Raw genomic sequence first — 72089 nt, 5'->3', positions numbered from 1 at the left:
GTCGAGTTGCTGCCCTTCACCGGGAAAAAAAGAAATCCGATACGGTATTAGGTGATATCCCATGAATTTTATCACTTCAGTGTACATCTGTGTGCCAGATGAGAAAATGTAGTATGTATACATTTTGTTTTTGTGATGTCCTGACAGATTTAAATTGTGTGTCTTACCAAGAATTTCAGCCTAATGTATCAGAGAGTTTCATATCAGCCTATACTCCGTTGCAGAGTGAAAAATTGATTCGGGATTCTCTTTTCTCCTTTTTCAATTTTTTTTGTAGAAATTTTATGTAGATTTTTATCCCTTGGACACCGAATACTTATTTATACTAACACATTTGGACTATTTTAAGTGCTATATTATGCCAATTCAGGTGCCACATTTAGTCTCTTCTTGTATTTAGATGACAAACTAAAAGAAAATAACAAATAAATAGGTAAACTCAGTTCATTACGCCCTTGCAATCTATTCAAAGCCAGAAAACAGTCCAGAATTTCACGGAATAACAGCAGGAATCAATACATATCGAAGTGTATGGGGTACGCCTTTAAATGTAACTCAGACGTAACACCAACGATAAATCAGAGTCCGTTCGATTTTCGGGCTGCGGTCAGATATAAGCTCAAGGATTGACGTACCTATGCAAGGAACTTATATAAAAGGCCGTTAGATAATTTGTCGAAACATTAGTGTTTCGTTGTTAACTCTAGGGCTTTATAACATGGAGAATGTCACCTTCAACTGTTATGATCACATTTTCATAACTTCCAAGATTACAGTTTCGGCCTTTACCCAAAATCAAGCTAAACACAACGAAAATGACGGCTGCTGGTCAGGAAATCTTCATTGTGTCCGACTTCAAAATACCTTAAGACCCAAACTGAAATGGTGTATTTTGTAAGTGAATGATTTTAACAGTTCAGAGTGACAATATTGCCGTGGAGAAATGTTATATGTGTGATACACACAAACAATAATAATGGAAACCTGAGGGTGTCGATCTGCCGTAAATTGTAATATCTTCGTCTATGTTTGTAATTCTTTCCTTCCACCATTCCTTCAGCTCCAAATTCTAGTAACGACTGATATCGTAATGTGTGACAAAACATACATCAACTGTAGAGGTTTTTCCCGTTTACCCATTGTAGCAAGTGTATAAAGACTTGCTTCAACGATTAATTAGGAAAAATTTCAACTCAAGTCATTAGATTTTCAATACTATCCTATAGTAGAATGAGTCTAGTTTCCATTCTTCAACACACACACTGTAGACGAATGGCCACAGTGACGGACCACGTCTAAGAGCATAACATACTTGGATCTCTTGTGCTAGAACAATCTGCGCTGACTGCTTCAGTCTCCATGACATAAGGACAATGGATTGTCCTTCCATCCCTGCAGTTAATCCCATATGAAATAATATTTTATTCCTTTTCAGATTATAAAAATCCTTCTCCAACTCCGCAAATGTGATCTATGTTTCCTTGTCGGTAAATAAAGTACCCTCAGTTATTAGCCGCAATGGTAAATTGGTTTCTCTAGTTCCCCGGTTCTATAACTAAACTGGTTTCCTACTAATATACTTTCAATCTTACCTTCCATGCCACGCTGCTCATGCGAGTGTTTGTGATACCTGCGACATTAGACGCAGAGATAGCATGCAGTAATTACTACATTTATCTGCTCTTTCCGTCTCTGAAAGCCTGAAAATTACATTTTTTAAAAATTCATTTCTAATTTCCTCAGTTCCATAAGCTCTGTTCCAAAGTTCTACATGGCGAACTCCATCACCAAAATATCAGAAGTTATTTAGGGATATTTACCTACTTTTTAGTAAAGGAAGCAAGTGTTCTCCAGTGGCTTGTTACAGAGTAATATAATTTCGTTCGATTTATCCTTATTTCACTAAAAGCACTATCGACTCTACGTAAAGATAGTTCATTACGTAATTTAGTAAGTAGGCAGTCTATTCAGTCCATTGATCAGTTACAAAATATGATACATATCATCTTCATTGAAAGTGGAACCAATGTAAAATTATTGTGGCAGATGGCAATCGATTATTATTAAATATTCTTAATTTCTTAAATTCTTTACTCTGTGTTGTACTGATAATCCCTGACTTACCCACGTAAATTATTGGACTTATATCCTCTGATTGACACTTTAAAAATATTTAGAATTATGGTGCCTGTTTAATTTCGTTGGATAAATTATTGTTCAATTTTAGTCCCTTATATAGAAGGTAAAACCGTTTAATATTCTTTGTTTGTTTGCTTACATTTGGCAGCAGCAAGTTTTGTCAGGCCCTTGTTTCATAATCATGGATGCAGATTTTCTTCTTGAAGTACATAACAGATTGACAGAGTTGATCACATGATCCAATAAGAATCCCTAGCTATTTAAAAGAAATCTAAGGTGAACTATGTTATTATTGGTAGTTTTATTATAATGTATCTTTTTTGTAGATTGAAGACTGTACCTGTGATTGTGTACGGGGCCCCCACAGAAAAGTTATTCCATAGCTAGAGGCTGGCTGGCTGGCTCTGAGCACTATGGGACTTAACTGCTGTGGTCATCAGTCCCCTAGAACTTAGAACTACTTAAACCTAACTAGCCTAAGGACATCACACAACACCCAGCCATCACGAGGCAGAGAAAATCCCTGACCCCGCCGGGAATCGAACCCGGGAACCCGGGCGTGGGAAGCGAGAACGCTGCCGCACGACCACGAGATGCGGGCTAGCTAGAGGTGGAGTGCATTTAGGAATAGTACATAACTTTAGGCAATAGCTTGTTACATTTCTACAACAGGACTCTAAGAGAATAGCATGCTCATGACGCTTCATTTGCTAGTGTATTTGCGTCTTTAAGCCCATTCTACACTTCACAATACTAGCTGCATTCACTATTGCTCAGTTCTGTCATGGTTTCGTTTCCTTTCAGTGTTGTTACATTATAATTACTGGGTGTTGTGCGTCTTAATGGTTTCATATTACACTACTGTGAAGGTATTTTCTTATAAACAAAGGTAACTGGGATAACAAACAGATAATATAGAGTAATTTGTAGTCTGGAAGCAAAAATCATGGGTCCGTTATATGAGACTACTCAGAAAGTATTTACGAACAACCTCAGAAACATTACGAGTGGGCTGCGTCAATTAGTATTGTAGCGGCGTGTTATGATAACGTGCAACTGATATTTCTTCTCCTTCTTTACTATTGTGCCACGAACTCCTTTTCCGTGACCAACTCAATAGCTTACAGTAGTACTTGTAAGAGACTGGGAGGTACAGGAACATTTCTGATAGATTACATTATGGCCAGGCAGAGATTCCGAAAGCAAATACTGGATTGTAAGGTGCAGCCAGGAGCAGATATTCACTCAGACCGCAATTTAGTAGTAGGGAAGAGGAGGCTAAAATTTAAGAGAATACGCAGATAAGCGGGTAGGAAAACATTAAGGAATGAAGAGATACTCTATATATAATGCGATAAGGCATAGCTAAGTAGGCAGTTCAGTTGAAGAGAAAGGGAGATGTCTAAAGAAAAAAAAAAGCAGTCACAAAAGTTTGAAAGAACATCGTAGGTACAAAGAAGGTAATGACAAAGGAATCATGGCTAACATAAGAAATACGACACTTGATCGATGAAAGAACAAACTACCAAGAGGGTCCGGGAAATTCAAGAATGCGAAAATTATACTCAGTAATGAAATAAATAGGAAGTGTAGAGAAGCGAAGACGAAATGACTGTAGGAAAAATGTGAAGAAATGGAATAAGAAATTATCATCGGAAGGACGGACTCAGCAATTGGGAAAGCTAAAACAGTTTCGGTGAATTTAAGAGAAATGGTGGTACTAGTAAGAGTGCAACGGGATTTTCACTATTAAATGCAGAGGAGAGAGCAGGTAACTGAAGAAGGAAACAAATTAATGGATTCTGCTACCTAGGCTGCAAAATAAGTGTAGAGAAGCGAAGACGAAATGACTGTAGGAAAAATGTGAAGAAATGGAATAAGAAATTATCATCGGAAGGACGGACTCAGCATATGGGAAAGCTAAAACAGTTTCGATGAAATTAAGAGAAAGGGTGGTACTAGTAAGAGTGCAATGGGTTTTCACTATTAAATGCAGAGGAGAGAGCAGGTAACTGAAGAAGGAAACAAATTAATGGATTCTGCTACCTAGGCTGCAAAATAATCCATGACGGACGGGGCAAGGATGGCATAACAAGCAGACTATCACTGGTAAGAAGGGCATTCCTGGTCAAGAGAAGTCTACTAGTATGAAATATAGGCCCTAATGCGAGGAAGAAAATTCTGAATATGTTCGATTGGTGCACAGGATTGAGTGGTAATGACCCATGGACTGTGGGAAAATTGGGAAACAAGGGAATCGAAGCACTGAAGATGTGGTGCTACAGAAGAATATTGAAAATTAGGTAGTCTGTAAGGTAAGGGACGAGGAGATTCTGCGCAGAATAGGCCAGGAAAGGAATATATGGGAAACACTAACAAGAAGAAGGGACAAGAGGACAGGACATGTGTTAAGACATCAGGTAATAACTTCCAGGGTACTAGAGGAAGCTGTAGACAGTATAAAATGTAGAGGAAGACAGAGATTGAAATACATCCAGCAAATAATTGAGGAAGTAGCTTGCAAGTGCTACTTAGTTCGTTGCACCGAACGTCCTGTATTATTTGGTGGGTATATTCTTGTCTCTGCCTTCCACTAAGATTTTTAACATTTACATCTTCCCCAGGTACTTTGGACGTCACTCATTGATACCTAAATACATGTCCCGTCATCCTGAGCCTACATATCAATGTTTTCGAAACATTCATCACCGATTCTGCAGAACACCTCCTCGTTTTTATCGGTCCATTTAATTTTCAACATCCAACCGTTCCGCCGCAACTCAGATTTTCGATTGCTCATATTTCGGATTTTCGCACCATGACACTTCTCTACAGTGCTATGCTCCATACGTACAGTCCTAGAAATTTCTTCTTCATATTAAATCCGATATCTTGTAGTAGTAGATTTCCTCTGTCTAGGAATGTCCTTTTTGAGTGTAACATTACACTTTTTTATCGTCCTTGTTTCATCCGTTATGTGTCAATTTTGATTCAAAAGTAGCAGAGTTCCTCCACTTTCTCTTCATAGTGGCGCTCTAGTTTGATGTTATGTTTGTTCTTAATCTAGTTTCTGCTAGTCCTAATAATTTTCGTCATTTTAGTACTCCTTACTTCAGACGGTGAAAGAATCACTTTGTCCTGTTTCTGTCTTCTGTCCGACTGTTGAGATCCCTTGTTTTCACGAACGGGTAGGCGTATCAAGTTGAAATGTATGTCACATATTAAGGTATAATGTCTCTTGGCAGTATAATATATGTTAGCTTTAAAGCCGACGCGATCACAAGATACGGCCATTTACGTCACATACTTTGATACTCGGAAACCCAAACATCAAAATCCACAGGATATATCCGACTGACCTCGAGTCATAAAATTTGCCAACAAGAAAGGTTCCACTGTACACCCAAAAGAAAAAATCCGAAAACTGTTAATCTGTAATTATATCAGGCGAATAATTTTTCCCCCGCTGTTACCATACTATATGTGAATCCCTCCGTCTTGAAGATGCCTTTTTCACAGGAGTGGATAGACGGATCAAGTTGAAATTTATGTCACACACTGAGGTCTACGCTCGCTCCTTTGTGTAAAAATGTTAAGCTTCTATGTCAACGCAGTCAAACGATGCGGCCATTTATGTCACACATTTTGATACTCGCAACCTCACTCATTAAAGCCTAGAGTATGCTTCCTATAGGTGTAGAATCATGAGAAATTTGGCTAGGGGAAATGTTTTACACTACACGTGATGGGAAAGAATCAGAAAATTATTAATTTGTAAACATGTTAGGCAAAGAGAAGTGCTGCTTCAGTCATATGTTATTCGACTTCAAATTAAAAATTAAAATATCGTCGAAAGTTTTGGAATGAATGGGAGCGAAATCTTGCCAGTATAAATAACGACAACAGACAGAAATCGTGGGAATGGATGAACTGGCTACTTACATATTTAATTTTGTACGGAAACCCCAGTGCGCGAGCTCTGCTCCCGCGTGGGCCAATCGTTTTAGTTTACTCTCAATCCATACTATATGCCCATTAGAGTGTTCATCGCATTCAACACGTTCTGCATGTCTTCCTTAGTTTCACTGGGGATAATAACGTGTTTCCTGAATGTTATCACTGGTATGCTTTCACACTGAATTTTAATACCAGTCTAAAATATTTCTTTTGTGTTACTCCTTGCCTGTTCAGAATGTACCACGATCATAGACAAGTAACCGCAATCAAATAAAAAATTAATTACGAGTGTTCAGCATTAAAACTTAGTGCTACCGATGGCAATTTGTGTCCGATGACGCTTCCGCTGGTGCGTGCTCAGTGTCCCACTTGCAGCCGACTGTCGGCCCTTATGTACACGGCTGGGAGAGGACGGAGTGGCGGTGCGTCGCATCAGCCCCTCACCGACGGCAGCCTGCAGGCAGCCGCCAGCCCTTTTAATCCCTGTCTGTCTGGCTGCAGTCGTCGGCTGACCGCCGCGCCGCACCCACGCGTCCACCGAACCTGGCTCCTTTGTTCTGCTTCCTGATGCGCACCGACGGCACAAAAGCTGCCGTCTGGCCGCAGCAGCCATTATTTCACCGCAGTCGACCTGTCGCTGTCGCCATCGCACGTTCCTTTCGCCACCCTTTGTTACATTGCCTATGCTCCTGCCGAACCGCATTTAGTACAGAAAGTTGCAAGTTCGAATTCCTCGGAAATTTTTTCCCTTCCCGTTTTCACGAACGAGTAGCTATTTTATTTCACCTGAGCGTGAGGTGCATTTTGAATTCACTCAGGCTCGGAAATATATGTAGGGTTCAGTGGGCGGGAGTGGAATATTCCATTACTTTACCTCGTTCACAGATAATACACGCCTTTTGCTTTGATATGTGCAATAGAGCAATAACACGGGTTCTTAATTACAAAATGCACTTATTCTTACAAAACCACATTAAAGTGTATGGCAAGGGTAAGTTACACTGTGTTTCCGAGTTCCATTGCAGATGGAGAGTCTGGAGATAATTCTTACGATCCTCGGGTATTGTGGTACTAGTCCAAATCCACCTTTGCTTTCTACTTGGGAGTATACATAGACTATGGCAAATTACTTGACTGATCGATTGTATATCTCCTACTGCTATCATTTTTTTCTTTATTTTATTTTCCTGTTGTTGTTGTGGTCTTCAGTCCAGAGACTGCTTTGATGCAGCTCTCCATGTTACTCTATCCCGTGCAACCCTCTTTATCTCCGAATAACTACTGCAATCTACATCCATCTGAATCTGCTTCATCTCTTGGTTTCCATCTACGATTTTTACCCTTGACGCTACTCTCCAGTACTAAATTGATGGTTCCTTGGTGCCTAAGAACGCGTCCTACTAACTGATCCTTTCTTTTAGTCAAGTTGTGCCACAAATTCCTCTTCTCCCCAAGTCTATTCAGTACCTCCTCGTACTCGCTTCGGCGGTACATATACTAAAATTGGATACAGTACCTCCTCAACAGTTACGTGATCTACCCATCTAATCTTCAGCATTCTTCTGTAGCACCATATTTGTTCTTCTTTAGCACTACATTTCGAGAGGTTCCATTCTCTTCTTGTCCAAACTGCTTATCGTCCGCGTTTCACTTCCCTACATGGCTACAATCCATACAAATACTTTCAGTAAAGACTCCCGTACACTTTGATCTATACTCGATATTAACAGATTTCTCTTCTTCAGAAATGCTTTCCTTGCCATAGCCAGTCTACATTTTATATCCTCTTCTACTTCGACTTCATCAGTTATTTTGCTCCCCAAATAGCAAAACTCATCTACTACTTTAAGTGTCTCATTTCCAAATCTAATTCCCTCATTTAAATCGACTTCATTCCATTATCCTCGTTTTCCGTTTGTTGATGTTTATCTTATATCCTCCTTTCAAGACGCTGTGCATTCCGTTCAACTGCTCTCCCAGGTCCTTAGTTCTCTCTGACTGGATTACAATATTACAATGTCGTCGACAATCTTGGAAGTTTTTAATTCCTACAAAAAATTTTTCTTTTTGTTTCCTTTACTGCTTGCTCAATATACAGTTTGAATAACATGGGAGATAGGTTACAAGCATGCCTCACTCTCTTTTCCACCACTGCTTTTATTTGGTGCTCTTCGACTCCTCGACTCTTGTAACTGCCATCTGGTTTCTGCACAAATTGTAAATAGCCATGCGCTCCCTGTATTTTACCCGTGTCAGCTTCATAATTTGAAATAGAGTATTAGAGTCAACATTGTCAGAAGCTTTCCCTAAGTCTACAAATGCCAGAAACGTATATTTTCCCATCCTTAATGTATCTTCTAAGAAAAATCGTATGGTCTGTATTGCCTTACGTGCTCCAACATTTCTACGGAACCCGAACTCTTCACCGAGGTCGGATTCTACCAGTTTTTCCAGTAATCTGTAAGGAATTCGTCCAAGTATTTTGAAACCAGCTGTGTGGCTGGGTTGATGAGTTTTTAGCAAACACATCACAGCATGTTGTTCTCAATGGAGAGACGTCTACAGACGTTAAAGTAACCTCTGGCGGGACACAGGAGAGTGTTATGGGACCATTGCTTTCCTCAGTATATGTAAATGACCTAGTAGATAGTGTCGGAAGTTCCATGCGGCTTTTCGCGGATGATGCTGTAGTATACAGAGAAGCTGCAGCATTAGAAAATTGCAGCGAAATGCAGGAGGATCTGCAGCGGATAGGCACTTGGTGCAGGGAGTGGCAACTGACCCTTAACATAAACACATGCAATGTACTGCGAATACATAGAAAGAAGGATCCTTTATTGTGTGATTATATGATAGCGGAACAAACACTGGTAGCAGTTACTTCTGTAAAATACGTGGGAGTATGCGTACGGAACAATTTGAAGTGGAATGATGGTATAAAATTAATTGTTGGTAAGGCGGGTGGCAGATTGAGATTCATTGGAGAGCCCTTAGAAAGTGTAGTCCATCAACAAAGGAGGTGGCTTACAAAACACTCGTTCGACCAATACTTGAGTATTGCTCATCAGTGTGGGATTCGTACCAGGTCGGGTTGACAGAGGAGATAGAGAAGATCCAAAGAAGAGGGTTATTAGGTAAGCGTGACAGCGTTACGGAGATGTTTAGCAAACTTGCTTCCCCCTGTTTATACCTCCCGAGGAGATCACGAATGTAAAATCAGAGAGATTCGAGTGCGCACGGAGGCTTTCCGGCAGTCGTTCTTCCCGCGAACCAAACGCGACTGGAACAGGAAAGGAAGGTAATGCAGTGGCACGTAAAGTGCTCTCCGCCACACACCGTTGGGTGGCTTGCGGCGTACAAATGTAGATGTAGATGTAATGTTCTTCAAACCAATCGTGAAGAATTGTGGCCCGGTGACATGTGGCATTGCCATTTGTAAAAATTCCATAACTGTGGCAGTTGAAATACGGAGGACGCAACGCATTCTATGTAAAATATTCAACGCTATCAGTGTGCAGACATTGCTATAGCATAACGTGCTGAATTATTGAAGAGATGGGAAAAATGATCTAACATAGGTGTTCTAGAGTAGCATAGGAGTAACGAAAAACTCACGCACGCAGAAGGGATTATATCTTTTAAACAATTTGTCGCAGCTGCGGAACCATGCCCAGTAGTGAAGACCATGAAGAAAAGTTGTACACTGAAATTACAGAAGTCACGCGATACCACCTAACTCAGTGTCCGGCCTCTTTTTCCCCAGTGTAGTGCTGCAACTCGAAATACCATGGAATAAACAAGTCTTTGCAAGCCCCCTGTAGATATACTGAGCCATGCTGCCTACCTAATTGACCACAAGTGCGAAAATGTGGTCAGTTCTGGATTTTCATCACGAACTGGCCCCTCGACTATGTCCCATAATGTTCGATGGAATTCTTGTCGGCCGATATGGGTCGCTAAATCTTTCACTTGAATTGTCCAGAATGTTCTTGAAACCAGTCGCGAAGAATTACGGCCTGGTGACATGTGGCATTGCCATCTGTAAAAATTCCATAACTGTGGTAGTCGAACATACAGACGACGCAGTCCATTCTATGTAAACACAGTACCCATCATTATGTGCCGTCACCAGCCTGCAGCCGGCCTCTGTGGCCGAACAGTTCTAGGCACTTCAGTCCGGAACCGGCGCCTGCTACGGTCGAAGGTTCGAATCCTGCCTCGGGCATGGATGTGTGTGATGTCCTTAGGCTGGTAAGGTTATAGTAGTTATACGTCTAGGAGACTGATAACCTTAGACGTTAATTCCCATAGTACCATAGTGTTTAGAGCCATTTGAATTTTCACCTTGCACAGAGTCTTGTTGAGAACTTGAGCCCATGGCTCCGTCGGGTCTGCACCATAATCGAACCCTACCATCTTCTCTTATGAACTGAAATCACGTCTCATGTGAGCAGGGCACGGTTTTCCAGTCGTCTTGGGTGCAACCGATATGATCACGGGCCAAGGAGAGGCGCTTCTGGCAATTTCGTGCTGTTAGCAAAGGCACTCGTGTCGGTCGTCCGTTGCCACAGCCCATTAACGTCAAATGTTGCCGCACCGTCCTAGCACATACGTCCGTCGCACGTCTAGATTGATTCCTGCTGTCATTTCACACAGAGCTGCTTCTCTGTTAACACTGAAAACTCTAAGAAAATGTCGCGTTTCTCGTATGTTAGGTGAAGAATTGGCGGCCGAAGACTTCCGGCATAAGAAGTCAGCCTCATTCTGCCAACGGCCTTGTCAAAGAGGACGGAGGAGTGGATAGAGGTTCAGAGAACTCTCTTGCCCTAGGGGTGGGAAATTGCCCCTAAAGGCGGAAGAATCAGCAATGATCAACGACATGAGGATGCAGAAGGCAATGGAAACCACTGCATTAAAGACACGTAACGTGTATCGACAGGACATGTGGCCGGTAATTGAAGAAGTGTCATGATGATCTCTCCATTGGCAAAAGATTCCAGAATAGTCCCCCATTCGGATCTCCGGGAGGGGACTGGAAAGGGGGAGGTTACCATGAGAAAAAGATTGAATAATCAACGAAAGGATAACGTTCTACGAGTCGGGGCGTGGAATGTCAGAAGCTTGAACGTGGTAGGGAAACTAGAAAATCTGAAAAGGGAAATGCAAAGGCTCAATCTAGATATGGTAGGGGTCAGTGAAGTGATGTGGAAGGAAGACAAGGATTTCTGGTCAGATGAGTATCGGGTAATATCAACAGCAGCAGAAAATGGTATAACAGGTGTAGGATTCGTTATGAATAGGGAGGTAGGGCAGAGGGTGTGTTACTGTGAACAACTCAGTGACCGGGTTGTTCTACTTAGAATCGACAGCAGACCAACACCGACAACGATAATTCAGGTATACATGCCGACGTCGCAAGCTCAAGATGAACAGATAGAGAAACTGTATGAGGGTATTGAAAGGGTAATGCAGTATGTAAAGGGGGACGAAAACCTAATAGTCATGGGCGAATGGAATGCAGTTGTAGGGGAAGGAGTAGAAGAAAAGGTTACAGGAGAATATGGGCTTGGGACAAGGAATGAGATAGGAGAGAGTCTAATTGAGTTCTGTAACGAGTTCCAGCTAGTAATAGCGAATACCCTGTTCAATAATCACAAGAGGAGGAGGTATACTTGGAAAAGGCCAGGAGATACGGGAAGATTTCAATTAGATTACATCATGGTCAGACAGAGATTCCGAAATCAGATACTGGATTGTAAGGCGTACCCAGGACCAGATATAGACTCAGATCACAATATGGTAGTGATGAAGAGTAGGCTGAAGTTCAAGTCATTAGCCAGGAAGAATCAATAAGCAAAGAAGTGGGATACAGAAGTACTAAGAAATGACGAGATACGTTTGAAGTTCTCTAACGCTATGGAAACAGCAATAAGGAAAGCGCAGTAGGCAGTACAGTTGAAGAGGAATGGACATCTCTAAAAAGGGCCATCACAGAAGTTGGGAAGGAAAACATAGGTACAAAGAAGGTTGCTGCGAAAAACCCTGGGCAACAGAAAAAATACTTCAGTTGATTGATGAAAGGAAGAAGTACAAACATGTTCCGGGAAAATCGGGAATACAGAAATACAAGTCGCTGAGGAATGAAATAAATAGGAAGTGCAGGGAAGCTAAGACGAAATGGCTGCAGGAAAAATGTGAAGACATCGAAAAAGATATGATTGTCGGAAGGACAGACTTAGCATACAGGTAAGTCAAAACAACCTTTGGTGACATTAAAAGTAACGGTGGTAACATTAAGAGTGCAACGGGAATTCCACTGTTAAATGCAGAGGAGAGAGCAGATAGGTGGAAAGAACACACTGAAAGCCTCTATGAGGGTGAATATTTGTCTGATGTGATAGAAGAAGAAACAGGAGTCGATTTAAAAGAGATAGGAGATCCTATATTAGAATCGGAATTTAAAAGAGCTTTGGAGGACTTACAGTCAAATAAGGCAGAAGGGATAGATAACATTCCATCAGAATTTCTAAAATCGTTGGGGGAAGTGGCAACAAAACGACTATTCATGTTGGTGTGTAGAATATATGAGTCTGGCGATATACCATCTGACTTACAGAAAAGCATCATCGACACAGTTCCGAAGACGGCAAGAGCTGACAAGTGCGAGAATTATCGCACAATCAGCTTAACAGCTCATGCATCGAAGCTGCTTACAAGAATAATATACAGAAGAATGGAAAAGAAAATTGAGAATGCGCTAGGTGACGATCAGTTTGGCTTTAGGAAAAGTAAAGGGACGAGAAAGGCAATTCTGACGTTACGGCTAATAATGGAAGCAAGGCTAAAGAAAAATCAAGACACTTTCATAGGATTTGTCGACCTGGAAAAAGCGTTCGACAATATAAAATGGTGCAAGCTGTTCGAGATTCTGAAAAAAGTTGGGGTAAGCTATAGGGAGAGACGGGTCATATATAATATGTACAACAACCAAGAGGGAATAATAAGAGTGGACGATCAAGAATGAAGTGCTCGTATTAAGAAGGGTGTAAGACAAGGCTGTAGCCTTTCGCCCCCACTCTTCAATCTGTACATCGAGGAAGCAATGATGGAAATAAAAGAAAGGTTCAGGAGTGGAATTAAAATACAAAGTGAAAGGATATCAATGATACGATTCGCTGATGACATTGCTATCCTGAGTGAAAGTGAAGAAGATTTAAATGATCTGCTGAACGGAATGAACAGTCTAATGAGTACACAGTATGGTTTGAGAGTAAATCGGAGAAAGACGAAGGTAATGAGAAGTAGTAGAAATGAGAACAGCGAGAAACTTAACATCAGGATTGATGGTCACGAAGTCAATGAAGTTAAGGAATTCTGCTACCTAGGCAGTAAAATAACCAATGACGGAGGGAGCAAGGAGGACATCAAAAGCAGACGCGCTATGGCGAAGAAGGCATTTCTGGCCAAGAGAAGTCTACTATTATCAAATACCGGCCTTAATTTGAAGAAGAAATTTCTGAGGATGTACGTCTGGAGTACAGCATTGTATTGTAGTGAAACATGGACTGTGGGAAAACCGGAACAGAACAGAATCGAAGCATTTGAGATGTGGTGCTATAGACGAATGTTGAAAATTAGGTGGACTGATAAGGTAAGGAATGAGGAGGTTCTACGCAGAATCGGAGAGGAAAGGAATATGTGGAAAACACTGATAAGGAGAAGGGACAGGATGATAGGACATCTGCTAAGACATGAGGGAATGACTTCCATGGTACTAGAGGGAGCTGTAGAGGGCAAAAACTGTAGAGGAAGACAGAGATTGGAATACATCAAGCAAACAATTGAGGACGTAGGTTGCAAGTGCTACTCCGAGATGAAGAGGTTAGCACAGGAAAGGAATTCGTGGCAGGCCGCATCAAACCAGTCGGTAGACTGATGACCAAAATAAAAAAAAAAGAAGGTGAATGCCATTGGTAATAGGGGTGTCCGTAGTGAAAGACAATACTTGAAATTTGGTATTTTCGGCACGCTTTTGACTCTTTGGACCTCGGAATATTGAATGCCCTAACGATTTACAAAATGGGGTGTCCCATTCCCGTAGCTCCAACAGCCATTCCACGTTCAAAGTCTGTTAATTCCCGTCGACCGTCCATAATCATGTCGGAAACCGCCATCTGTGTAAGTGCATATCACTTCCCAATTACTTTGGTCACCTCAGTAAATGTTCCGCCATTATTGTGATTTTTTAAACTCTAGTAATTCAAGATATTGTCTACATCTACGTTTGGGTGTTTCGCAGCTGAGATCTATAAATATTACCAATATACTGTTCAGTGAGCTTTGCGACGACTCACCTTAGTTGCCTACTTATGGTTTCACTTCAGTGGCTCTCAAGGTTTTGGGATCATGGCAGATATCTCATCAGTAATTATCCACGTTCATTTTCATGCATAAGATTATATTTAATCGATACTTAAATAATATATCAAACATAATGTTAATCAGCACTGAAAATATGCGTTATCAAACTTTTATATAGGCTATGTCGTATCAAGCCTGGATCACAGTTCAGTAGTTTTACTTTTGTTGGAAGTCGAGCAGATGCTGCAGCACATATAAAAATTATATTTCACTTAGTAATAGTAATTATTACAGAGTACTTAACTTGGACGCAATGGATGTCCACATGAATGAGCATATACCGGAAATATCGGGATCTCTCATTTGTGACTGCGTCTGGCAGCAAATGTGGTGACGTACCAACTGTAACCAGAACCCGAGGCATCATACTTTGGATGACATCACACAAACTCTGAAACAATAAATTCCGGATTGCACTATTAGCTAGTTTCCGTAAACACAGTCATATTAGACAAATATGTGTGAAAAACGGTTCCCTTAAATGGCGTTGTACCAGTACTAAACATAAAACAACCGGAACAGTACGAGCAGGACTCGCACTGTGAGAGTTCCATACAATGTAATTACAGTGCTTAACAGCTGCTAAGGAGCAGGGACATTGTTGGATAGGAATAATCACAGGTAATGATAGACGCCATAAAACATAGTTGATACGTAATACAGATGAAGTGGTATATTTATAAAGAAAAATGGTACAGATTTCATCACCTCCGAAATCAGAATCATAGACATAAATACTTCATGTTTGACACAGGTCAGACTTACAACATAGAGGTAGATATCGGACTCTCAGTAAGGAATACGCCCTCCTCGGGCACTAACGCAGATTTTTTTTCCTGTTATTAATGCTGGCTGCCTAACTCTTGATGAGTCCTTAGGGATATTCCCCCACCCTCACGGCGAGTTTTAGTTCTTGCCAGTGTTCTGAGTTGGTGGTGGCGGGGGGGGGGGGGGGGGGTTGTTCGTCGAGAAACATGTATGTCAAGAGTGTCCAGGCCATCTCTGCAGGCCTTAGGTTCGTGGAGAAGGGGGCCATTCCATACGACCAATGTCTTCACTTTCCAGTGTGTCCGACGCTTTAGCGATGCTATGCGGACAGAGACTGTCGTCCATATACAGAAATTTGGGATCTATCGCACACCTAAACAGACAGACAGACATCATCCTAAAGTACTGCCTGCTATATCGCTATGCTGTAAGGGTACCTCGTTCAAAAATGTGCAGCGGTGCTGGTTCACTGTTTATAAAACCCGCCCACACCATAACGCCTCTGCAATACCGATGACACTTCTGAAATTTTTTTGTGTTTGACGTGTTCCTCTCTCTCTCCACACTAACTGATGGCCAGATCACTTACCACAAAGAAACGGAATTTTTCGCCGAAAATTAGTCTGTACCACTGTTGCTCAATAAAACCAACGTGCTGCCTATACCAGAGAAATTTTTCTCAACGTATCACGGCTGAAGTGGGGTACATTTAGCAGTCTTCAGAGCATACAAACCAGCCTGATTTATCTCATGGATCTGACAGAGAATCGTGTACCGGTAGCGAGTGCAATGTCTGCAGCGATCTGCCTCGGAGTTACATGTCTGTTGCTTTTTGCCAATAGGGCTAGGTATCGATCTTCCTGAGGTGTGCTGGACCTTCTACAACCAATTGGATACTGTCGTATAGCATTTCCACCGTCCGTGGATTTTTTTAATCGCAAGTTGACACATTCGACACACCCATTACTGTGATCACAGCAGTAACTCTCCGACCGACTTCACGCCGTCCAACTGCACGTCCGCGATCGCGAGTATTGAAATGATGTTTTGTAGAGAACTTACCGTACTCCACCAAATTTCGCACTAATCGGTTCCGCTAAAGACTTCGTCAAACATCATACTGGATGAACTGTCAAATGCATACAAAGCGTTCTTGTACAGGCTTCGCTGCAGTTAACACGTCCCGCCCTCTGCACTTCCTTTCACCAGGTGTTGCCATAGTAGTTGTCGGTTTTACCGGAGCAGTGTGTAACCTCCCCCTCACTTATCGACCTTAATGACAATGAAAAATGAAACCCCGTGTACCTAATGGAAATTTGGGAAAAGCAATCGTCACCGAAGTTAATCTGTCGGTAAAGAGGGAGGAAAGGGTTACATCTAAATTAAAGGAAAAATGCAAATGAAACTGGTGGAAATTAATTTTGAAATGGGGTAAAAAGTAAATGTGCGGCCATTACGTGAACAATTAATTTGCGTTAATTAGATATTTGAGATTTGGGGAAAATTACGGTCGCCAGTCCTATGGACAACTATTATAATAACTGAAAAAGAAAGGTTATTGCACATTTAATTAGCACTAAAAGCGTGACAACTGAAGGTTGACACGTGTTGTGTGAAAACTGAATGTTTGTCAGAAGTAATAAATTTCGCTACACTCTGACTTAATTTAGCAAAAGAATTAATAAAACCGGAACATTTAAAGTTAATTTAGTGACTGAAATTAATAATGAGCTTTGTTTCTGAAGCACATCGAAATTCAGTAAAATACGGTTAGTCTTGGGCTACCTCAACAATCCTTTCAGAAGCTACTTGAATCTACGCAATTTAGAAATAAGAGATTCAACTTTGAACTTGAATTAAATGATTCTGAACAATTAACAATAGTAAAATTTGCTACGTACCAAGCTGAGCTGCAGTCACAGGTAAGCTAAAATATGGTAACAGAACTCGCAGTCTTAATTTGTGCTTGTGTAATCTAAATATTGTAACCAGCTATGAATACCTTAACTGAACTTTGAGATTAAAGCAGTGAAATCGAATGATATTACTTTAATGCTGGCGTTTGAATTTCAACGACACTCGGGTTTATTCCGGAAAAGGAAGGCACTCTGCTTGGTAATGCAATTGGGACAATGAGCAACAAAGGTTCATGCTACATTGCTGTAATTTAGTGAGAAAAATTTAACAGTTTGAAAAGCTGAGGTCTGCCATACAGTTCTAAAACTTTACGTGCTTCCAGTCTTCCTTGTTGGCTAATTGAAGGTTTGAAGTCGTCGATCGAGGAGGTGGCGACAGTCACTCATTGTTGGCCGTCGCTGTTGCAGAAGCTGGATGTTGGCGCGCCCTTTTCTCGACACGGTCTCCAGCCGAAACGGGCTCTTGATGTGAGCCAGCTAACGCTCCCGTCCGCGACACCATGTCAGAAACTAACATAGCAAGTCGAGCGCAATTACATGCTGCCAAACCCCGAAAGCGCGGCAACTCGCGGGAGCGTCACACAACACATCTGCTCCACTGCCCTCCTCCAGCCAGAGTCCCTCTGCTCTACCCGCGCTCCACGCGGCAGAGTTAACACTACCAAAGATCCTAAACACTTAGGTTCTCCACACGACCTATCGATGTATTCGTTCGACAGCATAGTTTTCCCTAGGCAAGACCCAGCGTAAAATACAAATAATATTTACAAAACAAACCAATTACACATCGACATAGATGCATAAATATATATACAAATAGTAATACAATTACAATATATAAAGGCACAGAAATGTCATACATTCAGGTAACAAAATAAGGAAAAAATTTATAGTACAATAGACGGAAATAGGAGGATATGCATTTCCGGCATTACACGTGCTCCACATTGTCTGAGGATGTTTGTGTAACCTAAACAGACTCAGAAAATGTCCCAAAAAAGAAACAGCGGAAATACATATGCTCAAAACGTCACTCTGTCATCTTACACAAAAGAAAACAGTTTGACAACGTATTAAAATTCATAGAAAACATAGAAAATGGTTTAGCTATTCTAAAATCATCAAAATTCCTAACAGTATCAAGAAATGGAATTCAATATACAAAATTAACCAGAGTACATGGTCATAAAAACAGGTATATCAAAATACGCAAATTAATAATTAATTACATAGAATACACATTTTATATAACCTTTTCATAATTAATATTCTCGTCATGAGAGTCCACCTAACGCTAAACAAGAAATAATATACAGCAGATCGAAAAAAACATAAATATTGACAACAGAATTCTTTCACATAGGCTGTCCGGGAAGAAAAACAACTCCGCCTTCCGTACCCGCAAGTACAAAGAATGCCGACAGCGGCACAAGAGCCGACAGCGGCACAAGAGCCGGCCGACAGCGGCTTCGCCTCGCCAGTATTGTTGCGCCCGCCTGTGCGGCACGCTTGATCTCACTCGCCTGTGTAACGGCATTTCCAGAACATCTGTTTCACTGAATTCTTTCGGAAAAACTCACTCCCGAGTAATCTCAAGGAGTCCATTAACACTATCACAGTGGATAACTCGACACTGTCCATCATGACACGCATGTACTAGCCTGAATCTTAAAACAGCGACTCAGTACATCGGCAATGACTAGTAAATCACATGTTTATGAAATCTTACAGCTAGCTACAAAATCATATTTAAATTCCTTAATCTACTGTGACTCAGCTGAAAACTTAAACAACCAGCTTGCATTTTTCAATTGGTTACTAATCAGTTACTCTTAAATCATTTAATCAAAATTAATTACTAATTAATGACAACTTCTTTAACGACCTCTAGGTCAGGCAAAAGCATCGCAACATGGCACATTCTTAAATCTTACACTCTATATTTACATAGTGTACAAACCACCCTTTCTGTGGTATTAATCAATCCTTGGTTGGTACAATTTCAGGTCTACAATGTTCCGTATACCTAATAGCTTTCCAGAGCTTGGATACTCTAAGAAATAAGCATTTGTGTGACGTATACCAATGAATTTATATGGTCCATTATAAACAAACTTAAATTTAGAGATTTCATTGTCTATCTCGCTCGATTTCTCACAAGCTTTTACAAGTACTAAGTCTCCGATTGCAAACCTAGCAAAACGCGCTTTAGCGTCATGACGACGTATGCGACCATCGGTTTTTAGCTTCATTATTTCTGGCAAGCGATCTTTTTAACACCAATACTCGGTTTGTCTGGAAACACACTCTTATTGCTCATTTTTACTTCATACAGGCCTCGTCTTTGTTCATGTGTTACGTTTGACACACCGTCTACAATACTTCCAATTCACTTTCTACACTATTGTCAATGCCGAGATTCCTCACGTTCCAGTAGTTCAAATTCATACCTAAGTCAATGGCATCCGGCCACTTAACAATTTGTATAGGCTGGTATTGCCTATGCACACCGTCTCCTGCCTCGTCAAAACTAAGTGCTCCATCTCCTGCCTCGTCAAAACTAAGTGCTATTGTTTTATCTTGTGACGCACATGTCAAAGTTTTGCTTTCGCAAGTAATCACGGCACGGTACTTTAGCAGCCAATCTAACCCGATAATTACTTCCGTAGTTAAGTCTGGCACGACGACAAACTCTTGTTCAAATCGTGCCCCACATACCTCGAAGTTGACAAAAATCTGTTTTGTGACCGGTTTACTGGCCTTCCCAGCAGCACCGATAATTTTCACTCCTGTTACTGTCATAACTACGATACCAGGTCTGTCTTTCAGTAACTCAAATATTTTCCCAGATACAGCACTCAATTCTGCACCGGTGTCAATCAACACGTTTAGTTGTAGGCCTTGCGTATTAACAGACACTACTATCTGTCTACACTTGTCCTCGACTGTTTCTTTATTTTCCCACAGTAAATCCTCGTCTATATCCAGGTCATTCCAGAAAAAATCATCCGGCTTTGATCGTAAATCCGGCTTATCTGGCGGCTTTTTCAGCCTCTGTTCACATACAGTTTTAATTTCAACACGTTTGTTCTGAGCCTTAGTCTGTAGCTCCGCCTCCAATACCGAAACCTTTTCCTGTAACTCGTCAACTGGTGAATGTTGCTTTGCTATCATTTCACTAATTGTCACATTCGTTGATTCCTCTTTGGTCAGATTGATCTCATCTGCCAATCTACCTGGAGGAATGTGCCCAGTAGTATCTCCAATTACTTCCTCTGGATCTGCGCAACCCACACTGCTACCGTCCGACCGTATAAAGTCAGCTCTAACCTCATACACGCTCTAATCTACGTGCTTTTCTACCAATCGTGTCTGGCTATCACTAAAATTCTCGTAATCTTTCTCCTCAATACTTTCGCAATGTTTAAACTGGAGTTTTGCGTCGGATGGGTCGGCCACTTCTAACACTATAACTTTCGGTAAGGTCTGTCGGTTAGGGCCAGAACTTTCCGATACTACTTCAACATCCAACTCCCGCGGCACGAAACACGACGAATCTTGCTCGTGCTCCCCATTAACATCAACTATTTCTGGTAAACTCTGCCGGTTAGGGCCAGAACTTTCTATCACTTCACAAACACTATCTCCCTGCGGGACGAGACGCGGCAAATCCTGCCCGCGCTCCCCATAAACACTTCTCCCGTACAGGCCCCTACAATCTCTTAGTTATCCGACATCTTGTCTTCTCTCAACAATCGCGAATCATTCTTAAACTCAATCTCCCGTTCCGCTGTGGGTTTTACAGCTGTCACTTTATAATCGATTTCCGGAACACTACTTAAGTTGTTCTCACTGACAGTGAATGTATTTTCTACTGCCGTGTCTACAGCTGATCTACTACTTGTGGGCGCACTCCTTTCTCCTAACACTGGCACACTCTCCCGTCGTTGATTATTCCATACGGAATTTTCATAACGACGACACCTCGGTTTTCTACTGTTATTGGGCCGCCAAAATTTCTCCACGCCCGGTCAGCCCCTCACCGGCGCGGCTAATGGTTTCCCTGTCTCGTCCCAGCAGATACGATCCCCGGATGCTGCTGAGGCGGCTGATCACACCCTCTGACGTTATTACTATTCTGCGAAGCCCGTATCACGCTTGTATTATACTGGTTTCCGTCATTCCTGTTATTATTTTCATTGTAGCGATTGTCATTACGGCCCGAACCACTATTGTAATTGCTGCCAAGATTGCGGTATGCATTATTCCCATAGTTATCATTGTTGTGGTTGCTGTGGTACCCGTTGTTGTTACCACGGCCTCTACCACTGTCGCGACTATTGCGCCAATTGTCCTCGTCCTCAACTCTTTCCAGGAAATCATTGATTGTCCTGTAATTGCTTCCTACGTAGCGTTTTGTATCATCTGGAAGCTTCTTGTAGAGTTCCCAGGCTATTTCGGATTCCGTGCGGCGATCACGCAAATATTTCAACTTGCTGATCCAGCCCTCACAAAACTCCTTCATCGAGCCGCGCGAATTCGCATCGAACGGCCTCGATACGACAAATTCGCGCCAGGCGCTTCGTTGTGTTTGCTCTGACCAGTATTTAGCCAGAAACAACTTTTTAAACGCGTCAAAAGCCAGGTTCGTAATGTTGAGGTTTAAGCCCCAACGCTTGGCATCACCAGCCAACACGTCAATAACCGCATTAACTTTTCTCTCATTAGTCCATGATCTGGGTAAAACTCTTTCACAATTTTTAATGAAATCCGTCGCGTGTATACCGCCTTTTTTTCAAGGGGTCGAACCGCTCCTCTTTCGTCAACAATTCCGAACTATGTGCACAGATTGGCACATAGCTCTGTTTTTCGTCAAGTTTCTTTTCTAATTCCGAAACTCTCGTAATTACTTGGCAAGTGGTTGTCGCAAGCGTTTCCACTTCCCTCTTCTTCTCTTCGCTGGTATTAGCCTGCTTCCTCACATTGGCATCTACTTCGGATACTAAAGCCTTTAAAGTTTCCACCTTCTATTGATCCTCTTTTTTCACTAATTGAATTTGTTCCGTCACCTTATTCTCGATCATCGGAGCAACTGCTTCTCCTACACTTTTCTCGATTCTGCCAATTTCGGAATCAAAACGAGTATTTATGCTCGCAATTTCCGCCTGAACTCCTATCATTTCCTGTTTACGATTACCCATTTCCGTATTAATCACAACAATATCTTCTTTGATTTTATCAACTTTTGTGTTAACAACTCTAACACTGTTGTTAACAACGTTAATAGTTTTGTTCTGGTTGTCTAACTTCCTGTCAATTTTTTCAGACTGAACTTTAATTTCTACCAATTGACTCCTGATTTCATTAACCAAACATTCAATAAAGCAGTTAAATTCCCGGAAACTACCGGTTTTACTTCTGTAGCTGGTTCCTCTATATTCGTCATCAAGGGGTACAGATTTGATTTTCACTTCCGATTCCGAAACATTTTCTAAAGTTTGGAATTCCATTTCTGCTCTTTGTGGCGTTTCGGCGGTCGCGTCTTTCATGCTAGCCGCCTGCCCCTAAACAATGGGTTCCGCGGTGCCTGTTTCCCAGTGTTGGACCGATTGTTCCGCATCCAAGTCTACCAAATTTTGGTAATTGTTGCCTTCACTCACTTTAATAATTTTAAACATAAATGCCAAATCTCAAATATAATTAGGATTGCTCCCACTACTTATTCTCGCTGACGTAACGGCCTGCTCGTAATCACTACTTTGTTCCGAGATTTGCACAATGTAAAATTCGTGTCCAGAACAACCTCAAATTTGAAGATTGTCCTGTTACCAGGTTGCCACGTGTAACCTCCCCCTCACTTATCGACCTTAATGACAGTGAAAAATTAAACCCCATGTACCTAATGGAAATTTGGGAAAAGCAATCATCACCGAAGTTAATCTGTCACTAAAGAGGGAGGAAAGGGTTACATCTAAATTAAAGGAAAAATGCAAATGAAACTGGTGGAAATTAATTTTGAAAAGGGGTAAAGTTAATAAAGAAAGTAAATGTGCGGCTGTTACGTTAACAATTAACTGGCGTTAATTAGATATTTGAGATTTGGGGAAAATTACGGTCGCCAGTCCTATGGACAACTACTATAATAACTGAAAAAGAAAGGTTAATGAACATTTAATTAGCACTAAAAGCGTGACAACTGAAGGTTGACACGTGTTGTGTGAAAACTGAATGTTTGTCAGAAGTAATAAATTTCGCTACACTCTGACTTAATTAAGCAAAAGAATTAATAAAACCGGAAAATTTAAAGTTAATTTAGTGACTGATATTAATAGTGAGCTTTGTTTCTGAAGCACATCGAAATTCAGTAAAATACGGTTAGTCTTGGGCTACCTCAACAATCCTTTCAAAAGCTACTTGAACCTACGCAATTTAGAAATAAGAGATTCAACTTTGAACTTGAATTAAATGATTCTGAACAATTAACAATAGTAAAATTTGCTACGTACCAAGCTGAGCTGCAGTCACAGGTAAGCTAAAATATGGTAACAGAACTCGCAGTCTTAATTTGTGCTTGTGTAATCTAAATATTGTAGCCAGCTATGAATACCTTAACTGAACTTTGAAATAAAAGCAGTGAAATCGAATGATATTACTTTAATGCTGGCGTTTGAATTTCAACGACACTCGGGTTCATTCCGGAAAACGAAGGCACCCTGCTTGGTAATGCAATTAGGGCTATGAGCAACAAAGGTTCATGCTACATTGCTGTAATTTAGTGAGAAAAATTTAACAGTTTGAAAAGCTGAGGTCTGCCATACAGTTCTAAAACTTTACGTGCTTCCAGTCTTCCTTGTTGGCTGATTGAAGGTTTGAAGTCGTCGATCGAGGAGATGGCGACAGTCACTCATTGTTGGCCGTCGCTGTTGCAGAAGCTGAATGTTGGCGCGCCCTCTTCTCGACACGGTCTCCAGCCGAAACGGGCTCTTGATGTGAGCCAGCTAACGCTCCCGTCCGCGACACCATGTCAGAAACTTACATAGCAAGTCGAGTGCAATTACATGCTGCCAAACCCCGAAAGCGCGGCAACTCGCGGGAGCGTCACACGGCCCTCCTCCAGCCAGAGTCCCTCTGCTCTACCCGCGCTCCACGCGACAGAGTTAACACTACCATAGATCCTAAACACTTTGGTTCTCCACACGACCTATCGATGTATTCGTTCGACAGCATAGTTTTCCCTAGGCAAGACCCAGCGTAAAATACAAATAATATTTACAAAACAAACCAATTACACATCGACATAGATGCATAAATATATATATATATACAAATAGTAATACAATTGCAATATATAAAGGCACAGAAATGTCATATATTCAGGTAACAAAATAAGGAAAAAATTTATAGTACAATAGATGGAAATAGGAGGATATGCATTTCCGGCGGTACAGGTGGGCAACGGTTCATTGCCAAGTGTTAGTTGCTACCTTTAAGCAGCGTAAGAATATAGATAATAATAATAATAATAATAATAATTTCGTGTGGCTCATTGGCCTGTTACAAGTATTTCTATTGCATGCCATTACGGTTTCTTGCGTGTCTCTAACTTACACCAGTTACGCAATACAAAACACACGTTGTTTCTGGCTAGTCCTCGAGTAGTTAAGTGGTAAAAATTTTAATGTCGTGTGAATAATGCCTCCCGTCGGGTAGGCCCCTTACCGGTTGCAATTGTTTCGGTTTGACGCCACTTGGGCGACTTGCGCGTCGATGGGGATGAAATGATGATGATGAGGACAACACAACACCCAGTCAATCTCCGACTCAGCCGGGAATCAAATGCGGACCTTTTGGATTGACGTTCTGTCGCGCAGTCCACTCAGCTACCGGGGCAGACAGTTAAATGATGAAGGCGAGATTAAAACGAAGACTGAAAAGTCTGTGGTCCGATTGAAATTCGAAATGACTTTCGACTGAGTTTGCGAGTCTCAAAATATGTGACATATATGGTCGTATCTTTCGACTTTAATGACTTAGAAGATTAAACGTTTCACACCGCGAAAGAACCGTAGATTTTAGTATGTGACATAAGTTTCAACTTTTTGAGAAATACAGTTGTAACTGTCGGACGGACTGACAGACAGACAGACAACAAACTGTTCCCATAAACGGAACTCAAAAAAATAAGGAAATTATGAGATTTCTTGACAAAAGGAAAATGAATAGGATTTCATGTGTATCAACACCTGGAACCTTTACATACACAACTCCTTAAATAACAGGCGCGATTGTTATGTTTCCGAGTGGCAAATCCGTTTAACAGGAGAACAGAACTATGGTAGGTGACTACTTTCGGGCATACTCAACTGTGATATCTAAATAAAGACAACTCGTTCGAAACCCATACTTCAGCAAATTTAAGATTCACGACCAGAGATCATCCAGTCCCAACATTATGGTCCCGCGAGACAAGATGGCAAAATTGCATAAGAAAGTGAAAAACTCAAATAGACAACACTTTAACGGAGATGTGGTAACTTAATCGATCTCGCAACAGTGTAAAAGTACATTCATGTAGCCACTGTATCACACGAATCTGATCTATTACAGATTTATATCTCGTTTCCTGGTCACGTAACTAATACTTCTATAGCTCTTCTGTATCGCTGAGACCAATGTACTGACTATCTGATTCTTGTGTATTTAAATGATTGGAAACAGCACGAATGCCCTTTGAGATTCCATTCACGACTACTGTAAGGAACTACGTAAGCAGTCCGCACCATCGAATGGCTTTAACTGCGAGACCATGTGCGCTGTCTTGCCCTCGGTGGCGTCCAGCGCTGCTGCACAATATCACATTGATTGTGGAATGTTATAGTCTTATTATCACTGTGTGGTAGTAGACGGAAAATCAACATAATAATTTCCTTCCAAGGATTAGGTCATCTATACTGGTCTCTATCATCCATCCATCACTTACGACGTTCTTCCAGATTCTCTCTTTGCAGTCGGCCGGTAATTCATAATCTGTTTAGGGAAACTATCTTCTACCATTCTGTCAATACGATCCTTCCATTTCCTTCTGTCCTCATGTATTCCGATCATATTGTTTCATTCACTATTTTACCCATTCTATTACATCACAGTTCTCACGAACTTCATCTCTGCTGCCTGTACACGGGCTGTCCTTGATTCGCAAGAGCAGTTACAGCCATAGCGTCCCACAATTTCATTCCTTTCTTGTTTTTCTTCCCAAAGTTCTTCCAGTTCTTCTGCAAGTGGCTTGATACTTATTAACCTTCATCTCAGTTTCTTTGTCATCGTTAAAAATGATATGACGTACAACGTAGCTGACGTGGGATACTTTTTCTAAAATATACTTGTTCTTAAATCTCCTCATTTATTATAATTTTAGATCTGACTGCATTCTTCAGATTGAAATCCATCACCATTTCCTTATTTGCGGATATATTTAAGTTGTAGTATACACCGACAACATAGTTCATGTATACATGCCAACGTCGCAAGCTGAAGATGAACAGATAGAGAAATTGTATGAGGATATTGAAAGGGTAATGCAGTATGTGAAGTGGGACGAAAATCTAATAGTCATGGGCGAATGGAATGCAGTTGTAGGGGGAGGATTAGAAGAAACGTTTACAGGAGAATATGGGCTTGGGACGAGGAATGAAAGAGGAGAAAGACAAATTGAGTTCTGTAACAAGTTTCGGCTAGTAATAGCGAATACCCTGTTCAAGAAACACAAGTGGAGGAGGTATACTTGGAAAAGGCCGGGAGATACGGGAAGATATCAATTAGATTATATCATGGTCAGACAGAGATTCCGAAATAAGATGCTGGATTGTAAGGCGTACCCAGGAGCAAATATAGACTCAGATCACAATATAGTAGTGATGAAGAGTAGGCTGAAGTTCAAGACATTAGTCAGGATGAATCAATACGCAAAGAAGTGGGATACGGAAGTACTAAGGAATGACGAGATACGATTGTCGGAAGGACAGACTCAGCATACAGGAAAGTCAAAACAACCTTTGGTGATATTAAAAGCAACGGTGGTAACATTAAGAGTGCAACGGGAATTCCACTCTTAAATGCAGAGGAGAGAGCAGATAGGTGGAAAGAATACATTGAAAGCCTCTATGAGGGTGAATATTTGTCTGATGTGATAGAAGAAGAAACAAAGGTCGATTTAGAAGAGATAGGAGATCCAGTATTAGAATCGGAATTTAAAAGAGCTTTGGAGGACTTACAGTCAAATAAGGCAGAAGGGATAGATAACATTCCATCAGAATTTCTAAAATCGTTGAGGAAAGTGGCAACATAACGACTATTCACATTGGTGGGTAGAATATATGAGTCTGGCGATATACCATCTGACTTTCGGAAAAGCATCATCCACACAATTCCGAAGACGGCAAGAGCTGACAAGTGCGAGAATTATCGTACAATCAGCTTAACAGCTCATGCATCGAAGCTGCTTACTAGAATAATATACAGAAGAATGGAAAAGAAAATCGAGAACGCGCTAGGTGACGATCAGTTTGGCTTTAGGAAAAGTAAAGGGACGAGAGAGGCAATTCTGACGTTACGGCTAATAATGGAAGCAAGGCTAAAGAAAAATCAAGAAACTTTCATAGGGTTTGTCGACCTGGAAAAAGCGTTCGGCAATATAAAATGGTGCAAGCTGTTCGAGATTCTGAAAGAAGTAGGGGTAAGATATAGGGAGAGACGGGTCATATACAATATGTACAACAACCTAGAGGGAATAATAAGAGTGCACGATCAAGAACGAAGTGCTCGTATTAAGAAGGGTGTAAGACAAGGCTGTAGCCTTTCGCCCCCACTCTTCAATCGAGGAAGCGATGATGGAAATAAAAGAAAGGTTCAGGAGTGGAATTAAAATACAAGGTGAAAGGATATCAATGATACGATTCGCTGATGACATTGCTATCCTGAGTGAAAGTGAAGAAGAATTAAATGATCTGCTGAACGGAATGAACAGTCTAATGAGTACACAGTATGGTTTGAGAGTAAATCGGAGAAAGACGAAGGTAATAAGAAGTAGTAGAAATGAGAACAGCGAGAAACTTAACATCAGGATTGATGGTCACGAAGTCAATGAAGTTAAGGAATTCTGCTACCTAGGCAGTAAAATAACCAATGACGGAGGGAGCAAGGAGGACATCAAAAGCTGACTCGCAATGGCAAAAAAGGCATTTCTGGCTAAGAGAAGTCTACTAATATCAAATACCGGCCCTAATTTGAAGAAGAAATTTCTGAGGATGTACGTCTGGAGTACAGCATTGTATTGTAGTGATACATGGACTGTGGGAAAACCGGAACAGAAGAGAATCGAAGCATTTGAGATGTTGTGCTATAGACGAATGTTGAAAATTAGGTGGACTGATAAGGTAAGGAACGAGGAGGTTCTACGCAGAATCGGAGAGGAAAGGAATATGTGGAAAACACTGATAAGGAGAAGGGACATGATGATAGGACATCTGCTAAGACATGAGGCAATGACTTCCATGGTACTAGAGGGAGCTGTAGAGGGCAAAAACTGTAGAGGAAGACAGAGATTGGAATACGTCAAGCAAATAATTGAGTACGTAGGTTGCAAGTGCTACTCTAAGATGAAGAGGTTAGCACAGGAAAGGAATTCGTGGCGGGCCGCATCAAACCAGTCAGTAGGCTGATGACCAAAAAAAAATACTGTTTTTCAGCTCTGTCTACTCCTTGTACATTAGCTTTTGTTTGCTGTATAATTATCTGGTCATCAGCGTAGAACGGAGCATTTAATATAAAACTGGATATCATTTTAAATTTTAACTGTATTTCACCTTTCCAATACATAATTAGGTCGTCAATGAATAAATTAAATAAAAGGTATGGTATTTTGCACCATTCTCCTACATCATGACTTCGTAAATTTAATCCAACAATTTGTGACCTGCGTTTACAGCTATTTGCGTATTTGCGTATATACTCCTTAAAATATTAATAAAGTGTTTGGAAAACTATTTAGTCCCAGTATTTTCCACAAATAAGCAACATTTTACGTTATCAAACGCTTTCTCTCAGTCAAGAAATTGTAAATGCGTTTCTATTCCAATTTCCACTGTTTTTCAATAATTTGTAGTAAATATATTATCAGAAAATTCAGGATGCGTTGGATAACGGCCAGTTTGGCTTTAGGAGAGGTAAACGCAGCAGAGAGGAAATTCTGACATTGCGGTTGATAGTGGAAGCAAGACTACACCTTCCGTACATCCCTGTATAGATGTGATCAATGACCCAAACCTACAAGTTCCTTTCCTTAAATGTTAATCGCGTGGCATCAGAATTGTGATTGGTTTTGCTACGTCAGTTCATTTATGATTCATGTGCGGGCATAGTCTTCTTATAGGAGGTGTTATTTAGTCATTTCTCCGTTCCTGGTTTTCGTATGATATTTAATGTAGCACCCGAATATTTTCACGAAGGCATTCCCATTGTTGAGGTGGATATGTGGGTTTCTGGCAGGGGCATAGGGTGTCCACTTACTAATCTTATCTTCGTTCTTTTATATGCTCCTTCTGGCACTGGTCGTGCAGTGGATCGTTCGCATTTTTATAAAGAGGATATTGTTTATCTGTTGCGAGACTGTCCTCCGGGAATACTGTTGGCTGGTGATTTTAACTATGTATTGCGTCCTGCAGATCAGTTTCCAAATTTTAATTTCTATCGCGAATTACATGAATTGGTCCGCTCCTTAGGCCTGCAAGACGTTTGCGTATGTAAATACCCAAACTTTAGTTCATTGCATTACATTCGTAATGTTGAATTCAATCCAGCTTCCTTCACGGATCACTGTGCTGTGACTACAAGCCTCAGTTTAGAACGGCAACCAATCAAACTGTTTGGATCTCCGTGGATGTTCAACGTCACTCCCCTAGCTAAGCCCTCTTGATGACGTGATGCGAGATTTGTGGGAGCGTACTCTACGGTCCACTGGGAAGTACTCTTCCATCCTTGACTGGTGGACACAGATGCAAACCCGAGGCTCGGGCAAACTATCATAGTTTTCTCTGCTGCCAAAGCGCGAGACTTTCGGAGAACTTACGAATATTACTATTCCATCTAGCGTGAACTTTATAATGCTGGAGATCACTCCCCTTTGCAAATTTCAGGCGTGTAAAGGCAAAATTATTGGCCTTGAAAAGAATACAAATGGAAGGGTGGAAAACGCGATCCAAGCCACGATCATTGGTGACGGACGAACTGACTTGGTTATATCATTTGCTTCGGCATCAGACCCGTCGTCGACGCACTTGTATTCGTTCTTTCACGACGAATAATGGACGTGTGGTATAGGTGCAAGCTGATATAGCGCGTGTCTTACACCAATACTATGTAGAGATCAATAACATCGAAGAGACCAGTGCAACCCCTTACGACCTACTAGTCAGCATCTTGTATACTACAATTACATCTGAACATAATGACACGCTCTTAGCTGAATTCCAGGGTCAGGAAGTTTACAAACTTATAGTGGGATGTCCTTCTCAAAAGTCTCCGTCTCTGGATGGACTTCCCAAGGAATTTTACGTGCGCTTTTGGCCCCTTTTGGATGCTACCTTTACGGCCCTTTTGAATGAAGTGTTACGGGGTAGAGTAATGTCGCTTTCGCCCAACTATTTTGTTAAACATAGATTATAAGACTTTGGCGAGGGCACTTAACAGTAGCAAGTGATTGTTGCCAAACATCAAAGATGCGTACCTGGTCGTACGATTCTTACGTCTATAGTCGAGTGTCTTGACGTGGTTTCGGTTGCTGCTGTAACGTCCGTCCCTTGAGTCCTTGGTTTCCTAGACATCAATAAGGCGTTTGATCATGTTAATCAAGATATCTTCTTCGGATTCAGGAGGCAGTTTGTTATACTGTTGACACATGGCGATTACTCTCAAATCTGTTAATGGGGCCGGCCGCGTTGGCCAAGCGGTTCTAGGAGCGTCAGTCTGGAACCGCGCGACTGTTACGGTCGCCGGTTCGAATCCTGCCTCGGGCATGGTTGTGTGTGATGTCCCTAGGTTAGTTAGGTTTAAGTAGTTCTAAGTTCTAGGGGACTGATGACCTCAGATGTTAAGTCCCATAGTGCTCAGAGCCATTTGAACCATTTGTTAATGGGTATTTCGGCTTCGGTGGTTATTTATGGCCAACAGACGCCCCCGATAAATATCCGTCGGGGAGCATCTCAAGGAAGCCCGCAGTCCATGACTTTGTTTTTTTTTTGTCTCTGGAGCCCACACTTTGGATGCTATCGCCCCAGCTGAAAGGTTGGACGATTTTCGAAAGGACTATAGCTGTTTTTGCACACGCGGATGACGTGATGGTTCTGCTTTCAATTCTGCGGAGATAACTCGACTGAAGGGTGTAATCGATGATTATTGTCCGAGTTCAGGTGCACCACTTAATGAAGGAAAATGCTGGCTTGTTACTTTGCGAGGCTTTGATTACGCAGTTTCTTCCGTGGGCTTCATTGGTGGATGGGCATGCGTCTCTAGGTATCATCATTGATCGTTGTTCACTCAAAATGGCGACGCTCAGCTGAAAGTCCATCATGGAAAAAAGTCAGGAAGCGATACTAGAACATGAAAGGCGTTCTCTTACTCTGCTCCACAAAGTCCTAATACTGGATACATATGTTTTATCAAAGCTTATTACGTGGCCCATGTTTATCCGCTTCCCTCGATGATGGCGAAGAAACTACAACAATTGACCGGTCGTTTATTATGGAAAAGACATATATTTCGTTTACGGTATGAAGTGGTCACGAAACCTCGTTCCAGTTGGAGTTAGGGCTTGGATGACATACAAAGGAAGACGCAGATCCTACGAGTATATGTGCGACACACTCAAGAAACTCACTCATTCACGTCTCGTTCAATTCTCTGTGTCCGTCCTGATAGTCTTGAACCCGCTATTGATGTTGATGTTAAAACACATTCGTGGCTTCTGTCCTGCGGTGAACTGTTTAGGGGCTGACATTTTATGTAGACGCGTCCTCACCATGAAATTCCTACAGACCCGTTGGAAAGCAGTCCCTTTCCTGAACCTCGTTGAAAGAGGATCGCCGCAAACAAACTGGGCGACAGTTTGGTGCAATATCACTCTTCCAATTTTGCCGATGCGCGTAGCGTCCTCTTGGTATAAGGTAGCAAATAACTTGAGTGCAACGAACGAGCGACATTTCCGTATTGGGCTTAGTGACACGGATTTATGTAGACGTTGCACGTCTACGGATACGATACGACGTCGCTCTAATTTTGGAGGTCATATGGCAAATTGGTCTTGGATTAGAACGCAATTGGCCTTCCTAACTCGATCTTATGATACTGTATACACTACGGACACCATATTGCACCCAGATTCTTCTTTCTTTCAACGGTCGAGAACCCATAGCGTTATGTGGTTGATGGGACACTTCGTTCTTTGTGTTGTAAAAGGCGAAGGGGAAGATCACATGAACTTCATGCAGAACATTATCACTGCCTATTGGGGACGCTTGCAAATGCCTCGATATCGAGACCTCTTCGCCACCAAGTTGAATCTTGTTTTCCGTCGGCAAGGTGTTGGTTAATGTCATTTTTCTGATGATAGGTATTTTCCTTGTTATGTATGTTTCCCATCTGGCTGGCTTCAGTTTGTTCTCTCCTAGTTTACCTCTCGTTTTGTTTAGTGTTTTGACTCAGTATCGCTCCAGTTCTGTTGTAAAATGTGTGTAGATGAATTATCTATACACATGAGCGCATACAATCCTTGAAATAATATTGGAATATGTCTTAGTTTGCTGTTTAGAATATAATCTCATTCCTTTTCTTTCTGCTTTTAGATTTCATATAAAAACTTTTATATAGATGTAGATATGTGTGTGTGCGTGTGTGTGTATGTGTAAAATAAATCAAAAATTAAAAAAAAAACTCTATAAACTATTAGAAACAATAAGAAATTGTTTATGTATCTCATGAGAGCTTCGTTGTGATTTTCCGGCTATGTTACCTGGCTTTTCTTCTTTCTGTTTTTATGATTGTTTTGTTATCTTAATCAATTTGTTCTCCCATAGGCAGCTTATATTGACTATGGTGTAATGAAGTTTCATGATAGAAGCAAGTCACACTGATATAGAAAACGATGTTAGCGTCTTTGGTGAGTAATGAAAACGTGTTCGGTCCCGCTTTCGAAACCTGCCATCGCTTAAAAATTTTGATTAATGATCAACATTGGCCGCCGAAGACTTCCAGCATTAGCAGTCACCCTCATTCTGCCAACGAATTTGTCAAAGAAGGCGCAGCAGTGGACAGCTTCAGCAGAATTCGAACAAGTGCTAGATAGTGTTGAAAGGTGCACTCACCATCCCCGACTTGCTCTTCAACAGCGGGAAACAAGAAGGTACTTGAGACATCAATGTAGGTCCGTGGTATGATAGTGCCATGCAAAACAACAAGGTGTGCAAGCCCCCTCCATGAAAAACACGACCACACCATTACAACACCGTCCCCGAATTTTACTGTTGGCACTACACACTATGGCAAATGACGTTCACAGGGCTTTCGCCATACCCACACTCAGCCATCGGATCGTCACATTGTGTACCGTGATTCGTCATACCACACAACTTTTTTTCCACTGTTCAATCCCCCAATGTTTGACCTTCTTACACTAAGTGAGGCGTCGTTTGTCATTAACCGGCGTGATGTATGATTTATGAGCAGCCGCTCGACCATGAAATGAAAGTTTTCTCACCTCCCGCCTATTTATAATAGTATTTGCAGTGGATCCTGATGCAGTTCGGAATTCTTGGGTGATATTCGGGATAGATGTCTGCCTATAACACATTACGACCCTCTTCAACAGTCGGCGGTCTCTGTCAGTCAAAAGACGTTTGAGATAAGTGCACCCAGTCACCTGACCTCGTTCGAAGTCCGTGAGATCCGCGGTGCGCCCCTTTCTGGTCTCTCACGATGTCTCATGATTACAGAGGTCGCTGATATGGAGTACCTGGCAGTAGGTGGCAGCACACTGCACCTAATTTGAAAAATGTATATTTTTGGAGTGTACGGATACTTTTAATCACATAGTGTATTATATAGGTTGCGTCAAGAGAAAAGGAACATGCTTTGATGGTTGAAAGTGCTGGTGAGCAAAAAACTTCAAAAGGACATATGACATTTTCTTAACCGTATCCCAAACACAACTGTTTGAAAATCGCACGCATCAGTCGCATCATGCGCATACAACCAAACCGACATTATATACGAGGTACTTCGTGTTTTTTTCTGACCCTTTATGATTAACGCCTACAAGCGCAGAGTAGACACAAAGGAGAAACTTTTCTCTCGTATTTTAAATCTTTATGGTTCATGTAAAGCACTGTATGAATGAGCTAAGATCAGCAACACAGAAACTGTCTAAAAGAGCTGCAAAATGCACTGCAGTTGAGAATGGAATTTTTGAACATTTTTTTTAGGGAATGTACACAGTTAAACAAAACGTTCGATCACGATGTTTTTGCCCTTTCGCCATTGTCTCCAATAGCTTCTCAGAAACTGTTTAAGAGCAAGATATATGATCATTCATTTTTTGTTCAGATATACGAACGGAAAAAAAGTCGCAACACTAAGAAGGAGCTGTGCGACATAAATGAAAGTTCATAGGCGTTTTTCCGTATCTAATAGATGCTGTCTATTTAGATTTTGCGCCAGTCGCATAAGAATGGTGCTGGCAGTGCCACTATGTCGATGAAAGACATGTTTGATTTAAATACATACTGCAACGGTTGTGAGCGTTAGTTACGTTTGCGATTGAAAGTGGCGAGTTGATGTTAGTCAAGAATGCCTCTAAGGCGACAAAGACGCCTTTCTCAGCACCTCACAGAGATTGAACGAGGTCGTGTAATAAGGCTAAGAGAAGGTGGATATTCCTTCTGCGATATTCCATAAATCATTGCCAGGAATGTAGTCATTGTAAATGATTCCTGGCTGCAGTGGTCATGGGAATATACGGTCGCAAGAAGACTCGGCTCCGGACTGCCCCATGGCCACCGTGTTCGGTATATGGCTCTGGTGCTTCGTACTGCATCTGCAGCAGCAATCTGCGCAGCAGTTGGTATCACAGTGACACAAAGAGTTATTACAAATCCATTACTTCAAGGACTGCTCCGATCCACACGCCCTGTAGCGTGGATTCCAGTGACGCCATACCAGCCAGTTAGCGACTCCAGTGGTGTCAAGCGAGAGTTCATTGTGTTATATCCTAGCCAGTAATGCCACCCGAGCCCGCTGCCAAAAGGTTGGCAGCATCAAAGTCCGGATGCCGTCCGCATAAGCAGCGCCAGCGAGACAGAAAATCGCCGCAAGACTGCGCGCGCCACAGCTGGCTTCTGGTTTCTTAAGCGCTGGAGTCGCGAGCGCTAGGACAGTTCTGTATTCGCCGCTCAGTTGTATACTCGCCACCGATTCGTGTACTTGCTAGTCAGTTGTGTGTTCATCGCAGCAGAGTTGTTTGTCGTCAGCCGACGCTGACCTAGCCGCTCCGACTCGAACTAGACAGATTTCTGTAGACACGGAGTTCACTACTGTGTTTCTGTATCTTCGTTAATAAAGATAAGTACCGACTTTTATTTAATCAGAGTGTTTGGGTTTTCATCTTTCTGTTCACTGTTCCAGCGGACCGGTCGGCCCGCTATTAAAAGTGTGGCGGTGACTTCGTAAGCCGTTTCTACAGCGAATTGTTTGTCGCTACGAACGCCGCCACAAAACATTGAATGCCAGAATGGAGGTCTAACGTATTTTTTGATGAAAGCTTTTCTGGCCTGGGTGCCAGTGATAGTTACGTGTAGGTCAGAGGAAGGTCAGTTGAGGACTTGCAACTTACCTGTCTACAGGCTAAACACACTTGAGCTACACCTGGAGCTATGGTCTAGGATGCGATTTCGTTTGACAGCAGAAGCACTCTCGCAGTTATTTCACGCAGCCTAACTGCAAATTTGTATATCAGTCTGCTGATACGATCTGTTGTGCTGTAATTCATGAACAGCATTCCAGGGAGCGTTTCCCAACAAGATAATGCTCTCCCGCATGTAAATGTTGCATCCTAACATGCTCTACAGAGTGTCGCCATGATGCCTTAGCCTGTTCGATCACCAGATCTGAGTGAAATCGAGCATATATTGGACATATTCGGACGAAAATTCCAGCATTATCCACAAACAGCATTAACGGTCCTTGTATTGACCCACCGTGTACAACAAGCATGGAACTTCATCCCACAAACTGACATCCAGCCCCTGTACAACACAATGCGTGCATGTTTGCATCCTTTCATTCAACATTTTAGCGGTTACTCCGATTATTAATATACCAGCATTACACATTTTCTGTAGTTTATCTAACACTTACGTAACTTGTGATTGGCAATGGCAAGGAAACCGTTTCTGAAGAAGAGAAATTTATTAACATCGAGTATAGATTTAAGTGTCAGGAAGTCGTTTCTGAAAGGATTTGCATAGAGTGTAGCCATGTATGGAAGTGAACATGGACGATAAATAGTTTGGACAAGAACAGAATTGAAACTTTTGAAATGTGCTGCTACAGAAGAATGCTGAAGATTAGATGGGTAGATCACATAACTAATGAGGAGGTATTGATTATAATTGGGGAGAAGAGGAGTTTGTGGCACAACTTGACAAGAAGAAGGGACCGGTTGGTAGGACATGTTCTGAGGCATCAAGGGATCGCAAATTTAGCATTGGTGGGCAGCGTGGACGGTATAAATAGTAGACTGAGGCCAAGAGATGAATATACTAAGCAGTTTCAGAAGGATGTAGGTTGCAGTAAGTACTGGGAGATGAAGAAGCTTGCACAGGATAGAGTAGCATGGAGAGCTGCATCAAACTAGTCTCAGCACTGAAGACAACAACATGAACAAGTAACTACTTGTGTAACATTACTCCCGAAATTTCATTACTTTTTTGTGTTGCGATTTATTTGTCAGTATGTTACCCCTGAATGCATGTACCTTTCCTCCTGATTCAACATGTATTATGACATTGCAATTAAAAAATAAATGTCATACAATTTTCATTCGTTAATATTATATTTTTGTTTCGATACTATTGGGCCAGTTTTCTTTGGTTTCTATTAACACTGTATAGTGATATGTTTAGCAAAATATTATTGCAGCTTCTATCTGTAGGTGTTAATGCAGAACTGTATGAAAATTATCTCGCTCTACCATGCAGATCTAATTTGAACCATGTTGTTATTGCATAGCATTCAAGTGCTGGATGTAATTTATTTATCAATTACTAAAAATTTGCCTGCGGTTGTCGTTCTATCGCACGTAAAATATGTCCTTTTGTCAACTTCGAAAAGAACAGCTCCGAACAGATTAAAAATCATATATTTGTATCTTCCATTGAGAGAACGAGCGCTATGTTATAAATCTGTAATAGACTTCAGTATTGACGCTGAAGACAACTCTGTCTTTCAGAGGTAGACAAGTAACACCACTTGTCGATGAAGAAGGAGTCTTTCTGTAACAACCTCATACTGTTATTTTAGAGATATTTGTTAACATAGAAGTTTGCCATGAACTAATCCTGGAGATCTAAATTAAAAAGCTGTATATTTTCTCCTTTCTTTCAGCTGAGTCCGTTTCTTCATGGAAGCCGTGTAGTCCAGTTAGGCCTTGGGAATTAGGTGATCTACCAGGAGGTGATATAATGGTGTTACATGAAAAGGAACTGATACTGCTGGTTACGAATCCAGAACGCATTTGGCCAGGAGGAGTAGTTCAATATCACATTGAAACATTGGACTTCTGTAAGCCAATTGTTACTGATCATTTTGGATTTTGAAGACAAAATAGCAATAACTATAGGCTACTTACTGTACGACATGTCCTTTATTTCATATGAACCCACTGCGTTGAATAGTGGCTTCTAGGGCACTGAGTTGGCATCTAGTGACGGTACCAAAATGTTCCAAAAAGCATCGCATGAAAATGCGATTTTTCAGGGGCTCACGTTTCCAGTTAAATTTATCACAGAGATAAGGGGTCAAGTGTTGTGGATAGCCGTTGGCCCCGGAAATATGCATATAATATCAGGTCTTTTTCATAAATATAGTTTAACTGACACATCTAACATATGGAATGTGGCTCTGAGGTCAACAATATATGCATTTCGTCAACATTTTCCACCTATAAAACTTTACAAGACGATAGGTATTGCACACCTGTACAAACACTCCCAAAGTGGAGCTGCACTGAAAAAAATGGACTAAAAGGGTCTTAACAGGCCTGAAAATAACTTAAAATGAGTACCAAAAATTGTGTAAAATTTGAAAGACCGCAAATTCAGTAAAATCTATCTAATAACTTTTGTACCCGTTTAGGATATAACTCATAAGGCAGGCATTTTGATGAGCTGAGATCTATGACCAAAGTATCCAGAAAAACTGCATAGCAAACGATTTAGTGTTAACCTACTTGTTGTTTGTAAGTGTCAAAGTATATAAATATTTTGAGTATATAAATAAACTGTCAAAACTTTACTAATGTCAGATTTCGTTTGATACGTGCAACTCACCCTGCTTTGGCAGGAAAAAGGAGGTATTAGAGGGAAAATGCTTCCATCAGAGCACAAACAAGACAAATACTCCAGAATGAGATTTTCACACTGCAGCGGAGTGTGCGCTGATATGAAACTTCCTGGCAGATTAAAACTGTGTGCCCAACCGAGACGCGAACTCGGGACCTTGGCCTTTCGCGGGCAAGTGCTCTACCATCTGAGCTACCGAAGCACGACTTACGCCAGATCCTCACAGCTTTACTTCTGCCAGGTTCGCAGGAGAGCTTCTGTAAAGCTTGGAAGGTAGGAGACGAGATACTGGCAGAAGTAAACCTGTGATGACCGGTCGTGAGTCGTGCTTCGATAGCTCAGATGGTAGAGCACTTGCCCGCGAAGGGCAAAGGTCCCGAGTTCGAGTCTCGCTCGAGCACACAGTTTTAATCTGCCAGGAATATTCAAGACAAATACTTTCCTCTTTCTGATTAAATTATTCTCTGTGCAAAATTCTATCAGACGGTTTGCTCTCTTTCCCTTGGACGAGTACACCTTTCCTACAACTTTTCCTTCTCTTTCTTTCCTTACTACTGAGTTCCAGCCAAGTCAGTTTTGTTTTTCTGACGATCACTTTTTCCTGAGTAATTCCCGCCACGAAATCCTAATGGAGGCTACTTCACCTCCGGAATATTTTTTGTTTTCCTTCACTTTCACCTGTTTGCGGTACCAGCACAGTAAGGGCTTATTGGCTTGCGATAAAAAGTCAGATATGCCAATAATCCGGACAGTTGCCCCTGCAAAGAATCTGCTGCCTCTCTTCAGGAACCGTGGATTAGATGTCATTATTATCCTCAGTGAAAATGAAAGAGAATTTCAAGACCTGTTCAATGGAACGAACAGTCAAATGAGTGCGGAGCATGGAGTGAGACTAAACTGAGGAAAGACGAAAGTAATGACCGTTAGCGTAACTAAAATTAGCGATAAACTTAACAGCAGAATTTACGATAGCAAAGTAGCTGAAGTGAAGGAAAAGAAGAGAATCAAAGCGTTTTAGATGTGGTGCTATAGAAAAATGTTGAAAATTAGGTGGACGGATAAGTAATGTGGAGGTTCTCCGCAGCATTAGCGAAGGAAGGAACATATGAAAAACACTGACACTAGACATGTGTTAAGACATTTGGAAATAACTTTTGTGGTACTAGAGGGAGCGGTTCCGGGTAAGACCGGTTGGGCGAAGAGATAGATTGGAACCTATGCAACAAATAATAGAAGGCTTTAGAGTAAGTGCTGTCCTGAAATGAAGAGTTTGTCTCAGGAGATGAATTCGTGGCGCCATTCGTACCAGTCCCGTTATAATAAACTCTTCGTACTGACACAATATTAGCGTCACATAGGCTGCGCCCCTAAGCGGGCAACTGGCGCGATAAAATGATGACAGAATTGAGTCCCGTGTCCCCTGGGCACCTAACGTCACCTTCGAATCTGTCAGAATGTTGCTTTATTGAAAAGCCACAAACTGTCACTAATGAGCCAAAACACCATGACCAGTGCCCACCGCGACGTTGGATGCCGTGATGGCGATGAAGGTACGTTACGCCGTAATAAATGAAATCGGAGCAGACACGTACGAGGGATCACCCTAACGAAGATATGGGCTGCAAATGGGGAAACCAGTGATAAGAGACTTTCACAAATGACGCACTATTATTACGTATGTTCACGTGCTACTATCGTGAGCATCTACGAAAAGAGGTAGAAGGACAGTGAAACTACCACTTGGCGCTAAGTGGTTAGACGACTCTTCACTGTACGTTGGGTTGGGAGGGTTGTCTGCTCTGTAAAGTTGATGGTGATCTGTTGCTTCTCTGCCGAAAGAGCACAATTCTGGCGCACGCACAAGTGTTCGGAGCACACCGTTCATTATACATTATTGGACATGGAGCTCCACAGCCAGACAGCCACACGTATTCACGTGCAGACCCAACGACATCGTCAGTAAAAATTGTAGTGGGTGCAGGACCTTCGGGATTCTGCCGACAATCAATGACAATGTGTGGGCTTTTCGGGAGAATCACATTTTTCCTACACTAGGTCGACAGACCTCTCCACAAACGCCATCATCGAGAGGAATGGTGGCTCGAAAAGTGTAGCTCGCCACAGATGGAGGCTGTTGGGAGCAGTATTATGCTATGAGAGACATTTTCCTGAGCTTGCATGGAACCTATGGTAGTAATCGAAGACACGCTGACAACTGCGAAACACCCGCCTCCCTTCACGCTTGATGCCTTCCCCAAAGTCGATGTCTTCTTTCAGCAGTGTAATTGTCCGTGTCTCGAAGCCAGAATAGCACTAAGTGGTTAGAGAAGCACTATAGTGAATCCACGTTGATGTCTCGGTGACCAGATTCGTCTGCTGAAGATCCTATGGAACCCATCTGGGTCGCTATCGGGCGCCATCACCACGTACGCAATTCAGGGCCCGTTACTTACGCGAATTACATGACCTGAGCGTAGACTTCTAATGCCGCATACTTCCACATATCCTCTAACCTCTGCCAACGAAGTGTCGGAACCCCGATAAGCAGAACGAGTGATGTATTTCGTTCAAAACATGAACAAACAAGGTATTAAGCAGGTTGTCAAAACGTTTTCGCTCATCAGTGTATTTTGATTCGGATTCCACAAGAGACTCTACATTTCCTTGCAACTGGTGCACTGAAGCGTTTCAGTATCCAGAGGAAGGCAGCATATTAAACTTACAAGAAGACAGAGATTAATAAGGCGCACTGGAGTTCTAAGTAACCTATGGCTTCATAAAATTGTAGCTCACAATCATAAAGGTATGATACTCAAACAAGGACCATTGACAAGATAAATTCCGAAGTGCTAGCGTCAGAAACGAAACGTAAATGTTTTGTGTTGTGTAATACTAAAGAAAATGTTAGAAAACATCTTGGTCTAAGAAGTTTCATTGACCTCAGCAAAAAATTCACAGCACTACGTTATGGACAAGATGTGGGAAACTGCACCACTTGCAAAACTATCGGCAAAAATTCACCAGACTCACGAGTTGTCACTGTCTGTGTCTCGTTGGGCAATACATCCGCTGTCTTTCAAGGTTCGTATGTAGGGCCCATGGCAAGTACCAGAGTGAGCTGTAACAAGGCATGATTCCAGCGACACACAAGTTTGTCACAAATCTTTACGTGAGCGACATGTTCCCAGATCGACTGCTAGCAGTACTGGAGACTGTAAACTACAGCAATACACTGTATAAAATCACCACACTGCTGTGTCTATGATGTTTACTGACAGGGAACGCTGGAGCATGCTACATATTCCCATGCAGTTCACGTGCAGATGTCACTCACAGAAGAGGCTGCCAAGAGGCGATGCACCAAAATTCTCAAGGTCGTGTTGTTGGCCAGTCCCAGCTGATCACAGGAATGAATTTGTGGCAGTGCTTAAAGTGGCGCGACGTACACAGTCATTTGTGGGGCACTGGTAGCAGATTTCATGGCATAATGAGTCAACTGGGGTTAGGTGGTATTTGGACGATGAGGACGACTGAGTGCGTTGGGACGATAAGCGGATTCGGTAGAGGCAGTGAGACTGTTTGCAAATGATATCACATAATAAATGTAACTGTTTAGACACATGTTTCAGACAGGTGTGTCTATGCCATAACTCTTTTCGAATCGGCCCTCTTCCGTCTCAGCAAAATTCTTCTTATATTATTAACCAGAACAATATGAAGTGGCTTTGTTGGACCCTAGCTGAACGCCGCAGATTGCACGGCGTGGCCAGTTGATCATACTGTAATGGATGGTATTTCTGTAAATTGAACGCAGTAGTAGCACACAGAGGAGGAACTAAACGCTATTAGTTACATGGATGACACTTTTAGACTGAACAGTAATGAAAGTCCGTAGGTAATTTAACATGCAGTACGTATGTTCGAAAACCTTAGAATTCAGTCTCTGTCAAGAAGATGTCTGTTTTTTAAGTCACAATTATTATATTGTTACCATACATTGAATGCTTCTGAAAATTAAACTTTGTCATAGTTTAATGAAATATGTACTATTTCACCACACAAACCCGCAAAGTTTATTACTCATGGAAATGTTCTTTCTGCGCAGCGGATGACGAACGGAGACTCTCCTGTGTGCAGATTCGGAATGCCACGGCAGGCAAAGGAGATTATATTTATACAACAGGCAAGAGGACCGGGTGCCATTCGTTCATTGGGAGAATCGGTGGAGAACAAGTTCTTAATCTACAGTCTCCACAATGTCTCCGGAGGGGGACTATATATCATGAATTCCTGCACGCTCTTGGATTCCATCATGAACACAATGCGTATAATCGAGATGAATATATTCGAGTAAATTGGAAAAACATCGCACCAGGTGAGACCATTTGATGATTTATAACTTATTATTTTACTCTTGGACAAAATAGTGTAAAGTAACAAGTAGTGCTAGCTTAGTAATTAGAAATAGCCAGACCTTCTGGCAGTCGATGTAAGTAACTAATGAATGAGTACCAATTTGAATACACAGTGATCAGCCAGAATATTATGACCATCGATCTATTATCGATATAAGCGCGTCCAGGTGGTAGCAGCCTCTCCTGGTGGGGAATAGCTGTAAGTCAGACACAGGCACGGTGCATGTAGTATCAGTGACTGTGCTGTCCATGTGTAGAATAGGGAAGCTGCGCAATCTATCAGCGTTTGACCGAGGGCAGACTGTGATGGCCCAGACATTCGGCTTGAGCATATGGGAAACTGTGCGAATTGTCGGGCGTTCAGTGTGTCACGCAGTGAATGTCTTTAGCACATGGCGAAACCAAGGTGAAACCATGTCCAGACGCATGGGTTTGGACGGCCATTACACATGTTGAACGTCCTAGGCTGGGCAGACTGGTAAAACAGGACAAGAGGTGAACTGTTGTGGAATCAACATCAGACTACAATGCTGAGCAGAGCATACGTGTGTCTGAACACAAAGTGCACCGAAAACTCCTAACGATGGGTCTCCACAGCTGACGACCCATGCATGTGCCAATGTTAATACCACAACATCGGCAACTATGAATGAAACGGGCACAGGAGCATTGGCACGGGACGCTGGCGCAATGGCAGAGCGTTGGATTGCCTGATGAATCCCGATAACTTCTTCATCATGCCTATGGTAGGGTGCGAATCCGTTCTCTTCCAGGGGAACAGCTCCTTAACACTATGAGCGACAGAGATAAGCTGTCGGCGGCTCCATTATACTCAGGGAAACACTCACATGGGCACGCATGGTCCAGTGGAGCACATGCTAAGCACAATGTCGGACAATGACTATCTTACACTTGTTGCAGGACCACGTACACCCCTTCATGCCGATCTCGTATCACCATGTCAGTGGCATTTCTCAAGAAGGTAAAGGCTAACGTCAGAGGTCCTGTAATGTGACGGAGAGGTTCGAGGAGCACAGTGGCGAGTTCCAGTTGATGTGCTGGCCCGACATCTGAGATGCAATTGAACGTGGCCCCAGAGCTCACTATTCCCCTCCTTAGAATTTACTGCATTACTGGCCATTGAAATTGCTACACCACGAAGATGACGTGCTCATCATCATCATCATCAGATGATGATGATGATCATTAGATGATGTGGCCTCTTCGAGTCGTGGATTCAGGTAGGCTTTCAGAAGTCTTCTCCAAGTGGGACGGTCTTGGGCAGTTCTCTGCCAGGTGTTACCAGCGATCTTCTTGATGTCTTTGTCCCATCTGTCTGGTGGTCTTCCTCTAGGCCTCCGGTGCTCTCTCGGACTCCACTCCAGTACTAGCTTCGTCCATCTGTTGTCTTTTCTTCTTGCGAAGTGGCCAGCCCACTGCCATTGCAAGGAACCTACTCTCTCTAAGATGTCATTAACCTTCGTCACAGACCGGATGTCATCTGCCCTTTTCCTATCCTCTCTTGTATAGCCCAGCATTGATCTCTCCATGGCTCTTTGTGCTGTCCTAAGTTTCCCTTTTGTAAATGAGTTCAGTGTCCATGTCTCGCAGCCATACGTCATCACAGGAAGAATGCATTGATCAAATACTGCTTTCTTCAGATTTACTGGCATTTTTGATCAGAATACTTTTGAATTCTTCCCAAATGCTTGCCAGCCAAGCTTGATGCGTCGAAAGATTTCTGTCCTTATGTCTCCCTTCATATTTATAATCTGGCCAAGGTAGACATATTCACTTACCTCTTCTAGTAGACGTGCTACAGACGCGAAATTTAACCGACAGGAAGAAGATGCTGTGATATACAAATGATTAGCTTTTCAGAGCATTCACACAAGGTTGTCGCCGATGGCGACACCTACAACGTGCTGACATGAGCTAAGTTTCCAACCGATTTCTCATACACAAAGAGCAGTTGACCGGCGTTGCCTGGTGAAACGTTGTTTTGATGCCTCGTGTAAGGAGGAGAAATGCATACCATCACGTTTCCGACTTTGATAAAGGTCGTATTGTAGCCTATCGCGATTGCGGTTTATCGTATCGCGATATCGCTGTTCGCGTTGATCGAGATCCAATGACTGTTAGCAGAATATGGAGTCGGTGGGTTCAGGAGGGTAATACGGAACGCCGTCCTGGATCCCAACGGCTGCGAATCACTAGCAGTCGAGATGACAGGCATCTTATCCTCATGGCTGTAATCGATCGTGTAGCCACGTCTCGATCCCTGAGTCAACAGATGGGGACGTTTGCAAGACAACACCCACTTGCACGAACAGTTCGACGACGTTTGCACCTGCATGGGGTATCATCTCGTAGACCATGGCGGCGGTTACCCTTGACGCTGCATCACAGACAGGAGTGCCTGCGATTGTGTACTCAACGACGAACCTCGGTGCACGAATGGCAAAACGTCATTTTTCCGATGAATCCAGGATCTGTTTACAGCATTATGATGGTCGCATCCGTGTTTAGCGACATCGCAGTGAACGCACATTGGAGGCGTGTATTCGTCATCGCCATACTGGCGTATCACCCGGCGTGATGGTATGGGGTGCCACTGGTTACACGTCTCGGTCACCTCTTGTTCACACTGACGGCACTTTGAACAGTGGACGTTACATTTCAGATGTGTTACGACCCGTGGCTCTACCCTTCATTCGATCCCTGCGAAACCCTACATTTCAGCAGGATAATGCACGACCGCATGTTGCAAGTCCTGTATGGGCCTATCTGGATACAGAAAATGTTCGACTGCTGCCCTGGACACCACATTCGCCAGGTCTCATACCAATTGAAAACGTCTGGTCAATGGTGGCCACCCAACTGGCTCATCACAATACGCCAGTCACTACCCTTTATGAACTGTAGTATCGTGTTGAAGTTGCTTGGGCAGATGAACCTGTACACGCCATCCAAGCTCTGTTTGACTCAAGCCTTTATTACGTCCTAAGGTGGCTGTTCTGGGTACTGATTTCTCAGGATGTATGCACCCAAATTATGTGAAAATGTAATCACATGACAGTTCTAGTATAATATATTTGTCCAATGAATACCGGTTTATCATCTGCATTTCGTCTTGGTGTAGCAATTTTAATTTCCAGTAGTGTAGAATTAGGTGACTTTCGTGCGCAGATGCAGTTCCAGCTCGCTCCGGTGACCTACCCAGGCTTCAGTGCTTCCATGCCATGACGCGTCATTGCTGTTATCCGTGCCAAAGTTGGACGTACCGGCTATTAGGTAGGTGGTGGTCGTCGTAATGTTCTAGCTGATCAGTGCATCGCATACTAATAAATGAAATGTTCTAGTTTTCAGGAGATACTGGAGGTGAAGAACGGGGCGGTTTATTTACTTATGAAATGTGGACCAAAAGGGCTTAATAAAATTAAAATCCACGAATAACAAATGTTGCTATTCATGCAAATCAGATTTGGTTACTTCAAACCATGTGAACAGGAGTTTTATTGCAATTGTTAACACACCTTCGCCATTGGAATAGTATCCGACGTTACCAGCAGGCATTAGAACCCACGAGGATCTGGTTCATGACCACTGAATCTGTTAATTAATGAATCGTCATCATGGTCCATAAATAAAAGAAGTGATTTCACAGTTTCCTCTAGTAAGCTGTAAAAGTGAACTTACAAGGCTTTCGAAAGTAGTACTACATTAGCTCGAATGGGCATGGGAAACAGCAGTCATGGGGTTGAAGTGGGTGCGGTCAACACGGAGTCAAGGTATGCCAATAGACAGGGTGATGAATTCAAAACTGTTCGTCAGAATACTTGGAAAAATACGCATCGGATTAGAAAAAGGTAGTAATAAAACCTGTTCACTTCGAAGAGGGACATCGTTTAACGTTACGCTCGACCTCCTGCACCACCGCAAGGGAAGTAGGGGGGGGGGGGGTGACTTTGAAATCTTAAATAGGAACTCCTATTATTTATTCCTGATTTGGTCTCTCCGTGGAAAAATATGTGACTTTTGTAAGAAACATTTCTTTAATTTCGTTATAGATGGCGCTGTGATCGGCACACTTGTAAACGGTGTGACAATTGTTGCAAAACTGTAATGCCTCACAAGTTCACATCCGATTAGGAAAATCGAAGAACATTATTTGATATTTGGGAAAACTCTATCATGTGACATTGTCTCCTCTCCCGCAATACATGGTTAGACTGCATTTAGCGCTGCCCAGGAACAACGACATGGACGTAGTAGTAATGAGTTCCCTTCAGGGTGCTCGATTTTGGTGACTCCCCTTGTCTCTCACTGTCTAGGGGTGCTTGATTACTGTTAGTCCTCTGGCCAGTTAAAAGTGCTTCAATGTATCAGATGTTAGAAATGTTGTCCGTTGTTTCAAATGTATGCTGAAACTCAGTGTCTGAACGACAGTCCGACATTTATTAGTGTCTCTGCGCTAATGTTTGCAGAGTCATTGCGAATTCGCTGTCGAATACCATCTGGAGTTGTTGGTAATCCATATAAACTCTCTCTTTTAGCCATCCCCACAGGATAAAAATGGCAGAAGTCAAATCGGATGAACGTGTGGGCCCGGTTTGAGGACCTCCTGCTCCAATCCGTCGACCCCGATAGTTCCGGAGTGAAGCGACTAGCACCGCTCGGCCACAGCGGCCGGCCTAAGAAATTAAAATTAAATAGTTATTGGAACAGAGATACACTTTTGAACACGTCAGGTTTCAGCGAAATTATGTCTAAAGACTGTTTTTGACTACTTCTGAGAATGATACACTTCAGTGATAACTCTGCGAGTGCTGGAGACGACAGTCTGTTTAAAATTTGGACGATTGTTCAAAAAGTTCGTAAGACGTTTCGTAATTCATTTAGTCCACACCACAAGCTTTCTATGGATTAAAGTCTCTTGCTGTTCAAATGACGATTATTATCTTTTAAGCAATTTATTCCAACCAAGCGAAGCAGATTCGGAGTAAAGACATTTGCACTGCGTGGCTGTCAGAGTGGATATAATTTGGATTTTATTGTAGCCTATATACAGGCGCAACTACAGAAATTGGGTTCCACAATTTAGAGAAAAGTGGCGACGTAGTGGCAACTCTTATTGGACAGGGTCATATTTACATGTCGATAATTGGTACTCCAGCCAGGACCTGATCCTCTGGCTTCACAACCATGGAACAGCGCATGTGGCACTGTTCGTAAGAGTAGGCGCAACATGCCAAAACTGCAGAAGAAATTAAAACGAGGAGAAACTTAGTTTAGGTCCACTGACAAGATCCTTGCTGTAAAGTACTGTGGTAAGTGAGAGATGTGCATGTTGACTACAAGTCCACAACAAAAGTGATTGAAACAGAGAAGACTGACAGAAATAATGGCGAAAAAATAAAGAACCTGGAGTGTATTGTAGATTACAATTCGAGTAAGGGTGCAGTTGACCGTTGTAACATGTTACTGAGCTCAGTGGGATCAGTGCGTAAGACTGTGAAATGGCACAAGAAATGCTTTTTTCACATTGTGTATTTGTGCGTTCTAAATTTTCTTGCTCTCCGTTGGTCGGTAACAGGGCGAAAAATGGCACTCGCTTACTTTCACGTTTTGATTGTAGAAAAATATGCTACAGAACGGGAAAAAGCTATAAGGGGAAGGGATATGATGACGAGAATCCTCTGCGATTTACAGGGACACATTTTCCCGTTATTATTGTAAGTGACATCCGCAGAAAAGTACGCCAATGTGCAGATGCGTTGTTTGCACGAAACAGGAAGCGCACTGAGAACTAGATACCAGTGCAAAACTTGCAACGTTCCATTATGTGTAGCACCCTGCTTTGAGACTTACCATACAAGGAACCGTTACTAATCATTGGGAACCAAACCAATTACACTTCTGAATGAATTACTAAAAAGAAAGAAAAGAATAATCAAAAAATGTAAAATAAAAATTTAAACCTGGCCCTATATGAAAGAAGAATGTGGATCAGTTTTGAGTTTCTAATTTCTGATAGACCAGTCAGATATTCGTCGTAATTTTGGAGTCTCCAAATGTAATAAGGAAACACAGAATTCGGAATATCCTATTGCTTACATCAGTTATTGAACGATCAAAGAAATTTACGACAAACATCTGTTGTTGAAAGATTCGTAGTTATATTCTTTCAGATATCCCGTTGACAAAACACGTTTGCGGGCAGTTACAGTGACCGGAAGACAGTTGGGAGAGTCTTACCTATTGTGAAGTTGGTTATTCGCTAAGAAAGAAATAATCATTAACTCAACAAGGGACGATGATGCACACCGTATTCAGCTTGGGTATATTTCTTTTATACACAAGGATTGTACTAAATTATTGTATCCTCGAAACTCATAAATTCCATCAGTTTAATATAGTTGGTGAATGTAAGGTTTTCTCATCTAAACACACAAAGTAACTCTAAAATCTTTCATGGCAGCAAGAAGCCAGGAGGATACATTGTTGTCTACAGAAAGTAATAACCTGAAAAAAACGTCATTTGTAAGAGGACTACAAAGACAACGACTAATTATTGTGTTCTGAAATGCAAGCTTCACACTCGCGATGATTCCGAGGCACCTCTTAACGACTTATTGAACGCTGTAATCTGATTTCAGCAGGTAACCGGAACATGTTCACTTACAAAGTTTTTGTACACCAACAAAGTGGCTCGTGAGAGAAATTTACTGGTGGCGTACGGGGATGCGTCTATATCAGTAGGCTATCGCTTATCTAGCATTAGTACACGTTGTGAAGTAACAAAAGCGGAAAGTCAACGTTAGCTTCTGAATATTTTTGTCTATTGAAATTATAAATTAATCGTCTTGTGCGTTGTTCGATCAAATAAAGAAATTGAAAACAAAGCAGTAGTAAAATTCTCTGTCTTGGAAGGCTATCGTCAATAAAATATCAGTAGAAGCCTATTATCCATTTTCAAAAATTAAGAATGATTGACAGAATTCAAATGGTTCCTAATAACGGTCCACGCAAATCTCTCAGAACTATAGCCACATTTGAAAAAGCACATAATATTGGATACTGGATGACAACTGTCTATAGGTCTGTAAAATACGTAACACGATATACATATGAGAAAGAAAGAGGGTGAATAGAACATGACAAGTTATATAGAAAAATGTTTTTGATGTGCCAGAAAAGTAGATGAGAAAGTAAATTTCTTAGCAATGTCTGGACTATTTTGAAGAGAACCAAATTATTTAGTGCACCCATTTGTTTCTGTACTTAGAACGAAACAGCCGGCAAGGAAGTAGGTGGAAGCCAGTGGCCCTACTCTAAAATAGGCAGAATCGATTCCATATGCCTGAAAGCTTATGATCATTGCTTTAGAGGATGCATAAGGAATTATTTTTTGTAATATCTTCGAAAGAGTGAAAGCGATGTGATGGCTTCTACACAAACATTCTGGGCCAACAAGATTTAGAATACAAATGGAGAGTCCTAAATTTAAAAAAAAAAGAGAATCCTTATTCGTTGGAATTGCCCGTTCAAGAAGAAGTTTTAGCATCGAGTAAGTTGAAATATCTGAAGTACGAAATGCTAGACTACTCACGTCGTTCACAATATCTGACGCACTTACTATGTTTGAAGGAGATCCCAAAACCGGATTGCGTAAAGCGACTACCCACTACCGCTTTTATTTGGTCATGTAAACACTCCAAAATCCATTTTGGAAATCCGCTTCTTGCCGCATTCGATTTTCGCTACCATGTAAACGCACAACCGTTTTTGAAACGTGTTTGGACTGTCAGGTTACGATTTGTTTTAAAATTTCGACTTATATAGAAAGAGTGACTTTTGCACAGTAAAGGAGAAGTAGAAATATTACACTGAGCGTGAAGCTGTCTGTTTCTAATATTTAACTGAAGAGACGTAGCAATCGCACCGACTAAATGAGAAACTGGAACAGCTGATTTACAGACGCCATATTTGACTGGGCTAGCAAATCCGGTTCAGGCCTTAAAATGTAAACGTGACAGCGAAAAACGGTTTCGGTTTTCGTCTTCCGAGAGATTTGTCGTACGTAAACGTAGCGAGTCAGACTTCTCCAAATTCCATTTGACGTAACTCACGAATGGAAAATATGTCTACTCCAAAGAAGAATAATTGAAAGTTGTCTATGGGTATTTTACAGAACAGTCAAAATGTAGATGAGTCTAGTAAAAGCAAAAACATTGATGTAAGTAGATTGATCTAAAGCAGAATATGATGAAGCCTCTACGTACGAAATACAATGATATTTTACGACCAGCTCAAAGTATTCTCTTAGTGCTCGCCTAGGAACTTCTTGAAACTCTGGAGCACAGCAATGAAGTGTGTATCAGCAACCTACACAGCTCCTCTTATGAGAATTTTACAGTCTATTATTCCATATCTATGTTATAATCAAACGTTTTTGAGAATCATCCCATCACACGGCACAACAAATGTTCTTTCTCATTCGTCGATGTCTTATATGGCTTATACGTTAGTTTCCCACAGCCTAATTGGGAAAATCTGATAATACTCGTACAAAGAACGAATATGAGTAACAAGCACAAATGACAGTGATGATTACCGCCCATAACAGAGACGTCTTGCCTGTATTTGATATGTGATATGCCTACTTATATTAGACACCCAGATATTGGAAGACGGTTCATTAGACTCATAGTGCCGCTGTTCTTTCTGGACATGCGTTTCCAATAGATTGTAGTTTCAACAGCGCTTAACAACTTAAAGTTCTCATACTACATTCATTGTAACCTTTGAGTTGGTCAGATATTGGCAACAGCATAAGCAACTGTTAATGTAGTACAAGATACCATTACAAGGATCTGGCTACGGTTGTAAGACACAGTACATTTTAATTGTGCGCTAGTACGTTGTCGAATTAATCGACGTTACCATTGTGTAACCTGACCGACTTCGGCCGAAGCTGCACGGTGGCGATCAACCATGTCCGAAAAAGAATGTCTGCAGAGCGTACAGATGTCTAAGGAGATACCACTGGTCACAGAGGTCGATCTACGTGCTAGATGTAATGTGCACCGTTCATCCCAGTGCTGTGACGGCCTTGTCTATTGTAGAATGGTAATCACTGGGTATCTACCGTCTATATGTGGAGATGTACTGCTAGTTACATAAGCAATTTTCCGCACCCACCACCCCCTTGCAATTTGAAGAAACTATATCATGGAATGGAATTGGTAGCCGGTACAATAACAGTTACATAGTGAATGCAGTCAGTTTGGTGGTAATGGTATGCTGGTGTGGAAAGACATGATGTCTCATGAGCCTACGAAACCTCAGATCAGCATTCCCGTTAGGAGATATTCTGCTAACCTACAGGGGTACAGAGATGAGGTTCTTCAACCACGCATGTCAGTCTTCAGTGTTACAGTGGGAGAAGATATCATCTTCCACATCGAGTTGTTCTGTTTAAGAAATTTTTGCCAGCTGAAGAGCTGGTCCATGAGGACTTCATATCTGAAAAACATACAGGCGCTTAGGACACCAATGGTGGCCATGAGCCACCCCCGAGACTTCTTAAGAACCTCCACACAGCCGTATCTCCACAATTTAATGGATCCTATGGGAGCTCTTAAATAACCTCATAGCGAGCGTATCGAGTAGCTGGAAGAATGTCGATCAGCTAGTAGTAACGAAATGGCTTACCCATGCATTTGCTACCAGGGAAGAGGTAATTACTTTCTTAAAGCGTGTACCTTTGGCTCCAGACTTTTTCAAGCGCGTGTCCTGAACTCCGTTAAATGCTAAATTTTATCCCACTGTGTTTTACCACGATCTACAACACTTGAGAAATTTTGTTACGGAAATGTTACTTCGGTAGTTTCATGTTTCATGGCAATTTGTACAATTATTCGTAATGGTGTGGAACGAGACATTTTACTTGCATATAACAAATTAGTTTGTAAATATTGCTAGGACCTGACAATATATTTATATGCACATGTAATTCAGTGCAATATCTGCTTAGCGAAGAATACCACTTGCCACATCTTTTGCCTAACATTAAGCGGACTCAGTAATAGAGTAGAGTGCAGGGGTGGCAATGGATAGATGTTAGTTTCCAAAATAAACTCATTTAAAGGCTCTGCAGTCTTGTAATTGCAAAATAAATGGACTTCTGGGGCCAAGAAAAGAGGGGGTAAGGGGGAAGGGGGGAGGAGGTAAGGGGCGTGGTTATGCCATCACAACAGAATTACGTCGCAGATTTTGGAGGAACTCAACCATTCTACGCCAACTTGCTATGTACACCGCCGGAAAAAAATAGTAAAGCTGGAAAGACCACGTCGATTCTGGTCCAATGGTGGCACATGCCACCTGGAGGACAGTGGATATACTGATAAGGTTTCAGCGTCGTCCGCCAACAGATAGCATAGCAACAGCCACTAGAGCACCATCTGCCCTTACTAAATAATAGGGAATAACCACAACCAAAAGGCTCAGTATGGTGCAAGCACGCAACCATGATATGGAGATACACTCAAGCTACCTACAGCCGGCTGAGCGAATTTGAAAGGGGTCAAATTGTAGCTTTCCGAGCAGCAGGATGGTCCTTTCGGAGGACTGCCACACAAGTCGGACGTCCTGGGACGGTTGTCATGTCATTATTCTCACACCCATTTGAATTTGCAGCTCTTGTATTTTTTTTCGTGTTTGCAGCTACAATTATTGTGTGTAGGTTCAGTTCTATATGCAAAAACACTCTTTTCTTCTTGTACCCCAAACAGGTTTCGCCACCCGTTTGCCAACATAAATGGGATTTGCTTATTGAAAACTGTAATAAGAGAAGGTACAATTTAGGTTGTAACTGATCTATGAAAGGGAGGCCTAAACACAGTTTTTGTTCGTTTTTGTTCTTACCATCATTTTACATTATATGTTTATGCAGGACTGTCTGTATGATTACTCACACGCACACGCACACACACACACACACACACACACACACACACACAAACACACACACACACACACACACACACACAAATAGTAACTCACGCACACACACACACACACACACACACACACACATACACACATAAAGAGAGAGATAAAAGTAAACAAAATTCAAATTCGCCGCCAAACTCTCTCGAGAACAAATGAACGCCGACGGGGTTACTACATGCAACAACATAGTGCTCACCTCGTTTTGCAAAACGAAAAGGCGTTTGTAAAACCGAAGTTACACAAAATATATCAATATGTGCGTGCAGTGCCCTCACAACGTAAAGAAGAAGGATCAGCCACAAAAAATCGCAAGTAATAACAAACACAAACGCAAAACACTTTGCCCCACAAAAATCACGTTTTTATTTTTTAAAAAATCATGCGATATGTTAACTCGCTCACAAAATTCATAGTTACATCCTTTGCAGACGACAAGCTATCAGTGCACAATACCATACAAATGTTTCTGGTAATGTAAAGCCACAAACGTGCACTAGGATCGTCGTATTGTAAGGGTAGCAGTGGCATACTGTACAGCTAATACAGTACAGATAAGAGGGCCTGTGAGACTAGACATGTCAACAGGAACTGTTGCGAAGCGGTTATTAGCGGTAAGATATGGACACGCACACCGCTAGCCCATCTTCCCCTCAAGCCCTGCGTGAATGGTGCCATCGGAGGCTCACTTGCAGGATGGAATGGCACGCTGTGGCCTTCGGTGTTGAAAGAATATTCCCCTGCACGCAGGAAATGGTCGGTTCCACGTACGACGTAGACCTTGTGAACACTGTCTCGTCCAAGATACATTGGCATCACCCCAGTCATTATGATCTGGGGTGTGGGAAGCTGCAACTTTCGTTCAGCATTGGTGTTTCTGGAGGGGACGCTAAGCTGCGCTCAGTACGCGGAGGATGTTGTTAGAGCTGTTCTTTCGCTGTTCTTGCAGCAGTTGGGTGATGTGCTGTTCCAACAGAATAATGCTCGTCTACACACTGCCTGTGAAACTCAACGTGCTCTGCAAGACGTGCAGCAACTTCCTTGGCCAGTACAATCTGTAGATTTGTCTCTAAATAAGCACGTATGGGATTTGATGGGATGAGAAGTGACGGGTGCGACTCATAAGGCGACAACTCTTACTGAACTACGAGAAAGGCCGAAAATATGTGGCATAACGTAACCGAGAAAAGTATTCGGAAACTGTACGATCGATTGGATGCCAGAATCAGTGCCAGCACTGCTGTCCATTGTGGTTACGTCACGTACTACCATGGATGTTTCACCATGGTTTGATATCTGATACCTCAGAACGGCTTTTACTATTTATCTGTAAATGTAATCTTTCCGTGTACACCACATACACTGTTGGAACAATCAATCCTGGCAGTGTATGTCAAACCTAATCGACAGACAACCTTCCATAGTAGAGTTTGGGATTACATACCGTCCCCTCACATGTTATATCTGGTCGGACCATGACGGTTGTCCATAAAAAATCTCACATGTAGCCATTTAGAATGAAGTATGTACTTTCCAGTAGTTTGAAAAGCCAAAAGATTAAGACTGCCTCTTTAGTACCTTGGTGGTCCACCTTTGGAACCCTTGATCTTGGTTCGCCATGTCCTTGGTAGCTCTGTATCTCTCTGGAGCACCAAATTTCTACGCACATTTCACGCCGTTCCCAGAAATTACGGGTCATTGATTTGTGAGCGAGGAACCAACCTCTGATAGCACGCCAGATGTGTTCCATTGAGGTTCAGATCAGGCAGATGTGGTAGTTAAGACATCAGTATGATTTGACGCTCATGTTCCTCAAAACTCTGTAGCACTACTCTGACCTTGTGACTCAGACAGTACTCCTGCTGAAAGACGCGACCACTATCGTTGTAAACATAAAGTATAAAGGGGTCCACAATAACGTTCACGTATTCCACAGCTGCCATGATTTCTTCGATTATTACCAGAGATCCTCGAGAAGCCCAGATGAATGTTCCCCATAGCATAATAACGCCCCACAGCTGCAGCGTGCCTGTTTCTAATAATCGTTCACCTGGATGGTGGCCTATTTGGGCACAGCCTTATGTAGCCAGAGACGTTATTGGTCCGACGACATACTAAATCTCAGTGACTTCGTGTCCACTGTAGTGGAAATTGACGATGCCGTCGGGTCAACATGGGAATGTATAGGGGCCGTGTGTTGCGGAGCTTCACGTTCATGAGCTTTCCCTGAACGGTGTGCTCTCAAATACTTGTGTCTACTTAATTTATGTACTCTGTTGTCAGATCATCGACCGATCACCTCTTATCCCACTTTAAAGGGCAACAAAGCTTCTAGCCTCCACATTCTGTGATGAGACATGAACGACCAAAGTCATGTTGTCTACGCATGGTTTCAACATTCTTCAGTCATTTTTCATTGATGCTTACGTTAGTAGCACGTGACATTCGATTACCCTCACATGTACCGAGATGCTCGTTTTAGGTGTCGGGCCATGAGACTCTGCCCTTTGTGCATGTTGCTTAATCTAAGTGAATTTCCCCATTTGCAGTTCGTGTCGTCATTCGAGCGATTCTCCATTCCTTTCTCCATGCTTATAGACTTTCCCTATCGCATCATTTGCCCACAGATGGCATCCAGTCTCATGGTCGACAGTGGCCAGTGCTTTTTGGCTCAGCAATACGTTTTGCTGCCTATGCTTCATTCGTGCAGCCACATATACATTGAACTTCATATACACATCCCGCCTGTACTTCCCACTTTTTCTATTACCTTATCATCAGGGCGGACATTCTTTGTGACATATTCACAACTTCAATTTCAATGATTTTTTTTTCTTCCGGAAATATTGTGACTCTTACATATGAAGCACAAATACCAACCCACCAACGTCACTTGAAACACGGTAACTAACAAAAGCATGAACATAATATTCAACATCAGGTTCGTCAATATCCTACATAACATTCACAGCTATTGTTGCAAAATCTTTAGCAAGATTCACAAGTATTGTTGCAAAATCTTTATCTTTATCTTCGATATCTTTCTCAAGTTCATCAGCTGCATAACACTCGCTGACTGACAACAGAAACACATCATCAATTAATCTATGGACTCAATTCTCGTTACCCGTTGAACTTCTTCAACTCGTTCACTTGTCTTAACCAATTAAACAAAAACTTTCAAATCCAGTAACACTGCACTTTAGAATAAAGAAGTACCGCCACACTTTTCAACACACACCCTTCATTAATTCACACTGGTCATCCATTCGCTATTGCTCCTAAACTTCCTGCATCATGTATTCCACAATAACATTTTCTTTTCTCTCAGTGAGATACACTCTCATTATCCTCCTCTATATTTTTGCACTCAGTATCATTAATTAGCATGGGATCTTCCTCTCTGATGTTGCACATCAAACTTCTTCTCTGGTTCATAAAGATATTATGCTATCTTTTACGTGTAACCTACAACACCATAAACATTAATACCATCAGCCCAGATTGATCAGCTACATGCAGAGCACTATAGAAACGAGCATCGTCAGAGCAAGATTATGTAAATTTATGGAACATTATCAACCATATATGTCTACTTTTTATTGTTTCCATAAATGTACAGAAGGTCAAATGCTTCTGTCTTTAGTGATGAGGTCACTTTTACTGTATGACGGAAGGCAAAATAACAAAACATTTTATTTGACACTTATTAAACAGTTACCGGTACGTGAACATGGAACACATTTATGATTGCTGCAAAGCAAACGTCCTTTTATAATGCTTAAGGGACACTCTCTTTTATGGAAATTTTTTTCTCACTATTGTATTTGTAGAAACAATGCAAAAATGGTTTATGCTATAATTATGCTCAGATACTGATATAACTTTTCTGAAACACGTTGATTTTTCTTTCCATTTAACATCTGTGATTATTTCAATATCCACTTTTCATTACATTATACAGGATGCGATATATAACAGCTGGGAATCAAGAAAACATTCACTCTTATTGGAAATATCTTTTGATAAGATATAAGTTAAGAGCATCTTGGGTCATACAGGGCTGCCCGCTTCTGTACCCATGTTTGATTTGGACAGACTCCCCAGTAAGCCATGTAAATCTTAATTTAAAGAGAACTGGAAAGTCACCTATGAAATTTACTCAATATCACTTTAACAATGTTAAATTTTTCTTGTAACAGGATGGACATGCTGACATTGGTCGAAAGAACTTCTTAAGTATCAAGGACATAACTAAACCTAGAAGACATTATAAGTGTTCAGAATGAAACTGAACAGTCAATGACATAGCTTCTGAAGGTTAACAGAACTTAACTTCTTTAGGACTAACAGCAACTGCTAACTTAAACTACAGCATAGTGGTAAGAATGGTGTTTATCATGCCTGACATCATGTTCTACTCCAACACAATTTATAAGACTCAGCAAACAGCACATTTGAGCGAGAGACCCAAATTTTATTGAATATGATGTTTGTTCATCACTTCTAAATTTAAGTAATTAGTTCAAAGAAAGTAAACTGTTTCTGAATATTGTGGTATGTTTATAACCTGTCTTGTAACTCATCAGGAGAATGGTATTCTACCAAAGTCAGTTACTCCAGCTGCCTGACAATGTTTTTAGCAGTGCCATAGCAGTTTCTGTTCAAATAAGAATGATATTCACATTATCCAACTGTACAGTGTAAATAATAAATGAGCAAAATATTTTCGTCTGCAAGGTTTAATCTTTAGTGAATTAATCCTCTCACTGATCTAATAGCTGTACTTACCAATAACAATTAAAATTTTTTCTGCTGTGGTGTATACATGATGATTTTCAAATAAGGAATGTTACTCATTTTTTCGATTGTTTTACCCTATGACAAAGGAATTGTGAATGTATTTACACTCTTTGAATAAGTGTCATTTATGCGGTACTGGAATGACTGGAATTTCATTGAAAGTTACTAATCATTGTGTTTCAATTCCTTCTTATGTTTCCTATGTGTACACTACAGAAATATATATATGCAATGAGATGTGTAATATGTAGTGATAAAGGAAAATCTGTCAGTTTACAGGACTTTTACAGATGCAGATCTCTTAATGGGTGTTGATTACAAGAAAACATATTTCATTTAAGAATTATGTAGTGTCTTGAACTAAGCATGTTATTACTGCCAAGGTAGCACAGTATTCTAGGGTACATACTTCCTCAAATATACTGGAGTGGATGTCGCTACTTAAAGATTTGTAGATTATTGTTACCTCTTCTATTGAAACAAGATATCACCAGTCCGTAACATTTATATTCAGTAATTAGGTTCATACTGGAGATGTGGCTACATTTTGACGTGAGAACCAATAACTCACATAAACAAAAATATTTTATAGATATCCTAATGCACTACATTTTCCTGAAGATTGCCATTTATATTTTTTAGAACGGAAATAAGTTATTTTAGAGAAGGAGATCTATTCAACAATGAAGGTGGAGGCTCCAGCAACTCTCCTTCAGTCGTTGGCATAGCCTAGTTCCGATGAAGCTATAACCTAATTTGATATGTAGAGATGTTGATACGTCTGTATTTCATTCAAAGTGACTGCAGAGCGACACACATTAAATGAAATAGCTAACTTGGCAAAGTATTTCACCACTGATAAATGCAGACACATCTATAATATAAAGACTTCGTCTCTCAATTCGGTTCTCCTCTGTAACGTGTTGTCAAATTTGCGAAATAGTTCTGTAATCTATTTTCTCTTATCGAGGTCTACGACATAGTACAGGTATTTGTGACTTCATTATTCACTAACATTACTATGTGTGGAATCTTTTGTTCCAAAAATGCAATTATAATCCATGAACAAATTAGGCACTAACTTAATAGTTAAATCTTCCTGAAGAAACAGGGGTATATCCAAAAGCACACTGATGTTAAAAATACGTGACGGTTGTCTTTTGTGGAGCTGAAATGAAGAAATGTTGTTGAAAAATCACCTATGCCTAAACCACCGGGGATTAACAGAACAAAACTCAAATTTACACTCAGGTTCTGGAAAAATAAACAGAGCACCTTGAATGACTAAAGATAAGATGTTTATATTCACAGGACATGTATATTAGTATGTTCTGCAGAAATGATAAGCAGAGAATCATGTCCGCCCGCTGGTTCAAAGTCAAAATCGATACCGTGGCGCAAGATCACCTACTAGTAAAATGTGCCTGCGGCTCTCGTTCTCCCTATAAACGGAAACTAATGGATCATAGCAACCTGAGCAGACATGCAAGATGCCTCGTAGATGTACACGCAAACTGTACCGTAAAATCAGAGAGTTTGAATGAGGGTGCATTACTGGCATAAGAGAAAATAATGCATCCTTTCTGGAAATTGCTGCTCATGTGGGACGAAGTGTTTCTGCAATGCTGTGTGCAGAATGGTTCACGGAAGGCTGTAGAACGGTACGAAATGGGTTAAGTCACACTATTCTGCCCTCCCCCCCCCCTCCCCCTAAGAAGATCAACACCTCATCCTTGTGGTACTACAAGATAAATCTGCGTCCTCATGTCTCTGGCGAAACAGTGGAGCACATCGCAGGCTGTCAGTGGTGGCTGTCCACCGCTGTTTATAATGGCATGGGTAAAGTGCGAGTCGTCCACTTGTCTCCGTGCCTTGGACAAATGTGCAGAAATATGCTAGGCGGCAGTGGTATATGGAACTATGGCAGTGTCCAGGGCACTCTGAGCGTGTGACCTACATGAATGTGGACCTGCGAACCATAGCCATGTCCACGGCACTGTAATCAGTCTGACCTAGATGAATGACATAAATGTCCAGGACTCTATGACCAGCGTAATTTCCGTGAATGACTTCCTGCTACCCATAGCAGTACCCTTTCTGCCAACACATCAGACGCCATTTTTCAGCAAGACGATGCATTATCACATGTTGCTGCATGAACAGGTGCCTTCCTGGGTCACAGGACGTCAGTTTTTTGCCCTGGCTCGCCAGATCGCAAGATTTGTCGTCAATCGAAAAAGCGTAGGATATGGTAAAACGACAGGTGCAGCACTGGAAGCCAACTATCACAGATGAACTAGGTGAAAGCAGCATGGGTAGCTATGCCACCAGACGTCATTCCCGCCTTATACGTGTAGATGGCTTCACGCATGGGACAAGTTATCACGGCCTATGGGGGACCTATGCCTAATAGGCAACAGGTCACTTGCTGAAACAAGGTGACTGAGAATGCCAATCACTCCTACACAACACACTAATATTCACGTCCTGTGAATATGGACGACCTGTCTCTAGTCATTCCAGTTGTTCGTTTATATCTGAAAATGAATGTATTTTGAAAACAATAATATTTTGTAGCACTTGCGACATTTCACTTTGTGGAGAATTCTGTGTAGATGAGAGTTCTTGTGTAGTCCAGAGTGAAATTTTCACTCTGTAGCGGAGTGTGCCTTGATTTGAAACTTCCTGGCAGATTAAAACTGCGTGTCGGACAGAGACTCGAACTCGGTACTTTCACTTTTCGAAAGCAACTGCTCTACCAACTGAGCGACCCAACTCAAGACCCTTCCTCACAGCTTCAGTTCCGCCAGTACCTCGTCACTTACCTTCCAAACCTTACAGAAGCTCTCCAGCGAACCTTGCAGAACTAGCACTCTTGGAAGAAAGGATATTGGGAGTAAGGCTGTTGGTAAGCCATGTCTCTGCAATACCCTTTCTTCCAGGAGAGCTAGTCCTGTAAGGTTCGCAGGAGAGCTTCTGTGAAGTTTGGAAGGAAGGAACGAGGTACTGGCGGAACTGAAGCTGCGAAGACTCGTCGTGAGTTGGGCTTGCGTATCTTAGTTGACAATGCACTTGCCTGCAAAAACCAAAGGTACCAAGTACGAGTATCGGTCCGGCATACAGTTTTAATCTGCCAGGAAGTTTCTTAAGAAGTACTTCGTTTCTGCATGGGATCGGGTGATAAGATTCTTGATAGGGTACAGATGAAGAGCATTTGTGAGTCTATAGTGCTAGAAATGATTATAAACATAAAAGACGTCAATGAAAATGAAGCTTTATCATTCTAGGCTGATGAGACTGTTAACATTAGTGGCAACGAACAGATGATTTTTGAAGCAAGATTTATTAAAGAAACTTATAGTGTTATCTATATGACAAAAGAAGAACCTATAGAGGATGACAGACTGAAGTACGAAATACTAAATATCTTTTTCCAAAGCTGTTCCACAGAGGAAGATGGCACTGTAGTTCCTTCTCTAGATTGTCGCACAGATGACAAATGGTAGATATCGAAACAGATGACAGAGGGATAGAAAAACAATTAAAATCGCTCAAAAGAGGAAAGGCCGCTGGACCTGATGGCATACCAGTTCGATTTCACACAGAGTACGCGAGGGAAATTGCCCCTCTTCTTGCAGCGGTGTACCGTAGGTCTCTAGAAGAGCGTAGCGTTCCGAAAGATTGGAAAAAGGCACAGGTGAAAAAGGGAGGTCGAACAGATGTTCAGAACTATAGACCTGTATCTCTAACGTCGATCAATGGTAGAATTTTCGAATACGTATTATGTTCGAGAATAATGACTTTCCTGGTGACTAGAAATATACTCTGTAGTAATCAGCATGGGTTTAGAAAAAGACGATCGTGTGAAACCCAGCTCGCGCTGTTCGTCCACGAGACTCAGAGGGCCATAGACACTGGTTCCCAGGTAGATGACGTGTCTCTTGCCTTCCGCAAGGCTTTTGATACAGTTCCCCACAGTCGTTTAATGAACAAAGTAAGAGCATATGGATTATCAGACCTATTGTGTGATTGAATTGAAGAGTTCCTAGATAACAGAACGCAACCTGTCATTCTCAATTGGAGAAAAGTCTTCCTAAGAAAGAGTGATTTTATGTGTGCCGCAGGGGAGTGTCGTAGGTCCGTTGCTATTCACAATGTGTATAAATAACCTTGTGGATAACGTCGGAAGTTCACTGACGCTTTTTGCGGATGATGCTGCAGCATATCGAGAGGTTTTGACGATGTAGGATTGTACTGAAGTGCCGGAGGATCTGCAACGAATTGACGCGTGGTGCAGGGAATGGCAATTGAATCTCAGTGCAGACTAGTGTAATGTGCTGCGAATACATAGAAAGAAAGATCCTTTATCATTTACCTACAATATAGCAGGTCAGCAACGTGAAGCAGTTAATTCCATAAATTCTTTGGGAGTAGGCATTAGGAGTGATTTAAAATGGAATGAACATATAAAATAAATCGTCGGTAAAGCATTTGCAAGACTGAGATTCATTGGAAGCATCCTAAGGAAATGCAGTCGGAAAACAAAGGAAGTAGGTTACAGTACACTTGCTCGCCCACTGCTTGAATACTGCTCACCAGAGTGGGATCCGTACCAGATAGCGTTGATTGAAGAGATAGAGAGAAGATTCAACGGAGAGCAGCGCACTTCGTTACAAGATCATTTAGTAATCGCGAAAGCGTTACGGAGATGATAGATAAACTCCAGTGGAAGAACCTGCAAGAGAGACGCTCAGTAGCTCGTTGCGGGCTTTTGTTGAAGTTTCGAGAACATACCTTCACCGAGGAATGAAGCAGTATATTGCTCCCTCCTACGTATATCTCGCGAAGAGACCATGAGGATAAAATCAGAGAGATTAGAGCCCACACAGAGGCATACCGGCAATCCTTCTTTCCAAGAACTATACGAGACTGGAATAGACGGGAGAGCTTATCATACGTTGTGTCGTCAATAAACAGTACAAGTTAAATTTCCAAATCATGTATGTCTATAAATAACTGCAGACACTGAAGCAACTTAAATCACATAATAAAAGTAAGTCTTCTGGTCCCGACTGTATACCAATTTCGTTCGTTTCAGAGCATGCTGATGCAGTATCTCCATACTTAACAATCATACACAACCGTTCTCTCCACGAAATATTCGCACAGCACGCACCAATATCAAGAAGTAATGTGGGAGTAATCACAGGTCCAAATCATTAACGTCGATGTGCAGAAGTGTTTTTGGATCATATTATGTGTTCAAACATTATGAACTACCTCGAAGAAAACGGTCTATTGACAAACAGGTAACACGGATTTACAAAACACCGTTCTTGTGAAACACAGCCGTCTCTTTACTCACACAAAATGTTGAGATCTACTGATAAGGGATATCCAACTGGTTCCGTATTTCTGGATTTCCGGAAAGCTTTTGACACTTTACCACACAAGCGGCTTTTAGTGAAATTGCGTACTTATGGAATATCGTCTCAGTTATGTGACTGGATTCGGGATTTCCTGTCAAAGAGATAACAGTTTGTAGCAACCGACAGAAAGTCATCGAGTAAAACAGAAGTGATTTCAGGAATTCGCTAACGTAGTGTATAGGCCCTTGCCTGTTCCTTATCTGTGTAAACGATTAGGGAGACAATCTGAGGAGCCATCTTAAGTTGTTCGCAGATAATGCTGTCATTTATCGACTAATAAAGTCATCAGAAGATTATATTAACTGTAAAACGATTTAGAAAACATATCCATATGGAACGAAAATTGGCAATTGGCCATTAACGACGAAACGTGTGATTTCATCAACATGAATGTTAAAAGGAATCCGTTAAACTTCGTTTACACAATAAATCTCTCAAATCTCAAAGCCGTAAATTCAGCTGAATACCTAGGAATTGCAATTACGAACAACTTAAGTTGGTAGGAACATACAGAAAATGTTGTGGGGAAGGCTAACCAAAAACATCGTTTAATTGGCAGAACACTTAAAGTAACAGACCTACTGAAAAAGCTGTCTACTCTACGCTTGCACTTAGTTCTTTGGAGTACTGCTGCACGGTTTGGGGTGCTTACTAGATTCGATTAATGGAGTAAATCGAGAAAGTTCAAACAAGACCAGCACGTTATGTATTATCGCGAAATAGGGGAGACAGCGTCAGATGACAGGATTTCGGATGGACTTCATTACAACAAAGACGTCTTTTGTTGTGGAGAAATCTCCTCACGAAATTCCAGTCACCTACTTTCTCTTCCGAATTTTTTGACCTACATAGGGAGAAACGATCACCATGATAAAATAAGGGAAATCAGAGATTGTACAGAAAGAAGGTATTCGTTCTTTCCGCACCCTATACGAGACTGGAACAATGAAGAGTTGTGAAGACATTTAAATGTGATTTGCAGAGTATCCATGTAGATGGAGATATAGATGAAGTTTATTAAAAAGTGCAAATGTGGCAGTAGGATGATTGCTCCCACAGTTATATGTTGTATGAAGGCAGGTTGAGTATCCCAGATGTTTACCTAATATTCCTAGTAGATGAGTGATCACAGTTTACTATTTCGTATATATTTATATAATTTTTGTCAAATTGTAGAAGCAGATAGAGGCACAGTTTGTGAACTTAGTTCATAATGTGATTACACTATGTTATTAATTAGACGTTATTAATAAGAAGTGCAAAATAACTCAAAGCAGCACGGTCCATATGAACTTTTGCCATCCTTTGTCTTCAGTCAGAGTAGGTGAGTGTTCTTTTGATGTATGGCTATGAGTTAGGTACCTCAATTTTTTGTCAGACCTGGAATAACTTTTTTTTAACATGAGTTATATACTTACCGTTTTTTTAATAATTTTGTGAACATTAAGACTTTAACCTTTCATTTGTGTTCGAATAATTTTGTTCATCTGAGTTACAGATTTCTACTTCTCATTAAATTTCGATTTCTATAATTGACTTTGTTGTACTACACAGCTTTAACATTGTTTAAGAAACTTTTTGGAGCTATGAATTATAATTATTGCTGTAGATGTCATTTCTATTCATGTTAATTCAGGACAATGAACTTTATTTCTACATTGGTACTTATACTGTGTTTTTGAACATTTGGTTTGTGAATGGTTACTCTTATTTTCGTAAAGTACTGTGCAGTTAATTGAACTATGTTCATGTCTGTTTTTGTGTTGAATACTATGCTCACACTACATTCTATGGTAGTTGTATAGTTGTTTTATATTCATTTAAATTTGATTTCAGTATATAATACTCTCATTTTGTCACTACTTCTATGAAATTAATATAACCATGTTAGTTACTTACATATTTATATTATTTAATGACTTAAGTGTTGTATCTAACGGTAATGCATATGATTAAAATCAGAGGTATTAATAAATTATACAATGCCCACACTGATAGTGGTCTATTAAATGCTCAATATTTGATCAGCATTTATACCATGTACTCGCACTGGTTCAAATGGCTCTGAGCACTATGTGACTGCTAAGGTCATTAGTCGCCTAGAACGTAGAACTAATTAAACCTAACTAAGGACATCACACACATCCATGCCTGAGGCAGGATTCGAACCTGCGACTGCTGCGGTCGCTCGGCTCCAGACTGTAGCGCCTAGAACAGCACAGCCACTTCGGCCGGCTGTACTCGCACTGACTTGCAGAGCTGCATGTTATACATTACCATACACAATAACTATATACACATAAAGATCGTATTTTAAAACCTTACTATGGAATAAATAATAAGTAGAACAGAAGTGGCACTGAAAATAGTTAAAATGGAGCTGAGCACTATGGGAGTTAACATCTGAGGTCATCAGTCCCCTAGAACTTAGAACTACTTAAACCTAACTAACCTAGGAACATTGCATACATCCATGCCTGAGGCAGGATTCGAACCTGAGACTGTAGCGGTCATACAGTTCCAGACTGAAGCTCCTAGAACCTTCTGCCCACAATGGCCGGCAAGTGGCACTCATGAAATTAATGAAGCAAGTCTGTTAAATGGGCACTGTGATTTCATATCTCTTTTTCACGTCAGTAATTTTACTAATATAGTCTAACATGAGATCCCAATTGTTTCACATATCTAATACTGAATTTTGAAGTATTTTAAAACTTTTCATTTGGACATTGACATTGTTGGTTAAACATCACTAAACATGACACCATATGTCAGCATTGAAACAGATGTCATTATAACAATAACAACATATATACGTTAATTCTGTGACTAGTATATGTAATATCTTCAGTTTAAAGAAATAACACTACTTTGACTCTGTCTGTGACTTCATATATCCATTTCTGGTGTGACAAACATAACACTCAATTTTCCGTTTTGCTCCATTCTGCCTGCACACAAATTCAAGTCCAGTCTTCAGCAAAAATAATCTGAACTGAACTAAGCTCACATAGCAGAGTACTGAGACACATGGCCACAGTTACACCAACATTTGTAGCTTTTTGAGAATCCACTTATATTTGTTTTAGTTGCAAGTTATGCAATTAAATGTTTATAGTCTAGATAGCTTCATATCAAATTATTCTTTATATAAGTTGTTCCAGGAGGAATGGTCAGTATTCAGAGATATGAAAGAAATGATAGTTTGAAGCAAAAACTAAATACCTTCAGAGCTAAGAGCACTTCTTTATATTGTGAAACAAACCTCTTATGGTGAAAAAATATTCATAGCTCCTAAGGTATACATATAAGGTCTCATGTTCATCTGACTATTTTTCTATTTTGCTCGATACTACTTCCTCCCAAAATATCATAAGTGAAGAGCTTGCCATAGAAGAGATTTGTTAGACGATATCTAAGATGAAGAAGTACTCAGAGTTCTTAAGGCATTTATCTTAGAACCAATATTTACTAGAATCTTCTGCTTCTAATAATCGTTACAACCATACCACATAATTTTGACCTTTGCTGCTGGGTCACACTGTATTACGTACCATTTTAATTTAACTCATAAATTTTAAGTATCATTCCTTTTTTCTGTCCAGATTGCATAATCTCGCGTCACTGCCTCCCACCTCCCGTATTTATCATTTCTCTTACTTACGAAAAGGCAATGGCCTTGCCACAGTGGATACACCAGTTCCCATGAGATCACCAAAGTTAAGCGCAGTCGGGCGTGGTCGGCACTTGGATGAGTCAACATCCTGGCCGCCATGCGCTGTTACCATTTTTTGGGGTGCACTCAGCCTAGTGATGCCAATTGAAAGGTTAATCGACCGAATAGTAGCGGCTTCTGTCAGGAATACCATCATAGCGACCAAGAGAGTCATGTGCTGACCTCACGCCCCTCCTATGCGCATCCTCCTCTGAGGATGACAAGGTGGTGGGATGGTCTCGATGGGCCACTTGTGGCCTGTAGACGGAGTGTTTGTTTTTACTTACGAAAAGCATTAACATTCACCCATCACTATGTTTTCATTGTTTCATTAAAGGTGATTGTCATAAAACTGATCTCCTTTTGGAAAACAAATCAAGTTATGACTCATTAACATACATTGTTCTTCATATGCTTATTATTAATTGACACGAATATGGAATGTAGATGAGTATTGTGAGCTATATTAGTTGTGTGTATTATACTCTCCATGACTACAAAAAGTTGTAAATTTAATAACACTCATAGTTCAGAATTCTACACATAACTTATGAGTGAGAGTCCGTTTATCTGAAAATAATGCAAATAAAAAGTGAATAAATGATGTGAAATAGTAGGTGCTGGTCAAACCAAATCAGCATGAGTCTTCATTTGTCAGTGTTTCCCAATAAACAAATGTGGGGCTGTGTTGTCAGCAAAATTAAATTCTTAGTTTTAGCATTATATAAATGAATAAATAAGAAATTAAATTTAAAAAAAAAATTAGATGCTGATTCTGTTGTCCTTTCCTGATTCTATTTCCATTCCTTATAAGTTCTTCCCTGTTCAATAACTGTCAACCACAATTAATCTCCTTTTTATGATCCCCTTTCGATTTTGAGACGTTTCCTCATTCAGTGAATAATGAATTACCTAAATGTTTTTTTAAATCTGAATACAGGTATCTTTACAAACAGATATTTTCATGATTCTACAATAAATTTACATGAACTTTCATTTAAAATAATAACTTAGTAAGCTGAGCTAACTACTGAAGTTACTTCATTTGTTACATGATTATCAAAAAGAAATTCAAAATTATGAAACTTTCAGGATCACCAAAGTGATTTTAAATACTCTTCTGATAAATCTAATTACTAACTATTTTAAGTTAGACAACTTTTAAGTACACAAAGTAAAATAAACTATGGTAGACATTGTGGTGTCACCGCCAGACACCACACTTGCTAGGTGGTAGCTTAAATCGGCTGCGGTCCATTTAGTACATGTCGGACCCGCGTGTCGCCACTGTGTGATCGCAGACCGAGCGCCACCACAAGGCAGGTCTCGAGATACGGACGAGCACTCGCCCCAGTTGTACGGACGACATTGCTAGTGACAATACGGACCAAGCCTCACTCTCATTTGCCGAGAGACAGTTAGAATAGCCTTCTGCTAAGTCCATGGCTACGACCTAGCAAGGCGCCATTAGCCTTACCTAGTTTGAGAGTTATCGTATAAATGTCTGAAGAAGAACGTTGTAAACCAACAAAGAATAAAGTTAAGTATTCCAAAGCTACGTATTTTCTTGATAGCAGTCATAACGTATCCTGTTCCAGACTTGACGCCAGTCGGCGTGTGTGTACGCGTGCCTTTTGGCTCCCTTCTCAGTGTGGCGTAACTAGCTTGTTACGCCACAACAGACATCTAAATGAATAATTTATTGTTATACATTCTCATATAATGTAGAATGTGTTCAAGACTGACTAACCTCAGTTTATTGGTAAATTATAATACAAATAATTGTATATATTGAAAATATCATATACATTTCACTGATATATGTAAAATGTGTAAAAATCATTACACTTAAAATACAGTTATAGTACATGCCATTAGCATCAATCATATGAAACATCATCAGTCAAAATCATCATATTAAAACCAACAAATCTTAAAAATATCATGGCAGTGCGATTTGTAATAAAATCATTATAACAAAATGGGTATGCAAGGCCTGTTCTAGAAATGACAAGCAGATGCAAGTGTATTCATAATATTAAAGCAAGTTACAACAAAGTCGAGTGTATGAACTCACAACTACTATTTACATTTTAAAAGTGAGCCTTCTTCAGTTTTGAGCCTTAACAAGCTGTTAAAATTGTTAAATAACAAAAGTATAATGACATCATCACATTTATTTCACAGCAGCCAAAGCCACTTATACCTTTACTTAATTTACCCTTATGGTTGATATTTCTACTAGCAGCACTTGTTTTCACATTATTTTCAGCTGTTCTCAATTACAGGTAGCAACATCATTTAATAATCATTAGACTGTTATCCTACATACTTGTCAGTTTAAAGCTTGTATTTCAACTGCTTCTCATCACAAAAGCAATAGTTACTTTGATAACACAATATAGTTAATCGTTTTGCTGAGCATAATTTCAAGAGCTCTCAGAAAATATTTTTAATTGTCTGTGAAAAACGAAATAAGACTCAATAAATATAATCCACTATTTATAATGTATATTATCCACTAAACTTTACTTCAGTATCACACTCCACCCTACAATTCTTATGATAAATCATAATTTTCTCCAATATAATGTTAATATTCTTACTTATAAAACACAAAGAGCCCTATGACTTTACAGTCATCGATGAAGAAACCTAACATTACATTACAATACCATCTCATAATAATCTTATATACTTCATAATAATTCACAGTACTGCAACTCACAGTTACTTCTCACATAACTGCAACATCATGAACACACTTCATCAATATCCATCTCAACATACTCTCCACAGACAAAACAATCACATCAATATAACTATTGTCTCTTCAACACCAGTTTATTCTAATTATGGAAAAACTTACATAACTGACTTCTCTTGGAACTATCAACAAATTATAAAATTTCATTAACAGAAAATGTATCTCTTATTCCACTAGTTAACAGTTATTCCAAAATATGAAGTCAAGATTCATTGTAGAAACTTCATTCCATCTTCAGATAACAGTCTCACTCTTTCTTATGTAAATACAGCACATAAAAATACAACATAATGAGATTTCCTAAATAAATATGTTGTTCAGGTGAGAGGCATAGGTCGCTTTGGATCTTAAATAAGCTATTTAACAAATCCTAATATACATAAAGTTTCATGACTTTTGAATGTATGTCTAACCAACCTGAACTTTATCGATGGATCTTACACGTATCCGTTTTATAACAGCGTCGCACATAATGTGGAGAGGAGGAGGAAGAAACCTGTGCCCTCCATTTCACTAGCGGTTCCTGCAACCACGTTTTTGATGAAACTACAGCCAAAATTTATACATTCAGATGTTGACACAGATGTAATTCATTCAGATGTATACTAAAAAACTATACACAATTAAATAAATTGCTAAGACAAACATAAACTTTCAGTCAACCATAACACTAAAATAAAATACAAATTTTCAATGACTTTTAATCCCTGTCATTTGTTGCTATGACATAATTTTGATATCTAATTTCTCTCATCAAGAACCACATTTGCAAATTCGTTCTTTGTAATAAGTTTATTCCTGGAATTAACTTCATTGGCATTTTAGTATATGTGAAAAATAAGATATGTTTAATGTTCAAAATTTGCAACACCCATTCAAAAATCACACTGTTATTAAGAAGCAGCGGTTAATAACAAAATATTTTCTTATTCTGTAGAGCTGAACTTAAGAAATATTAGTGACAATTGACTTAACTTTTTGTCAGATTGAGTCGAGCTCTAAAAAATTTGAATCACTTTGGAAATAATAATATTTCACGGTCTGACTTTTGAATATATACCTTCTTCCCCATTTGACACAGCGT

Source organism: Schistocerca piceifrons, chromosome 1, assembly GCF_021461385.2.
Source record: "Schistocerca piceifrons isolate TAMUIC-IGC-003096 chromosome 1, iqSchPice1.1, whole genome shotgun sequence".
Lineage (NCBI taxonomy): Eukaryota > Metazoa > Arthropoda > Insecta > Orthoptera > Acrididae > Schistocerca > Schistocerca piceifrons.
This window is presented reverse-complemented; position numbering follows the sequence as displayed.